Below are 72,089 nucleotides of genomic sequence, written 5' to 3'. Positions count from 1 at the left end.
TTGATTCTTGAAATATATGTATTATTTGGTCAATAATCAATATATTATAAATTATGAACATAGAATTTATATTATTGATTTATTTTTATGTAGTACACAATATTAAAATAGTTATATGATAAGATAACTAATATTTCTTTAATACAGTATAAAATTATTTTCTAATAAGTCAAGTAAGTACTTAACATATGTTTCGTGTCTTAAACTTAAAGTCTGTGAACAAATTATAAATTGTTTAGTTATTAACAACAGTATTATTGTATAATTTTTTCTTTGCAGTCTTTCGTTTTTTTAATCTGTCTCATGTAATTTTAAAGGACTCAAAAATTACAATTTAATAGTTTATAAGACACGTATGAATTTATAAATGAAAGAACTATGAAATGTAAAATTGGTGTAGGTACCTACCGATAATATAAAACGTGAACGTTGAGTAGCGAAAGAATGAATTAATAAATTTGTAGAGCTCTGTTCGTTAAGCTGATTTAAAAATTCACAAGTAAAACTGTGTCAGTGGCACTCGGTGCATGAACACATTATATACAAATGGAATTATGAAAACATGTAATTTCTGAGTACTATGTATGTATACGAGTATATTATAATATACACACACGTTTGGTGATATTAGATTTCAAGCGGAGCTCTGAATGTATTGATTTTACAATGACGTGTGTGTTTGTCGTCACTTTTGGGGGATAAAATGCTTGAATTTTTAAGTTTGGGGTTGGTTATTGGTAAAAAAATTAATCTATTTGATATTTGGGGCCTTGGGAAGGAGAGAGAGGGTCAAAAAATGTATTTTCAGTATTTTTCTTAATAATAATCAACAAAAAAAAAAAAAAAAACACAAAAAAAATAATGATAAGAAAAACTAGAAATTTTTATGTTAAAGTATAATTTTCTACAATATTAATTTCTTTATATTTTTTTTACTTAAATTCAAATACGATTAACCGTAGAAACTGAAAATTTTCATCAAGCATTATTATTTTGTACAGATGGTACAATTTTCAAAATAGTTTGGCTTTTTTGAGCTAATTTATAAGCAAATTATATTTTTTCCTTATATGTCAATAAAAAATTTTAATACAAGATTTCTCATACGTTGTTCTTATATCTATAAAAAATATTAAAAATATATAGGCACAGTTTTTTTTGTATTCATTAGAAGTTAGAATTTTGATGAAACTATGTAGTTAAACGGTAAATAACAATGTTAAATATTTTGTTATAAATCAAAAAAGATTACCTATTCGCACAGGCATTTAAAGATTGTACGTATGTTATGAATTTTACTTAAATGCAGTAAAATTTTTAAAATATATAGATTAATATTTTAAGACACCCATAATGTACAGTAGAGTGGTACCTACCTTTTTTTATTTTAATGGTATTTTATTATTTTTTACTTACAAAGATAAAGGATTATATAATCATTAATTTACATTGGGCGGAAGGAGTGAGGGGTTGAACACTAATCTCAAAATGTGTTAACGTTCTCGAATAAATTAAAAAAAAAAATACATTAAATGTTGGTCTATTGTTCCGATCATAAAAACTTTAAATACTTATAAAAAATTACTAATTAGTTACTTCTTCGAAATTTGATCTTTATTTAAAGAAATTCTTAAAAAAATATTCTAATTTGTAGTATGCAATTTAAATTTTAAAATGTATTTATATTGCAAAACGATGATAATGCCAGAAAAATAAATAACTTTTAAAATCGTTTTTGTATTAAGTATTAAGTAATGAGTGATGACTTAAAATTACTCAAAAAAATATTTTTAAAACCATTAATACTACTTGGGACATTTTTAGTGTACACTGTTAAATGAATCATCCATGCAGTTTATTATATTATTTAAGCCTCAAAGTGCTTATTATATAGTACACTTTATAGTATTTAAAAATAATTGTGTTTGATATATTATTAGGATATCCAAATGTTTTTAAAAATTATTTTGATAAACGCCAATAATATTAATAAAAAAAAAAAGATATTATATAGGTACTTATAAACATAGCAAACAAATTATTTTGTAATACGTTTTGTGAGTTAAATTTGACTATAATTCAACTTATTGCACAATGCATTAATATCTCACCGTTCAATGAAGCTTGGAGATAAATTAAGCTATAATACAAATTTAAACGTGTGTTAAGAGTTAATTTAAATCATCGCATTTAATATTTTTTTCTGAAATTAATGAGAACTCCATGACTAATATTATTATCTGTCTAGTATTAGACAAGTTTAAATGCGTATTAGTCGTATTACCACTGGCGGATCTATTTTTCCTCATAAAATACTTTAATACTCGATAAATTTCTATTTCTGCAATAGGTATCTAATATGTCAATCATTGACATAGCTGTGTGACTTATGCTCTTGCGGGGGTTTTAGTCTCGCGTCATTTTTGTCCTACAATCTCATTAGGAGCTTACTACTCAATCTCGCTACTTATTCGATACCAAAATAAAGATTTCGTTTTTTCTCCAATTAGGACGTAGAGGAAATAATTTATTTTTAGGGAAGCTTAAATATAGAGAGAGAAGTCACACATCCTTTACTCTGCTATTATATTTTTATTTGAACCAATTAATTTGAACTGTATTTATTCAGGGCAAATAAATGATGGGTTGAAATGTTGGTCCAAAAATATATATTTTATAAATGTCTAATAAAAATTAATTATTATCCGTAAAAAATATATAAATATAAAAATGTATAGTACATTATATCTATAGTATTGTAATAATATGTAGATAGATTCTTAGGGATTTAGAAGGAAGAACGAGTGAGTCATTGCCTCTTAACCACTCATGTGAAATTTAGGAAGCATTAAATAATTATGAGTATTATTTTTGTATTTGATATAATATAATATCTAACACTTGAAAACATATTAATATAATTATCTATCCTATAATAATAATAATATAATGGTATTATTCATACATATCTTTAATTTTAAACCACTTAAAATAAAATAGTTTTATGTCGATTTGTATGCAAAAGTTTAAAAGTTATTAAGTATATTTATGATTTTTATTATAAGTGGTTTGAAAGTAAAAGTATGTATCATGCCATCATATTATTATTATCATTAGGATAGATAATTATATTTATGTTTTTAAGTGTTAAAAACTTAAAATATTTTTAAATACTCATAAAAACAATTATGCCAAAGTACCAAAATATGTCCAGAACCAGTTATAAATTTAAATAGAATTGTTGACATAGTATGAATATTATTATTTATTTTTTTTAAATATTATGTATATTATTGTACACAAGGTACAAGTATATTGAATTATTTTGTTTACCGTTAAGCCGTTGACTTATTTTTAAGTAAATAAATATGACTATATGATTCGGAGCTTTTAAAAAAATATATATTTTTTGTGTATAAAACAAATTCATACATTTTTTAAAATTGTCTTCAATGTTTTTTTTGCTATCAGCTGTATAACTTGTACAATTATATGTAACTTGAGTAATAAACTCGTCTGCTCATATTAATATATTTATTACAAAATATTGAACAATTATTATTTATTTTGTATTTCAAAATTTGTTGAGTTATATAAAAGTGCATATTAAAATCATCTATTGTCACCATGATCAGAACGACAATAGACCAATACCCTACATACGGAAAAAATTACCCTTGTCAAACACATAACTGCTAATTCTGAAACTATAGGGACATCAGAGACAATCTTAAAATAAATTTAAGAATATTATCGACAAATGCGGTTATCACTCAATAATCTATATCGACAATTTTGTTATCATATTATTATCCATATCGATAATTATTATTGTCTAGTATACTAGATAATTTACTTATTCCAATTTTTAGAATTGAGTTATTTTTACCTCATAATTGTTTGATTTATAGTTGTGGAGTGGTGATTATCAAATACTCGTATTAATGTATTATGTGTGGAATTTCAGTTATAAAAAAATAGTATGTTAAAATTGGTGTCTGATCGTGAAGAAATGGTAAGATTTTTTTTATAAAAATATTTTAAAAATGTTTATCTTATTTTAAGGGCTGAAACACGATTGAGCATAAAACACCTTTTTTGCGACACGATTGAGCAAAGTTGTCGGCGTATCAAAGGAAATTAAAATACAAAAGAAAACCTACACGATTGAGCATAAAAAACTCTGCAACGTTGCCATTTTAAATTTAAAAAAAATAATAATAATAATAATTTAAAATATAATATGCCAAAAAAATAACATGATTTCATAGTCAATATTTAATATACCTAGTCACATTAAAATATTATTTAGATCTATTTGATAAAAACAAAAATAATAGATTTGGTATAAAAATAATAAAATCAAAATATTTATAATAATAATAATTATAACGTGAAAATAATAAAAATTTAAATATTTATAAGTAAATAATAAGTAGTAGTCACATTATATAATATATAGATTTGTTTGATAATAATAAAATTGTAATACATTAAATGAAATACCTTGGTATCAATTTCCAAGCTGGCTTAAATATATTAATAAATTTTCTGTATTCTTACAATTTTAATATTGGTGGAAAGCTTTCATATTAAATTCTATTTTCTTAATTTTATTAGCGGGATGTAATTTTATGGGTTTATTTTGAATAGATATAATTCTAGTCAACATTTCGGCTTGTGTTTCGATTAATATACCTTAGCGACTGCATGGACATAAGGATGAGGTGAATAAAATTGCAAATTATATGTGCGATGAAAGCTTTCGGCTGCAATGGTCGTTCTAAAAAATTAAATAAAATAGAAATTAGTAAAAGAATTTTTATATTAATTTTTAAAATTTTTTAAAAACTTTGGGTTTGGCGAAGGAATTTCTGCCCAAATATTTAGCGGAATTTGGCAGTGATTTACAATATAGTTATGTAGAACGTAATCAGAAAATATAAAACCGTCATCATTTGGACATATTGATATTAATTCGTGAAATGCATCAACTACTTCTTCTGGGGAAATAAATGCTAAATACATTTTCAACCATTTCCCTAGTTCATTACTTTTGTCCATGTATACTATTCTAAGAAAAGGTTCGCTAAGAATCTACAAACAAATTATTATATTTTATTAAAAAAAGTACTATATTATAATATACAATACAGATAATAATAATAATAATTTATAAATACTATAATAATATAGTAATAATTATTTCTTACTTTTCTTACTTTTATCCACCACGATTGTCCCAAATGAAATCTACATCCAATTATTTTAATATTTCCAAACACGTCTATGATTGCTTGATGAGCTCCAATTTTGAAATTAAAATGAAATATATTGATTTGCAAATTTTTTCTGCATAATAGTAAACATAAATTATTTTAAAATTGCCACATTTTAACATAAGTAGACCTAGTTTTATTTTATAAAAAAAGTAAACAAGTGGTAAGTAGTATCCATTTTTATATCCATGTATTGTATACAATTGAATAAAATATTTTGGAGAATAATTATTAAATTTGCCATTGTTAAAATACTCAGTACAATAATTTGTCATAAATTGTATATTTTGTTCTGTAGTTAAACATATAAAATTATCATCGGTCGGCATGTAAATGAATTTTTGACTCTTAAATTTAAAACAAGCTTCATTTTGTAAGTTTTTTAATTGATAAATAGCTTCATCCGTAGAAGTTTGTAATTTAGGATAGGCCTGCTTCCGTTTATCATACATTGCTTTCCGTAAATTTCTTACATTTTGACTACTTAAATTTGATGTTGAAGACGAATTTAAAAGTTCGGTGCTAATAATTTTAATTGGCCGTGTGGAAATTGATTCTTCAGCTTTTCTTTTGCAATTTTCTCTCAAAATTTGTTGTTCTATTTTTTTAATTGAATTTTGATCGTGATTTTATTGTCCAGAAGTTGCAATTACTTTACATTTATCTAAACCAAAAAAAATGTTGCTGAACATTTATTGTTTGTACACCTCCATCTTAAGAGATTATCTTTTTTTCTTTTTCCATTAATTTATATTTGTATAAATTTACTAGGGTCAATTCTTTGCTTCTTTCTGATAAAATAATAGTTATATTGTTTAGATTCATATTTAAAAAAAATAGAAAACTATAAAATTAAACTAAACGCATTTATATAAAATACACTAAATGTGATACGAATAAAGGTGATCGAACACTGATATTATTTTTATAATAATTTTGGAATCGTATCTTAATTATCTTATATTTCCCCCCAATACTATAAATGTTTAGAACGCCGTAGAAATGTATTGCTACGGAACTAATTTATTAATCGATAACATTGTCGATAAAGTAAAGTTGGACTTGGCTCACGGCTTGCGTCTGATATTATAATAATTGTGTTTAATAATTATACGTCAAAATAATAAATTACAAAATGTTGGCAACATGAATGTGGCAACATCGCATTAAATATTCTATGCTCAATCGTGTTGCCGAAAAGGTTTATGTTCAATCGTTTTATCCTAAATCGTGTTTTACCGGTTTAAGTGTAAAATAAAATATTTCAACCCTGCACCAACCCATTAAAAGAGAGGTGGCATTTCATAAAGGCCCCGAAGTCGAACACTGAAAATATTTATATTTTAGTTATATTTATTGTGATCAGCATAGACGAAAAACTACATTTTTTAGTTATATTTATATAATTTCTGGAGCTATATTATGTTCATACTGTACAATTTAGTTAAAAATATTCTGAACCATCGGCATAAATAATTTATTGACGTTTGTAAGTTCTCAGTAGTAAAAAAATAAAAACGTAAATAATTTAATTTTAATTCAGCTACTGACCAAAATTTTGTATACGTAGAATCGGCAATAAAATAATCAAAAATAGGTATAGCTAACTAGCGACCATATAATGTATATAATATTTGTTCGCGATCATAATTCATAAGATTAAGGGTGTTTACAAAAAACAGTAGTGTGAAAGAAATTAAGAAATTCAACATTATTTTACTTAAACTAATTTTATCAAGAATATAAGAATATAGCATTTAAAACAACTTAAAATACCGTTTAATTGTATTGAAATAAAATGTTAATAATAACATTTTTAAACATTATTTTAATACTAATAACTGTGAAAATGTAAAATTTTGATGAACTACTTAGCTTATTGTAACTTTAAATGTTTTAACTAAACTAAATTTAGCTCTACTAAATAACTTAATTCGTTTAAAATTGAATTGTTGTACTTACATAGATTTTCTTAGAAAAATATTATGATAAGAAATATAAAATTTATTTAAATGTTTGCTTCTATTCAAAAAATAAAAATCTATTTAAAAAAAAAAAAAATAGGAAAGTGGGCACCTCTCTACTATACATTAGGTGTTGAGTGAGTCACTTATTATTAGTGGGCGTATGTCATTTGCGCTAAAAACAACCAAAAAAAAAAAAAAAAATATGTAATTCGCTCCACTTTTTAAGGTTGTAATTTGCGCCACATAAAACTAAATTAAAGAGCATTATGACGTAATTTACGCCACTTTAAAATAACTAAACAATTTTTTTTTTTACAGATAAACATATTATATTTTTTTATCATTAATCAATTAATAGTTTATTTAATTGTTACGTTTCTAGAAAATGACTAGTAATTATTTCAAAGAGTATCCATTAAAAAATAATAATAAAAAAAAAAGATATAAAAATTAGTCATATTATAATTATATAAATAAATGTGTATAATAAAGTTTTCGTACTTTATGTATATTGGCCAATAAATTGTTTTTCATATTATGATATATTTTATGTTTTATATGTCTAAAACAACATACCTTTAATACTTATACAATAGGTACATAGTTTTTTTTAAACTTTTAACTTAAAGATGAAACTAAGTTTTTTCTATCAATTTTATTTTGTCTGTAGTCTTCATACATATATTTTATATTTTATATTTATTCTAGATTAGGCATGTGTCGCCGAGTCAATATTATCATATAGCTGATGCGATATTAGTTAATTTATCAGCTGGTAAATTCCAACAATTGAAGTTTTAAGTATGGCACAGATTACAAATTCAATTTCGTTTTCTGTCGTCGTATAAATTACCAAAATTAATTTTTAGATGTGGTGCAAATTACATACATGCTACATACTAAAATGTACCTATTAATTGGTGGCGCAAATTAAAAATAAAAAAATTGGTGAAAAATACGAATAATATAAGTGTGTAAAATACTAAAATTAGAATTCAATAATAAATCATTGTATACGAAAAACGATTCTGATATGAAACGGTCTTTCAGCCTATGTATCATCAAGAAATATATTTCATGATTTAAGTTTTTGATACATGTAAAATGAATTAAAGTAATTTATTTTATTTTATAAATTATAGCAAGTTGATGACATTTTTTTTTCGAAAATATTGTAGTTATTGTATTATTAGTATTTAATTTTTGTTATAAAATATAGATATTTATATCATACAATATCAATTTATATAACTCAAAATTTGATAACACCTTTCTGTAAATAATGTATATTATATAACAATAAAAATAGGTTTATAGTATAAATAGATAATGTCTTAAAATAAATCACAATTTCGTCACGTAAGTATTGTAAAATTCATAATAATACTAAATACGTAACAATTTTAAGTTCAGGTGAATTGTGTATTTAAATTATAACAAAACATAATAAGTAATTTCATCAACATTTCAAAATAAAATGTTTATAAAAATAATTGTACATATTTTATAGATTATAGTTTCCAGTATGAACTACTAAAGAAAACTGTTGTACTAAATTCTAAAAACATAAATTTACTATGCATTTGCAACTATCAAATAGTTATCAATTTTTTTTTCGATTTTACAAATGTTGTCAAAATTTTAATTTCAAACGTATATTGTATTGTAATTTTAATATTTTTATACAAATATAAGAAAAACTTAATATATTATATTAAATATTTAAATGTTTTTATTCTGCTAATAATGTTCAATCGAAATTTCTAGAAAAAAAAAATCGATAATTTTTCATGCCTATAATAGTTTAAAAATAGTCGAATTGTTTTAAAAATTTTAAAGTAAATAAAAAATGGATAGTATAAACATTTAGTGATAATTTTAAGTTTTTAAGTATCTATAATCATTTGTTTTTCAGTCAAATCAGTCATACCACTCATACCAAAAAACAAAATCAATTTTATTAAAAATTATACTTAAGAATATTCAATTTCTGTGGTTTTTTTTATCCAATACCTATTAAAATTTACTTTTAGAAATTTTTGTGTTTGAACCTTCAGAGTGCTAACTATTTAAAAACAATTATATCATTGTAAAACAACTAAATTCATCGCTTCGCCTGGAATCTAAAATTATAAAAATAATAAAAATAGAAAATGTTTTCAACAATATTGTTATTTCTATCAATTATTTTTAGTTTATACTTGTAAAAACTGCCAAAAGAATCACTCAGTATAATATAAGTATCTTACATTTTATCAGCAATTTGAATACTCTTTGAATCCAATTATGCAAATTATGAGATAAAATTACCAATTTTATTGTATTTTTATTATATAATAGCGTAAATAGAAATAAATAATCTGATTAAACAAGTTGTTTGTGTACCATTTATATTATTTCTGGTAGATAATTATAATAGCTTTAAATGAATTTATAATTACTCACATTATTTTTTTAAATTTTTCTACCAAAAACTTGCATTGCTGTGAACTAGGTTAAAGGTTTGTTGTTTAGCAAGCTGTAGTCTTATGACTATAATATAATATGGGTGAATAAAATCTGAATTAAATGACAATAATAATTATTGTAAAAATAACAGTTCTGCAGAGCGGTTAGATGCTATTTTTAAGGATATTTTATAATGTATAAATGTATTAATAATCATGGTAATTTGAACTAATTTTGATAAATTATATATAAATATAATATATTTTTCAATAATTATCATACAAATATAATATACCTCATCTTATATTATTAATGTCAATATCCAAGTTAATACTGCTTACGGTATGAAGCTCAAAGCTATAATGGTTCATGGTTAACATTTTTATGTATACTTTGGACATTTAATTGTGTGTAGAAAACAATAATATGATAGAAATACTATGGTGAAAGTTTTAAGATAAACTGTGTACAAAATAAATAGTATATTTATACATACTATTTTCTATATTTAAAAAAACACAATGTACACTATAACTTAAGAGTTACCTACCTAGTATTAAATTGTTGAGATTATTGAATAAAAAACAATAATGTTATCAACATAAATCAAAATTTAAATAGTTCCTATAATAATAACAATAAATAATAGTAAAACAAGTTGATTTGAACAAAAACTTGAGTGTTCGTTTTTCCAAAATGTTTTAAAAATTACCCTCTATGAATTCTATTCAATTAATTAGACTTAATGTAATTACAGTAACCACTCTAAAACTTGAAGATTAAAACACTTTTTTTGTTCCAAAACTTAATGAGAAAAAAATACACACATCTTTATTGTAAAATCAATACTTTCATTACTATACCCTCAGAATCTAAAAAAAAAAAAAAATGTGTGAATATAAGAAACGTGCATTGTACTTAAAGGCATTTTATTATTTCATATTATGTACCTAAATTAGTATATATTAATGTTATTTTGTATATTTATCATTATTCATATTGTATTGAAAAATATTTAAAACTAAATGAAAATGGAATAAATTATAATTAAGTACTAATTAAGTAGGTACTAGTAAGTAGAATTATAACTAGAATACAATAAATTATTTATGAAACAATCATTAATGGTATAATTGTAAATTTATAATTTTTTCCGAATCAATATACCTATTTAAAATTGACTATTTCCGTTATTTGTTCTGTAAAATCCTATTTTTTCAGAAACCAATAATCATTATCATTAAAAAAATATTATTACACAGCGTTGTTGATCGAGTATTTAGGTACACCATTATACACTACATCGTTATTTGTTTGTTTTCTGGTATTTTATAATAATGGTTTGTTAAAAAATAAAAAAATATTTAGTACAGAAGGTACACAAAAGTAAGTAAAAGTAAGGTAAAATCAGCAACAACATATACATATTTTTTTAAATTTATTATATTAAAATATAATTATTTGTTATTTACGGTTGTTTTTAAAAAAAAAAAAAAATTCTAAGAGTAATCTACTACCTATAACAAATTAAGAAACACTGTATTTTAACTTTGGTACAAATATATTATATATTATAATTTAAGTATGTGGACATTTATATGAGTAACACAAATGAATTCCACGTAGTAAAGTGACAGTAAATAAAAACATGATGTTATTGATGGGTAAGGCAATTAAAGCCGTTATTTTAATTGCATTGATTTAATTAGAGTACTTAGGTTTAAATATAAATGAAAATTAATGTGTTTTTTGTTCACGAAAATCCGTGAATTTAATTGGTTAATCTGGGACGTTTATACCACGTGTATTTAAAACATAATATTTATTAAACGTATTACGTATTACATTATAGCATAATATTAATAAATCTATATTATATAATATTGATGTTAATAGTTAGCGTTAAAAATTAAAAATATTTGTATCTAATATTCTAAAAATAAACGTTTCATAAAGAATATTATTGTAAAAATATTAAACTGGTGAAGGAAATGCTTCAGGTTCAAAATAAACAACTCAATACCGATTACTAGTATAATGTAATAACTAGAACTTAGAGGTCTTTGTTTCACGTGTAGTTAACACATGAGTGCAAATTTGTTTCACGTGAATTCACATAGTTTTTTTTTTTATTATTAATATTATACTACACTCGTTTATAATTAAATGTAGAATTTTATATTCAATGCGTTAAGTATATTCTAATGGTTTCTAGGTTCTACGCAACGGTGATCTGTAATCAGTTACTTATTTTGAACTCCAAGCATTTATTTCACCTATCTCGTCTTTTTAGTTTAATGCTGCTTATGAAATATTTATTTTTGATGATAGGTACAAATATTTTTAGTTGTTTACCTTTTTAATTTTTAACATACATTTTCTTAAATAATATTATATTATAATTTAATACATGTTTATGTTTTAAGTACAAGCAAAATAAATATCCGTGTTTTTCATATATATATTAATTACATGTGAATTTAATGCACGGTTTTTTAAATTTAAAATTTAATTACACACGGACAAAAAAAAATGTGATCACGTTAATCTTCATTTGTGTTTAAATCTAAGAGCTCTAATAGAAACCATTGGAAAATTTATACTAAATGCATTAAAAATAAAATTCCATGTGTCATTAACTAAATGTGTAAAAAAATGCACGTTAAAAAATTTACAAACTCACCAGAAAGAATCATTTGAGATTATAGAAAATAATGTAAATAATAGCTTGTGTATATTGTGTGTTGAACAACAAAAATCTGTTATTTTCTGTCTTGAGCACAGTCTAAGTGCACTCATAGCAGGTAATTTTATGGACTTTCTGAGTTTTTTAGGTCCTCCCAAAAAAGGTCGATAATAATCAAAAACATATAAATTGTTAATATACATTTCTTTTGTTTCGATTGTTTGAACATGAAGGAGTCATGATCAACTTGTTGGCTATCCTTGACTAGGTTAGGTTAGAATACTCGTAATGTTTTTGTTCTTCATACAAAAATATATTTATATTAATATTTTATATCTATTCGTCTTACTTATTGTCTATCTGAAGTCACTTCAAAACAGTTTTATATATTATTATCAAGTATTTCAATATTGATGAACATTGATCAATAGGTTTTTTGAAATTTTTCATCCACATAGTTTCTTGCATTTCTAATAATAGTTTCGAAAATTTTCATTGATATAATGTTACATACACATATTATACTTGCATAGTAGACATTATATTATTTAAAGAATGACTTGTATCTTTATAGGTAATGAACATGTGTTATATTTGTTTTAGAAGTTTATAAAAAATGCATACAAATACAAAATGTTGATATACGGTATACACGAAATAGTTTCAGTTGTTTGATTAATTAATAAAAATATTAAAGCTCATTATAAAAAATCGTCAAATAATCGACGAAGTCCAAAACTTTGAATACAATATTATGTGAAACATACAAAAAATCTTGTTGAAAGAAATTTATACTTAGATACACATTTTGCTGGGCAAGTACGAAGAATAGTATAATACGAGTATATAATATTATATAATATGATTATACCAAAATAATATACCTCTCTAACATATTTGCAAATATAAAATGAAAGTTGTATCTTTTTATTTATTTATTTTGCATAACATTCTAATGATTTTGTATGCCGTAGGTTGTAAAAAAGAACTCGAGGGCAGCATGCAACTTGCGGACCGCTTGTTTGACATGCCTAATTTAGAACGATAATAAATTATAATATTATATACTTATTTTTTTTTTGTTTTAACTTTTCAAGAAGATTCTACAAATTGCATTTTCAAGGAATTCATAAAAGAGAATCTAAATATTATAAGAACTTGCGATCGTCGGATCGTGTGAAATACATAAAAGATTATTATTAGTGTGAATATATCACCTAATAATATTATAGGTATTTTTTCTTGAAAATTGGAAACAACTTTTTCAAATATTATATTTTACTAGAAACTTAGATATTTTTTCAAAAAATGTTATCGCTTTATTAATGTTTGATTTTAAAATGAGCAAAATATGGTTTTGTCTTGTACAAAATAAATCAAAGGTTTAAACTATAGTTAAAACAATTTTTTTTAAATTTTCGGCATAAATAGTTAATTTTTTAATTTAAATTAATAACTTAATAATTTAAAATATTCATTTTATCAAATCAGTATTTACCAGTTTATACGAAAAACATAATATGCTAAGTAAAAATAATGTTTAAAGAAGTATATACCATACTTTATATATAGGTAACCCCGTTGTAGTTAAAACTAATTAATAAATACAATTAATTAACTTCTTTCAAACTAAGCTAAGTTAATATTTTTTCTTTATTGACTTTAAACTTTAGAGTTGAATAATACTAACTTATAAATATTCACGTTTTTAACGTCGACTTCACTTAACTAACTATAGTTAATTTTTTCATAAACTTGCAAGTATAAGAAAATAATGTTTACCGTTTGCAATACCTTGAGGTCATCTCATCACTATACATGTGATTCCGTTTTTACCTAAAACTACACAAGCAACTAAAATCTCTGCTACGATTACGCTCCTATAGATTTAGATGCACATTCTATGTATATATTCAGTCTGCTGAGCACGTACAATTGCAGCTATTTGTGCCAACGTTTAAAATAAGAAAGTATACCACTGGGAAGGAGCTGTTGTATAGTTGAGATGGGAAAATAGATGCTCTTTATATTTTAATGAAATATACAATTAATATTAAAGCATACGCACACACACACAATGAACGTAGAATCTGCATAACTTATAATATGCTTGACTGTAACATGTGAGATGCTATGCTGTCATATATATATGTAGACCTGACTGTGTGTCAACGTGGGTCCATACCAATGCACAACTAAAAGGCGCTTGCATCAGCAAATTGTGTTACTCCGCACCAATTCTATGGATTATCAGTATCTTATAGTCAAGGAGAGCACAAAATAGGTATGTGATGTACCTACGTGACATAACTCTCAAAAATGTATTCTTCGAATACAGTACAAGACATTCAAAATGATCGTTTTAAAATTAATATGCTTAAACGCTGTTTTAAACTCGTAGAACAAACATGTGAATAAAATAATAATAATATATCTATAAAAATATTTCAATACATTTTAATTGAGGTTTTTCACCACTGTACAGTTTAGAAAATGTAAATTAGAATAGAATGACCATGATAATATTATTATATGAATTTAACTTATAATAGTATACTATCATTATATTAACTCAACAAATACCTAATAAGTAGGGTTGAGAAGTAATTGGAGAAAAATAAAATAAAATTTACATTTATATGTATAATATCTAAGTACGGAAAAAAATATTAAAAACAACCGGAGAATTCGTTTTACTGTATACCTAGTACAGTTAAGTGTATAACGTGATGTCATGTTGTGGACGTGTAAAATTTGAATAAAATTTATATCATTGTACTCAAATAAAAAACAATTTTAAGTAGAAATATTTTATATTTCATATTTTTCTATTGTTAATATAATAAGTTCCATTTGAAAATATATTATCAATAAATATATTTTCATATGTTTTTTTAATAATAATATACAATATGAAGAAAAGTTTCAGGTTCCTGTGATTAATATTTTTTGAATTAAAGCAAACTTACTAAAATTATTATTATTTTTTAAAAACACGATTATTTCAAAATTTGAATTTAAAAATACATCTATAATCTATATACAAATTGTGTTAATGTATTTTTGATATTTTTAAATTGCTACAAGTACAACTTATAAGAAATTCTGTGTTAAATTTTCAAGTTAATTAAATGAACATCCGTTTATACATATTATAGAGTTAACTTTTTCAACTATTAAAATGTATTGAAATGATTTTTCTTCTTAAAAAAAACTGTCTTTACACACATACGCACACATACCCATCATTGTAAAACTTGTATATTCAACAGTTAAATCGGAATCTAAAATATATATTAAAATTAAAAAATTCAATCAAAAAATATTTAAAATTTAATTCTGCAGGTACTAATCAAGAAAAATAATAATTTAATCTTTATAACCACATACATCTACTGTTAATAGGTTTTATATGCTATAATATGTTAATGATTAGTCAATATTAGGTTTCCTGGTTGTGCCTTGATAAATTGTATTTGTTAATTAAGTTAATTGAATACAATGTATTGTTATGAGTTAAATTATTGCTTAATGTGTATCTTCTAATCATATGATATTATCGTATTCTATTGTCAATAATTGACTATTAGATAAATAGAATATCCCCCCCCCCTCCTCAAAAAAAGTTAACTAAAAAATAAAAATTGAAAACCAGTCAGTGACTACTTATTATATTATATTTACCTTGTTTCATAATATAAAATGCATAATTTTATCAAAAAAACATTAATTTGGACTTTTTAAAAAGTCATTAAAATATGCAAAATTATATAAAATTGTATATTATAAACTAATTAACCTAACGTAGAAGAAAGTGAAAAAAAAATACTGGAATTAGATAACTTTTCATTTCCAACAATTAGCTTGATTATAACGTTATAGATTAATTTAAATGATTATAAACTTTGTATGATATTGTTTAAGACATTTTATAGATTTTCGTACCGAAAAGGTATGAACTACGACGGGGGACGTTGTTAAGAAATGTTCCGGAAATAAAAGGAATGCAATATTTTAAATACCTATACATATGCAGGCGGTCCTCAGGAAGTCACGCAGTTCCTTAACCCCATCCGGTAGTAGCATGGCCTTGACAGTGCATTATATTATTATACAATATAATAATATATATGGGCAATAACTACACGCGTGCGTTTCGTACATAGTGCTAACGGTATTTTACACACATGCATATTATACACTACCGGTATACTGTATTAAGGGTGATCCACTAAGAATGCTCACTCCCGATTTTTATTTTTATTTTATGATGCATTTATTCAAATTTTTGATACATTCATTTGAATAGGTTATAGGTCAATAGGTTTGAGTAGGTTTTAAGTTGTAAAAATGGGTTCTCGTTTAAAAAAAGATGCTTTGTATCCCCATATGACACTTCTTAAGTGGTAACAAATTTCTAATCACGGTTTTCGAGTGTAATATTTAAAAAAATGTAAAAAATCAAAGTCCTAATAAATCGATCATTAAATGAAAAGAAAAAAAACAGCGGCGAGCACGGTCATCGTCGATTCGCCCTGCAGTGCACGGGGGACGAACGAACGAAACGTGTAAATAAATAGGGAAAAACGGCATCGGCGGCGTGGCGGTGGCGCGGATCCGGACGGGAACATCATCAACTCGAGTCCGAGGAACGGCAGCGGTCTTCTTGGCGAGCGAACGGTTCGCTAGACGGGCCGCCCGCATTATTATTATTATTATACGTCGGCGGCGGCGGTGGTCTACCGTAATTTGCATACAGGATTATAATAGACCGTATACACACATATACGATATATACGCGCATAATTTATATACGCACACACGCGCGCGCGCGACCTTACGTATGCGAGAAAACCGCTTGTCGCGCCGTATACTTTTATATATATATATATGTACATTTTTTTTTTCGTTCACCCTCGTCCCGCCCTTACATGTAATATGTATATAAAATAATATAATAGCGCCCGCAAACGAAAAACAGACAACGATACACACACACACACATTTATATATATATATAATAACGTCGAACGAGTTATGTGTGAGGTTGCCAAATGTCGCGGACGTGTATATATTATTATTATCGTCGTCGTCGTCGTCGTAGTCGTCGTAGTACACGATCGTCGTCGGTCCAAACTAATGGGTCTACGCCAGATCGTATCGCGGGCGCGGGCGTTTTCTTTTTCCTTACCCCCTCCTGCAACCCCCGTATACCGGTGTACGGGCCAGCCACCGGGCCGGTGATGTTTTACGGCCGGTTCTCGGCTTGTGCACTGTATATACGTACACGATAGTGCGTCTGATAGAAAATAGATATATATATATAAGACTTGTGGTGGGGAGGGCGCAAGCGCGAGGGATGAATATATACGCTTATAGGTATATAGTCGGTGGGCGTGGGGTGGGAACTGTGTACATGTGCGTAAGGGAGTGTACCCCCCCTCGAATGCAATAGTCTCCCCGCACACGCACACATACGTACGTCGTGTGTATGTGGGTGTGCGTATACTCATACCCACACGCTCATGTGGGTGTGGGTGCGCGCGCGCGTGCAGCCGCCCTCGTTTTGTAAATGATTCTAACGGCGGCGGCGGCGATGATATAGGCCGGTGAAAAATCGTCTAGGCTCCGCGTGTCTGCCGTCCTATAACCCTCCGGCCCTCCGGTTTCCGAGTCCGGCACATGCAGACTGCACACGTACAACACGCTCATATATATATATATATATATATAAGGATGTGTGTACACACACACACGGGCGCGTACAGGATATGCACTTGGCCGCGTTTCAAGAAAAACCGAACGGCGGGACGGCGGCCATTATACGCGTATACATATTTATATACGTGCATTATACACGTTGCAAGAGTATAATATCGTATATTATTATTATTATTATTATCCCGAGTGCCCCCCGGATGATAATTTATAATGTTTTACAATAATATGCGATTATATTATTATATTATTGTAAATCGCGCACCATCATCACATCACATATAAGTATATTACGTATATAGCGAATCGTGACTCTATAAACGCGCCTACGCGGAGCGTGCGATGATATATCAATAATATTATGTTATTAATAAAATAAATGTGTAATGCGCGCGGGATCGTGAGTTCCGTGTGATGAGCGTATGATGAAAATATATAGCTTACGAACGCCACTCCGGGGGACCGATTGACGGCGACTTTCGACTACTTCTACGACGATATATTATTTTAATATCAACTTTACATTAGTGTTAATCAATATAATATTAATATGAAAGGCGAGCACCGATTATCAGATATGACAATCATATTTTTTGCGACGATTACGATGTAGGGACCGATTAATAAGCGAATAGGTTCATCGACAGTTACACGGTATAATACGAGTATTAAACACACGAATCCGAAAATTTTGGACCTGTGTATAATGCCATGTCGTTGTATTTTATCAGCGGGTGCAGCGTCCATTCGGTATTGTTCCAGCCAACTCGATCGCTTTAAATTATTATTCAATTTCGATCGCGTTTATACGGTATTATGTACGGTGCGCGGATGTCCAGTGTGACGACCAGGAAACTACACGTTTGAACGATATTTGTAAAAAGAAAAAATATTTCAATTATAACTATTAATTGCCGTTTTAATAATATAACATCGAAAACGCGTAGCATTCCTCTTTAAGTAATTTTCACGTGTATTCAAATAAATTACTTTAATATTTCTGAAAGCCAACATAATATACGACCTTTAAATTGAATAATTTTTTGACTTGCCTTATTTCTTAATTGCTCATATTTTTTTCTTCTTCTAAATAAAATAAAATGACCTTAGTATTATTTGGTAAACATTAAATAACAAACACACTCCATCGAAAAACAATCAGCACCTATAATAATATAAAATGATTCAGTACATAAACATAAACAACATCTGTATAAAAGAAATATATGCCGGGCATACCAGATTGTAGTATTAAAATTTAAAACCTACATTTTATTTTAGTGATATTACCGAATCCAATAATCGGACCCACTCGTTTGTTATATCGAAATGTGCAGCCTATTTTTTTTATTCTGAAGTCACAATACAACAATTTTTCGAATAGTAGACTTGATGGTTGTTGCGGAGGATCCTCAGACTTAATATTAGATTCTGAATGGAGCGTGAAATGTATTAGTTTTAAAATTGTGTGTTATTCGTTAAATTTCGCGAATTTTCCGGTTTTTTAAATTATTTTTTTTATACATTTTTATATGCTTGTAAATCATACTATGTGGTGGATATCGTGTATTTTATAAGACTTGATCGAATTTTATTATGTGTGTACTCTGTATTGGGGAAGATGTCTAGGTACTTATATCGGATCAGGATCCATGGGGTTTATTCCAAAATTATTTTAAGTATTTTACATGACCCATATAATTGTGATGTTTGATAACAATAATAATAATAATAATAATAATAATAATAAAAAGATACTTCGTAATTAAATGTTTAATACGAAATAACAAAAATATTATATTATATTTAGACGGAAAGAATAGATAATTTTGTTAAACTCCACTCCCACTACTACTATAATAAATCCTGGCTTCAAAACCGAAGGTGTTCAGACAAAGAAAGACGAATTTTGTACACCATATTATTATGCTGTTATTTTAAGTTTTAACCTTGTTATAAATATTGTATAACACGGCGTGATGAATAGGCAATTTAGGTACTTAACAGTGTCGAAAATCAATTTAAAGCGAACATTAATTGTTTACAGTTTGTAAGTTATAAGCAGCAAACTCGTGCATTATTATATTTTTGTCTCAACTTTTTCAATTCCGAGGACCGATAGTTCGTGTATTACTAATTTTAAATGACAACAAATTAAGACATGTTAATCTAACAAAATTTGTAACAATATTTAATATTCAATACATATATATATATATAAATATATATTAATTATAACAATCTGACTTTAATATTTAAAATGTAATCTCAATTTAACTTAAATTGTTTTTGAAATCTGTGTACGGTTTATCGGTTAATTAAATCACTTTGTGATTGAAAGTCTTATGTTAATACCATCGATGTGAATTTGATAGTATTTTAATGTGCAATATAATAGAATTGTACATTAATATGTATGTATTGTAACGATATAAGACTATGTGTTAGTTTTTAGTTGTAACATAATAGCTATGTGTTAAGCATTTATTATAAACATTTTGAAAAGGAGCAAACTACACTTATTTTTAAGGTTTAATTTAAGTAAAACAAAGTTCAAAATGATACTTATGTAGACAATTAAAATCTGGTTATACTGTCACTTTTGAATTATGGTTTATCTGTAATGGCTTTCAAATACTGAAAAAAAAAATTAAAAAAAACTTTACTTATGTTTATGAACATATCATTTCAGATCATATACTTATCTAGATTGTGGATAACATATTTTAAATGATAAAAGTCATTATTTCGTTAAATTTTAAAACATTATATTATTCGTACATTAATAAAAAAAAAAAAAATATTTATAATTATTGTGTGAATAATAATAATAAATAAATAAAAAAACATAAAAAAAAATTTAACAATATTTAACTATTGTTTAAATTATACAAGTATATATAGGTATTAGGTACAAAATATTTTTTAGTATTAGAAAGTATGAAGTATGTAAATTATATTTTATAATTATAAATTAAAAATTGTCATTCAACATTATCTATATTAGAGGTTTATCGACAAAAAGTGCTTAAAAATTCGGAATGTATAAAGCAGCAGTATACCGATACGATATCCGAGGTACTTTGAAACATATAAAAAAAAACTAAAGAGTATCTACACTACATGCAGATACATCGGTACATGTATATGTCTTGTTTCTACTGAATATAGTTGACATAAGAATGCCAATGTCAATTTGGTATTAGAATAAAAAATAAAATAAAAATAGTAAAGATAAAAAAAATAAAAAAAAGTTAAAAATAGTTAGATTAAACTAATAATATAATATATTTTTTTTGTTATTATTTTTTTTATACATTTTTACATAGCAACCGGTTGCTATAACAACTATTTGCTATAAACAATCGCCATCTCAAGTGGTAACATTCTAGGTGTCGGACAAATTAACAGAATGACCCCCAGCCATAAGACATATACATGTTAATATTAAAGAAAAGACAAATTTTGCTATTTAACGAACTGTTAAAGAACCTAATACCCACACTACACCTACGCTTAGTCGAAGAAGATTAGTCAAGCATAATATTAGCAACCGGGTCTTAATCATGGGGCGCGAAAGGAATTTTAAATAAACAACTGTAAAAGCACTAAAACTTTCACGAAAACCTTTCAAACTTCCTTGAATTACCAGAAACACGGTCATTGTAGACAATATACAATACTCGAGAACGGGACGAACAAAATAAAAGATTATTTTTTGAATAAGTGATAACGTAGCTCAATTCCATGTAACCTTTGGGTACATTTTAAAATATTTTTTGGCTAATATTAAAAGTAATGAAATGTTGAAAACGGAAAATCGGGTGTTTTACAGTTAATAATATCGTATAAATTTGGAAATTATTCGTGCAAATACATGCTAATGACTGGCTAAATATTGGTTTACGAGTATTTACAAAACGTATAGATCGGGCCGGTAACAAATTGAAAACGGAAATGGGCAGCTGGTGCATTGTGCAATGTACGTACTTTAATAATAGTTTTAATAAGTATATAGATATATTATTTGTGATTCCATTTACTGATGATTTTATAATTTATTTCACCAACAATGAGCTCATTTTGGAGCATTTATGTCGTTTTACAATAATATCGTTCAGCTATGATTTTGAAATATTAGTGAATTCTCTACTTATCTTTGATTAGTCACATCATTTGTAGAAAAATTAAACATAATAATATAATACAAACGGTTAGCGTTAAAACGTCTATACTGTAGGTAGTTAAAATGATTTAAAATTATTAAATAGGTACAATGTGTTTTAATTTTTAGATTCTGAACAGATTGATGAATGTATTGGTTTTCAATGAGGTGTGTGAATATATATACAAACACACATTGTTGTATCGTTGTAATACCAATACGTTCATCAGAATCCAATATGTGTATAATGAAAAAAAAATATTTAGTAATATAGATTGATAAACCATTTTCACATGTATACAATGATATATCATTGAATTCAAATTTAATACACACATTACAGTGACTCACTCAACACTTACTATACAACAAAGCTTTACCAACTTGCTCACTTTTCTTTGACACTATTGCATAAGAAAATTTAATATTTTTCTTGTTTTTGATAATTTACAGATTGAAGATACTTCTATCGCCGTATATTCTGTGGTATAATGTCTGGGAACGATCGTAGTAAATTTCATGCGGGACGAAGGCTTAAACGGTGACAAGTACTTAGTGCAACATAAGGCTGATGCTCGGTAAGCTCATCTCCGGTCGAACAAGTTTCCGATTGAAAACTTAAATAATTGTAATTATTTTTACCAAGAAAACCATGTTCGATAGATTATTATAAATTAATTAAGTTATAATTGGAAAAATTGAAAAAAGCGATAAATTTTGTTTATTAAAAATAATATTTCTATAATTTTAATTCATACTGAGTAAGAAGTACTTCATAGCAAGTAAGAAAAAGTGAAAAAATAATTGATGTACGAGAGTAAAAACAATCATAAATATAGTTAGATGTTATTATAAAAAATATAGTTTATGATTAAAACATTAATCGCGTTAGGTGGATGAAAACCGACGACGGCGAAACGAGTTAATGTCAACGAGTCGCCGTCGTCGTCGTCATCGTTGACTACTGACAACTTAATGGGTCGAGGCGTTATCACAGGTATTCAACCTTGAATACCCGCCGTCGTCTGTCGGTCACTGCACAAATGTGAATGCAATAAACGTTCAAAAATAACTATTATTGACCTAAATATTATTATTATTGTTATTTTATTTGAAACCGCTACGTACGTGTCGTATTGTATTATTATCGATGCAAAGGCGGAAGCCGCTTATTGTAATCGCCAACTATACAATCAGTATATCCATTATTATCGTCACGGTAATATTATACCTGATATGTGGTATAATAATTCGTCTACTGTATTATGTGCTCGGTGGTTATTGTTATTGGTTTTTGCTACTTAGATAATCAAAATTTAATGTTTGTTACGTTTATCGCTGACTGCAATTTCGTATTACATTTTTTTTCTGCAGATTTTTCAGCTACAATAACAGTAGGTATAGTCTACATGCCTGTTTTCTTTTTCTATATTCCTAATTATAATATAATATATTACTATAATTTAACGTAGGCGTGTCGTAGAATGAAAATAGATATTACGCACGTCTCTCGAATTGAACTGCCTTCCATACTTAAACTTTGTCATAATATTTTGTTTAGCTTTTAATTGTAGTACATCAGTGGCTTTTTCTTTTTCATCAGACATTTTTTTATTAGTAGGGTAAATAATTTTTTATTTTTTGTGAGAAATTTATGTTTGGCTACTTGCTTCCCTATTGATTTTTTCATAAGATATTTCCAGTAAAGTATTGGCAAATATTTTTGGGGTCGGTAATTTGCTATTTTTCCAAATAAATAATCAAAATAGATTTTATATGTTTTATTTTAAGAGGGGCTTTATTAAACTCAATATCATCTAAGTATTTCATTATTGATACTATTTGAGTAATAAAAATAATTATGATAGTTATATTATTCTTTATAAATTGAATTGATCTACCTTAAATTATATCTAAAAATTTATTTTTATAAGATTTTTTTTCAATACCTAGCTAATACTACAATATACGAGAAGTTCTTCGTTCGACATAATATGGTCTCTTAAAATGTTTTTATTTGACTTGAAAAAGTATGTTCTGCTCTTGCACTTAAAGGTGATATTATTATTGAAAGCATATATAAAATATATGTTTCCGAGAATGCTATTTGATAGTTTTCAAATAAGTGTACACGATACAGTTACATAATCAATGATTGTTGTTACTTCACAATCATTTGTTTTTTATGTATTTTTATTAATTTCGGTAATAGTTTTAATTCTGTCATCAATCTGTCTGAATTGACATCATAATAAAATGAAAGTGGTCGTATATTTTCCATATCCAAAAATATTGAAATTATAAGATTTAAAAACCTATTCCTTTTAAAATTGGATTGTTGTTATTATGATTAAAATCGTTTGTTAAATTTACTAATCATTTTATCTATTACAAGTTAAATACCTATCATGATATTTAAATCGTTAGTATTTTATATGATTCTGTAAAAAATGTAGTGAACATTGAAGATAGTTTCACTATTCTTTACTGTTTTTAGGCTGTTAATGTTATTATTTTTAGCAGCGAAAGGCTTAACTTCATTCATCAGCTCATACAATTTACGACTGTATTTCTATATTTATTTTCTAAATTAGTGCATTAATTAGATCACAAATATAGAGTTCAAGTCTGAATCAGATTTTGCAGGTAATTTGATACAATTTTCAACTAATTTTACTATATTTATAAATTAAATATTATTTATTCAACTGTTTTGAAATAGAAATATTAATATTCAACTAAAATATTAATAATATATTTTGTAATAATGGAATTTTTTTTCAATTACGAAACTTTTTTAGTTTTTATTTAATTATGTTGTTCATATTTTTAATTATAAATAAATAATGCATTAAAAATCTTTTACTCATATTTTGCATTGTTTTTTTTTTTTTAATATTTAGTACTTTCAAATTTCATCCGTGGATGATAAATTAAGCCATATGTGCTTATTTATTATATTCATAAATTGTTTGAATTATAATTTGAAAAAATAAAGAAAAAAAGAGGAAGGAGCGAGAGAGAGAGCATTTTAAATTTGAACATTTTCTCCAAGTTTTATCAAAATCTCTACAATATTTTATTGTGTGGTTTATTTAGCATATTTTATTGTTAAGTGTTATAATCACCATACACTGTAAATGTGCAAATGCGGGCATAGTATCAAAACACAAAATGAATTATATTGTAAATTTGTAACATACGTCTGAACTTTTAATTACATTTTTTAAATTGCAAGACAAAGTTTGTTCCTTTAATGTATAATAAAATTAAATAACTATCATAATTCATAAGTATGAAAATTAATTATTATTATACCAACTTAAACTTCTAAAAATATTTTATAAAATCAGTATTTATAAATCACATTACTAAATACTAAGTCTAGAATTAATAAAATTATGAGTATTGCACCTAAAATACATTATATTTTATTTTAGATATGATGTACCTAATTATATTTAAGTATTTGAAATTTCATTTAAAAATTCAATATTATTGTGTTTGTCCAATGTAAATAAATGAATCAAAATCTATTGCTTGTATCAATCCAACTACAACACAACTTAAAGAAAAACTACAGTTATTTGTATCTATTTTCAGTAGATTCAAGAAAATTGATTCATGTTTAAATTAATTAAAGCATTGTGAAAATTAAAATTTTTCAAATTTACGTATAAAACAGTATTATTTAAATAAAAAAAAATAAAAATGAAAATAATATAAGCTGATTATAAATAGATTTTTCAGCAGGAACCTGTAGTTTAAGTTAAACATTTTTCCTGACAGTTTTCGACTTAGACAAATTAGATAGCAGTGATAACCGTATTAGGAGGTATGTGTTTTCTCTGTTTTATAAGCTCGGAAAATTTGTAATTTGCAGAATCTATGTTTTCGTATTGTTAGTTTTGATATAACAATAAATAATTAACTAATTAACCTATTATACATTTATATGTAAGTATATTATCTGTATTTTCTTGTCGTTTTTCGGTATATTAATTTTAAAAGTGAGTCATAGGTATATAAAATATTATAAGATTTAAAAACCCTTATAAATATTTTTAAAATTAAAATACAAAAAAAACCGACACGAGAACACAGGTAATATTCTTAACTTTAATTTGAAAATAATGTAATTTACTGGTGCTTAAAAAATTTATAACGAACAACATGAAATGGATTTGGTAGAACACAATTGTTTATACATTACACATTTGTAAGATGAAAATAACAGCTGTGAACATCATGTCTACTTATTTTTATGAGAGTTACTGAGTGTAACATAATGCAAATGTACGGGTATACGGGTAAAGGGAATAAGTTTAATTAAGTATTTTTTCGGAAAATTAATAATATGTTTGATTTCTGTACTCAATTTGTATTAATTTTTCACAGAAGATTCTAGATGAGGAAAAATGTAATCAATTATTTTGATAATCATAATTACATAAAACAATATTTGTTCAGTATAGCGTATAATAATCTAAGAATGGACTCATTTACTTTTCTAATTTATCTACGCACCGTTCTATTAAAATATAGACACTCATATTTGATAATAAATTATAGCATTGTAAGTAGATAATTATTCTACAATACAGTTGGACTGAGTACGATAATTGGCTGTTATTATGCTTAAAGTCACATATTATAATCATTTTGTATGAGTTAAATTAAAATAGGTACTACTTGAATTATTTTCTTTTTATAACACCACATATAGGTATTAGGGTTTGAAATCACTACTGTGGATGTAATGCGTTTCAGCTATCGCTAGCCAATTAAAAAAGGAAAAAAGGGCACTTCAAATATTGTAACTTGGATGCAAATATAGAGCATTTTAGAAAAATAATATCTATTTATATGTCTTTGGATAGAATGTAATATCATCTTAAGTAAAATTGTTAAACAGCTTGTAATGTTCGGTACGTTAATAAAACGTAATAAATTTTTTTGGGAAAAACGAGCCATATAGATATTATTGGTAATAATAAGATAATCAACACTTTGTTAGAATGTATAAGCATATTGAAAATTTTTTATTTCAAACATGTCTTAGTTATTTATTTATAGAATGATATCTTATAATAGGTATCTTATAAATAATATAATTTAAAAAATTGGAAAATAATTTTAAATATTTGTTAAGGTATTTAAATTTATGTTAGCAAGCTTTTATTGTGGCTCTTGTTAAAAATTTTACTACCAAAAAATCAGTTTGACCATGCAAATTCCATCCATTAAAAAAAAAAAAAAAATAAGATATAAATAAAAAAAGTAATAAATATATAAATTACTATTTTAAAACTCAAATTAAATTATGATGTTTAAAATATTAATTTATATGCTGTAATATCCCCCTCTTCACCGATCATCGCTTCTATTCGACTTGTTCCCTAAGGCAAAGTTATGTTTATATTAATGAGGTCTTGGGGACTCGACCTCTGTGTATATTATTAACGCTAGAGATTAGTGTTACCTAATTTAAGTAAAGTAGGTACTCACTCGAATCTTGATACTCATAATTTAATGGAAATACTGTATATTGATAAAATATAAGACAGATAACTTAAAATAATTTATAAAGAATATTATGAGAGTTTTAATTTGATTATGGTGTACCGGCGTGCCGTGAGTGTGGGTGTTCGCTGATGGCCGCGATGATCGTCACGGAGTCTTCTTCGCAGCAGTCGTACTTCTATTCGTGTTTTTCCTGAACTGCTTAAGCCTTGGAAATTTTAGTTAGTTATCAACGATAAGTTTTAATATTTTATAGTTCGGTAGTCAATAATAATATTATTGTTACTTCGGTGTTGATTTCGAAACAGAATCTTAAAATAATTTATTAGTTTTGTCTTAATTTAATTTACTTGTCATACATTACTATAAATAAAATAAAAATAAATGAATATTGTATTATAAAAAACAAAGTCACTAAAGTGAAAATAAACTTTCGGTTATTCCCATCTTTTTCGTCGACTGTCACGCGCAAACTTGTAGGCATTAAACCACTAAATTATTTTATTTTCTGGGAATATTATCTTGCTTGGTAGCGACAAGTGTTAAAAGCAAACGCATATACGTATGAAAATACATTTTGTTCCCGTTGGCTATACTTTGATATAGCTCGTATCGTTGTATAATATTAATAATATTAAAATTTTACTAAACATATGATTATGGCATACTAAAAATATTAATACTGACTAATATTAAAACTGTTCATAAAGGTTTCAAAAACAGGATAGACTGAGCTTACCAGACCTGATCATTCTACTGCAATGGTGCAACAAGTATACTCAACCAGGCCATGGATTTAGATCTACAGTTTATTGTTGTTCATAGGTACGTTAATGCCTGCCTAATGTAATCGATTATATTATAGACCAGGTGATATACCAGGTCTTAAATTATATGGTGTTATGTACGTCACAATACATTAATACATTAAACAATATATTTATATATTTACAATATATATTTGTGTATGTAATCATGATACGAGACTTGACAAAAATTGTTTTTGAAGAGAAAAAATAAGTTTTTCTTTTACATATAAAAATAAATAAATAACCAGAATGGATTTTGATTTTAAAGTCAGTTTGTTAATTCATAATGTTATCATAGTTATTAGCTACGAGTATTTAGGTATAATACTCGTGTCTCGTTTATAGGTCGACTGGCTATTACGTTAGATGGATTATTTTATTTTATTGGTCGAATATTCTGTTTATCAGGTTTTGTTATCGTAACCAGCTTTGGATGGACGTGTGGTATTGTTTAAAATACTCGGTAAATGAGATTATTAATAACAACTTTTGAATATTTTTAATAAATTTTCATAAAAATATCGGGTATTATATAAAATTATAAACTTGATTTAATTTTATAGTATACATTGCATAATTATTACGCGATTTAAAATATTAAATCAGATTAATAAAATTTCCTTTAAAATATACGAACAAGTATTTCAAATATTTCGATTTCATCAATGGAAATCATTTCTTGTTTTATTTTTGCTTAAACGTCATGGATGCTAAATTATTTTAAAAGTTAAGTTGTTCACTACGAAAGTTTATTGTTTTAATTTATTGATAATAATAATAAGTAAATAAGCAGCAAAACGCCATAATACCAATATTAACAAATATCATTCTAGTAAAACGAAGGTAGCACAATGCACACTAGTTATAAAGGTTGATTAAATTGTTTTAAAATTTATATTTTTATTTTATAATTATATTATTATATTATACTGATAGTTATGCGTGTACCAAGCAAAATATTTTTCCTCGAAATATTAATCAAAACTTCCTATATTGACTTTATAAAATTTATTATGCGAGGTCATCATCGTTTCATAAAAATACTTGTTTGATAAAAATTTAATAAACAGTTATAAAAAAACAAACATTAATTATTGTAAAATCGGCGAAAAAAATGTATAGGCAACATAACTTCTAAGTAATCATTTATTATTTAGTTAATCTGAAAACTTTTGAACAGTCATTTTTATGTTTTTTTAGATTCTGAGAAAATTAATATAAATTTATTGGTTTAACATTGATTTAAGGGTTTTTTCACTATCTAGTATTGTTTCTGTCATTATTTTTTAAAGAAAAAATATGTATGATACAATTGTATTATTGTCTGTAAGTCAAAAAGGTTGAAAATTTAATTCAACGTAACTCATAAGTTGTTTTTACAGTAAAATTTGACGAAATTTGTCAAAATCATACACCTTTTTTTGTTTTTGAAAAAAAAAATAGTTTTAATACTTCGTTTTAATTTTGTTTTACTACTATTAAAATACACTTTTCAGCATAAATTATGTACAATAATAATTTAAAAACAGACGTTTTTGATATCTTTAAATTTACTAGGTACATTAATTTCACACAACTCATAGGCATGACGTATTTATTACTCACACAATATTTTACACTCAATTTAATATGTGATAATATGATCAATAATTGCCTACAGTTAATTTATTTTCGTAAGTAATAGATGTTACAAAAACAGTGAACAATGTGTTTTAAAATTTAAAATGAAAATTACATAAAAATAACAGTGGTACTGTCAGAAATACTATACCCTTGCGGATAGGTACAATACACAGACATAACCAAATGAAAATCATTCAAAACTCTAGCCTTATTGATAGTAATATCCATGCAAATCGCATTCTCAAAGTTTTTTGTACACATGAAAACTAAATATGCATATATAAGGGTCTATTCAAACATTGTTGGCACGTTGGATACTAGGCTATATACGGTTTTGGACTTACATCTATGTGGTTAGGGAATGTGTGAGTCACAGCTGAGAGGTACGACTTATTATATATGAACAGGATACAGATAATGTTGAAAAATGTTTATCACGTCGTGTTTTAAACCGACAGTGGTGGGTTGCTGTGCCAGCAGTAACAAAGAAATAGTAAAAAAAAAAAAAAAGAGAGATGGTCGAGTACAAGTGACGGTACGCTTTGTAGGTACTCGACACAAAAATGTATTTATTATCCCTATTATTATTATTATTATTATTATTATTATTACTATTATTATCATATATGTACCTACCGTATCTTTGAAGATAGCTACTGTGGCGAGTCGGCGGAAAAATCACTTATTCCACCCGCTCGACCACGACCGATAGGTCCCGAGTCGACCGATCGAGGTAATACAAAGACAACCCTTCTACTCTCTGTCTCACACACACACACACACACACACACACTCATTCAAATATATTATACAACAATAAAATATATATAAATCGTCTCGTATATTATTATTATTATTATACGTCTCACGATCGTAATTCGCTCGTCAGCCGGTACCACTCGGGGGAGTGCTCTTTACACGGGCCCGCACATATACACCGTATTATTATATATTATTATGCCATGTTCGGACCCGACAGCGGCGATAAGGACGATGACGACGAGGAGCACAGGACGAGCTGCAAGGAAGACGTGGCGGCCGCCGCCACTTGAGTTCGCTCTCTCTTTCTCTCACTCTGTCTCTCTGTCTCTGTCTCTCTCCCTATCTATCTATCTAAAACCGGCGACAGTGGCGGACGGTCGTGAGACCCGTCGAGAACGATGATTAAGGGACAATAGATAAAGAGGTCGAGCAGAGCGTAAGTATGGCACCGACGACTACGATGTCGTCGTCCGGCTCGACGTATGTGTGTGCGTGTGCCTACGTCGGCGAATTACATACGCCTTCTCACGTATTTACACTCGTTGCCGGTGCCACCGTAGTCATCCCCGCGAGCATTCCCTAGTCACACACATAATATATATATATATAATGTGTACGCGTCGCGACATAAAAACTGTCAATTTGGTCCAATTTGGCCGACCCTGCGCCGACCCGTCGCCCGAACACCCTTGTCCGGCAATCCTCTTCGCCCCCACCACAAGTCGCCGACGACACCGTCGCATATACTCACGTGCGTGTGTGCGTGTCACTCGCGTGTGAGGTCAAAAGAATAATGTGCGTCCGTCTCGTCGTCACTTCCGCGTAGTATATTATATAAACGGGCGCGGACCGCCGCCGCTGTTCCTCCGGGACGCTCGACCGACCCCTGTCTGCCGGTCCGATTCCTGTACATAATAATATATACGTTTGGTGGCGGGCGCGCAAACCGAATAGATAAATACCCGACGGCCCCGCGACGTTTATGTCGTGCACAATACGACGTAATAATATATCGTCGTGCACGTTGACGACATCAATTCCCACTGTCGGTATTATAATATATACGTATACACAGGTATCTACGCGAGTGCCCGATACGATATAATATACGACTCCTCTGCGCTGTAGCCCGTAGGTATATTGTGTACAACGATACAAACATAACGTATAATACCTATATACCTATATTATACAATAATATGTTATATCGTATATACTGGGCGACGTAAACCGACTGGGTGGCTATATACAGTGTTCCAGCAGCGGGGCGAGATGGGGGTGGAGTAGTGGATTTACGTGGGTCATTGCACCGGCGACACAATATTGTATTATTATTGTGTGCATGTGCAACTGCACGCCGCCGTCGATATTATTACGTCGACGATTCGCATCGATTATTATTATAATAATATATATATATATAGAAATTCGAATGTTTTTCCAATAAGCTGACTCCCGCCGAAACGTACTGACCGACGTTACTTAGATACGGATAGCACCGGTAAATTTTTCAAAGTCTATAAGTTTGGAAACGATGTTTTAATTCGTTTACGCGCGGTGAATAATGGTTTCAAATAATTAAACTGACAATTTATTTTTCTATTTTTTAAGCGAATAAACACACTGTCGTACATTATTGTTTCCGTCGATGATTAGATTAAAGTTTGACTCATCATAAAGTTAGATTTATATCGATATAGTCTATGGCGCATTTAAGAGAAAATCAAATTCAATCCCATAAGAAAGCTCCACTAAGAAACCAGGAAGTTACCTGTCATAGTGAAACTCAATAAATCATCCGTCTGGAATACTTTAACTCGGATGCCGTTCTGAAATTTAAGTTTGCGGTCACGTCAAACAATGTAGGAGACACAGCTATTAGGGAAAATTTAAATTTATAACCCATAATATAACTTATGAATTCTAGAGCATAAGCCTACTCTGGGAATATGGAACACAATGTAGGCAACTAAACATCACAACATTGCACGAATAAAATGAATAATATTATTATTGACTAAACATTAACTAGGCGGTGATATGAAATGTGTCAATAAAACGTTGCAATTTAAAATTTTGACTTGTATTTATTATAGACACACCAGTACACCAGACCACTATATTTGGGCGCTATCTCTATTAAATTATATAATATTTTGTCTCGCGTGCATTGCAAACTTAAGTTACACAACATGTATCATCGGGTATTATAGTTGTTATAGATAATAAAGTTTTGCTTCATTGGGAACTGATAAAGATAATTAATATGAACAAACCACAATAATATTAGTCACAAACTGTTTGATCATGTTTTGTTAATCTTAAATAATAACAATAGTAATGTAATACCAGTACGAGATATTATGTTTGAATAGGATAAAATTATACTTTATGTACGAACGTTCCTTATATATGATATATACATTAAATTTTACCTTTTATTTATTCACTTGATTAGATATACGGATTTAGTTTTAATAATCATAAGTATAAAATATGTGATCAACACACGGCTTCAATAATGTATGACTGAAACTGTGCTCGGGCTACTGGTATTGATTTTCCGATTGATTATCGGTTGACAGTTAATCATTATCACTTTCCTTAAGAGCAAATTATGTATTTGTACTTATAGATAGATAAACGGTACTTAATTTTAAATGTTTACATATTTTGTAACATATGTCTCCCTACTAGTCTACCTACTCTACATTCATAAATAAAACACTTTTGATAATCGACTTATTATGTACGCTATAAATCATGATAAATTCCACTCATCCAGGATTTAATTTTATCGTAAAATATTTCTGATTTTTTGGACTCTATGCTTTAGGAATAACATTAACGTATAACTTGAAAAAGTATAAACTTTCATACTATAAATCGAACCCTTGTCTTAAAATGTCGCAAGACGGTTTAATTGTTATTACATCTACCACTTAACTACTGGATGAATAATTCGTCAACTATTATCTAGTAATTTGTATGCATTTAAGTCATTTGTACATATATTTAAAAATAATATTTTATTATAATAATATAGTAATTCATAACTAAGCAACTATAAATGTTAATATTATAGTGTTAGTCAACTTACTGGGAGCGTATATTTATGTTAGTAATAAACTGCGTAAGGTGACGATCGCTAGGTGTGAATTTGTTCAAGTACCACTAAACATTACTACCTATTTGCATAGTAAAATGCCACACATTAAATTTCAAAACAAATATTGAAATGAAACAATTTAATATTCATTGTTATACTCATTAAAAATTCCTGTGAACGCAATTATAAAGTGAACTGTAGTAAATCTTTCGTAGACGCCATTTAAAAATTATAAATTATTTATAGTATTATAATAGTGCACTCTAAAGATAGAGCATTGAATTTAAGAAATATATTTTTAACTTTTCCCAATGGTCATTGAAAAGTTCTAGAAATGTAACTTATTTCTAAATTTACATTTAATGTATAAAGTATCTTATTCAAGATTATATTATAAATATTATGTAGAATTTTATAAAATATATATTGCTTTAGACTTTAGAGTTTATAATCAGAATGTTGATTACTTAGAAAAACGCATACTGCTTTAAGGAAATTGCAATAAGATTCATTCTTCTTAAAATCCGTAAATTTATTTAGGTATACATTAAATTACAGTTAATAAACTGCAGTTATATACAATCACACAACTGTAAAGTAAACAATATTTGGAAATTATTATAAAAATAATAGATTTACAATTAAATATATTATTATTAATTTCTTATCTTTATACCTCACCTTCAAAGTTTTTACAAGAATATAACAGAAAACGGTGTAATGTATTATAATGCCCAATAAAATGATACATTAATTTAAATAACAATATACTCAAGAAACATTTGTTACTTCTCTGCCCACAAAAGTAACGACACTTAAGTAAAAGTAAATAAAGCCAGCGTTAAATTATATCCGTGAGAATTCGTGAATAATGAAATTGGCGAATTAAACTTATTAAATGCTAACTTCGAAAAAAAAATGTGTTTTGTTAAGGTCTAAATGTATAATATTTCTTTTTATTATAACTTAACAATGAATTTATTTGTAAACATGGCTATAGTTAGATAAAACAAAAATGCATTAAATATTAATTAATTACCATGTTTCATTTGGTTTTAACAAATCTAACCTTGACTTTATTATTGTATTAATTTGTTTTGTTCGTAATGAAATAGTTACAATAAAATAAATTTAAAATAACAATATATTAATTGGATATTAGCAGACAGCAGTAGGTACTGATTATCAATGAAACTGTTTTAAATTCCAATATGTCAATACAATATATTTAAGTAGGTATACAATTATTTAGGATTTATTTTAAATTTGATAATCGTAGGGTTCGAAGAATAATTGTTGTTTTGCGGTAAATACTAAACAGGTGTTTGAAAGATTTTGCTTGGGTTAATACTGTTTTAGTTATTTAGTTTAGGAGGGATATCATTGGATTTTAGGTTTGTCTAAATTCAGCAGTCTGGTGTAAATTGATAGTTAACTTTATTTATTCAATGATTCCGATCATTTAGAGACGAGTAATATTGAACGGTTTAAAAACTAGTCGTGGGTTAGATGCACTAAGAGTGTTTTCTATTATGCATTTGAGCTGGTCATAATTGATTTTCTTGTTTGGTATTATTTTGGAAAATCTTCGAGTGTTATATCAAGCTTGATAATTATTAGTTTAGAAGAACAGAAATAGTTGGTTTTATTTTTATTTTTTGTCAATTGATTTCGTGTCTTATTAGATTTTAGGTTAAGTGGAATAGTTACTTTTGAATTTTATTTCGAAAGGGACATGGGGTGACAAACCAGTTTTTAAACTCGTCGGTGTTTAGGAAAGTGCTGGCATTTTTTAATTTTAATTGTTTTAAATAACGACTCGTTATCTTTTTTTTAAAAATTTCATTATTATATCAGTGAATTAAAGAAACACGATTGATTTGTGGTATGTATGATTCTTAAATTTGTATCGTTCTTTGTATTTTCTAAAAGAATATCAATGGGGACCTCATTATATGTTAATTTATCTTCTCAAATTTTTCTGTAATTTAGAATTTAGATTACTAATATTTACAGTACATTATAAGAATTTGTAAGCATTGGGTTTTCTGGAAAATATGGTTTTTACACTATTTTGAGATGTGTTTAGTGAGTTTGAATTTATAGTAGGAGATTGTCAGTATCGTTGGTAAAACAATTCTTTGTGGACGTGACGTGCTGTGTGTTTTTATGATTAATAGAAAAGCTCAGAAGTTTGCGGGAATCATCGGGATTTATGTAGACTTGATGTCTGAAACTAAGAATGAGTGCTAATTCTCTGACTTACAATCATGTTGATGTATGTTATTGGCAATTTATATTAGTTAAATTTTGTGCTCTAAAAGGAATACTTTGTTGTTTTTTTTTTTTTGTATAGCGACCAATAAATTTGTAATTATCATTCTTTTTGACGGGTTTGTTTTAAAATTATATTATTTTAATTGATGTGTTGGTATTTTAGTTTAATGTTTGAGTACCTAATAATCGATTAAGAACGAAAATATTTTTGTCGATCAGAAATAAACAGAATCGATTGTTGGATAATATACGAAAACCGTATTTGATTTTTTTTATATTATAGATTTGCTGATAGTTATAATATAATCAATTTGTGGTATGCTACCAATTGAGTCGTAGATGTTTGTTTGATATTTTTTTGGTGGTGTCTTGAATTATTTGAGATTTAAATACAAATAAATATAATTTTAATCCTACATATAAATTGTTCTTTTAAATTTGTCTAAAAATCTTAAAAATATATAAAATTTATTTTATTTTATTGACTTTTGAAGTTTAAATTTTGACGAAAGGCAATATTTAAATGAATAACAATTTAAAGTTTTAGTTGTTTTATGTAAAATATCAAAAATATTTATCGTCTATTTGTGAGTTCCTACAAGACATTTTTACATAATTTAATTTTACTAGAAATTTTAGAAGTACTAGGTTTAGATAGTAAAATAAATTACTATATAATAGCAGTATAATCAATTTTTAATGAAATAATATACTTAGTAATAAGGTTGACGGACCATCTCCGCTTAAAATCGTTTTTCGTATTAAATAATTTATTAATGAATTCAAATTTAACACATCCATTACAGTGACTTACTCAATGACGAGGTACATTCCACACCTAATGTACGTCAGAACGGTTAAATGTTGGTCTACTAAAAAAAAAATGTGTATTAGGTAAGTATTTTAAAATGGTAATGATGTTGAAGTAAACATTATCATTCATTTGAAAATATAAAAAATTCGTTTTTAAATAAACATCATTATTAATTTTAATTACTATGTTTTTAGAAGTTTTATCCAATAAATAGGTTTGTTAAATACAATTGGTAAAATATATTGATACTTAAATACACATAAAATAAAATAACTAATATTTGTGTTGCGCGTCATTGAAATGTTCTGGCATGCACGGGAGCGATTCGGTATTTTTTTTACAAGATATAGTTGCTAAGTTGCTTACAGCATTAATAATGATCATAATATGAATAGGTAATATTCAAGTGATACTAAACACACATTAACACAATATGTACGTAAACATTTAGAAAGTTGTCTCTGTTGAATTTTTATTATTAACAGTTAAAATCAAATTTTATTAGACATACAATTTTAATGAAATTTGAACTTAAAATGTCTTAAAAAGTTTAAAATGAAAATTAAACCTATACCTATATCATTAATATTTATAATATACATAAACGAGGTACTTTGTATTTAATTTTTAAGTTATACTGTAATACTCATACATATAAAAATTGAAAATGTTACACATTTTTAACTGTAAAATATTTCAAAATTTACATAATCTGATGATCATTAACATTTAAAATTTTTTTTTTTTTGTTTTTCAATGAGTAAGATTAATTTGTTTTGGAGTACATTATAATATAATGATATTATATGATATTATCATGTTTCTAAGCTTTTTGACAAAAAAGTTTTCATCAAAATTTATTAAAAAGAACTAAACAAAATAAAACATTTCTAGTTTAAATAGTTCTAAAAGTGCCAATTTTTAAAATTTTGCTGTGTCTAAAAATACATATACCTACCTATAAATATTTGATAAGAGATTAAAGTTTTTTGTGGTCACGGTTGTTAAATTCTGAAAATTAAAAAAAACAACAAACAAAAACTCTATTTTGTCAATAATTAGTGCAAAAATTCTCATTAAATTTTCAAAAGCTTTTCGAAATTTTTTACTTTTAACTCCCTAAATTAGATTAAGTTTACTACCAAAATCCACTTTCAAAGTTTGAGACTAAATCATTTTTTTATTTTTCAAATATGGCAATAAACGCAAAATAAATGGGAAATACACATCATTACAATATCATTATATTAGAGTTATCACTCAGTTTAGAATCTAAAATAGCCAAATTGACAAAAAACTTTTACTTTACTAGTTTACAAACTAAAAATGATTGCCTTGCTTGTTTTTAGCTTATTTTATACTGACGATAAAAGAAATTTGGTCACCTTACTAATTGATGTATTTTTTAACATATTTCATTTTAAACTGCTTATTATTATTGTGTACGAATTCATTCTATTTTATTAACTCGTTATTTTTCTTTTATAAACTTTTACTATGATTGGACTCACTAGAATTTATCACCTTAATTTGATGTTTGTTAAACCCATAACTTTTACTTCACAATGTTATTGTTTCTCAGTAAATTTTATCAAATAACTGTAAATTACTTTTTAAGTTTAACACTATTATAGGTAATAAAAACCATAAGTTTTTATTGTAGAATTATTATTTATTACTGCTATCATTAGTAGTTTAGAAAAGTAAATGATTCTTTTAACAGTTAGGTACTCATCATTTCGAAAATTATTAAAAATATTTATGGTTTTAATTATATTATTATTTTTTACCATTTAAAATTATTTCAATTGGACATTTTTTTTTTGATTGAAATTTTATTGTTTTTATCATTATAATTTTCAAGTATTTACTTCTTCGAATGATTGTATGAAGTTTTAATTTCATATTTCAAAGCAAAATATTTAGCTGTGAATTTGAAAAGATCAAAAATTGTGACGGTTAGATAATTATTTATAAAGATTTGAATCTTAGATATCACGACTAACATCTTGCGGAGTTACCATATAGTCACTCTACTCTTTACATTTAAATTTTTATCTAATTAATTATTTTTTACTTAATTTATTCTTCTCATCTAAGAAGTTTGTAAAATACTACATAAAGCCATATAAAAATTTAATCAAACATTTTATATAATGTCAAGTTTCACCTGCAATAAATTTTCAAAATTCATTGATCGTTTTTGAAATTTCAAAAAGTACATTAGTCTATCACATTGGTACAATATGATGTTCACATGGGTATAATATTATGTTATTATCTCACTTATTTTTTAATATACATACACTTTTGAAGTGAACATTTTTTAGTTTAATATAGAATATATGTCAAGAAAAAACGAAATATCATAAAATATTAAAATAAGTTTTTTAATTGCAGTAGTTCGCGTGATAAACTTAACGTGTTTTTTTTCCCCGTTAGCCGAAGCATCGTGATTTATATTGTTCACAGGGGAAAACCGTCTATCTTTTTTCTTTTTCTTTCCTTTTTTAACATACATTTTTATATTTCGTATAAAAAAATGTTTGTGTTTGAAAAACTCGTTAACTCTATGGCAATTTACTTTTTCTAGCAACAAGGCCCTCAAAAGGTCAAAAAAACAATTTTTTTCAACTAGGTTTTTATTACTGTATTTAAACCATTAGATATTCATATAAGATATCTTCATGTTATTTAATATCAGCCACATATGATTTAAAATATTGTTTACAATATAATAATATTGTATTCTTCGAATTTAAATTGTGTACACTATTTATTTATCCCAAAACCATTTTAATACGTCAAATGAAAATTACATTTAAACCGACAAAAAGTGTATCGTCATCTTTTGTATCTTTTAATTTATCTAACAATACTAACGGAATTACATTAGTTTTTTATGTACATGAATGTACATTGCACGTCGTATTATTTAGTGTGATAATAGTGTCATGCTTTTATTTATAAAATATTTATATTTTGTTCAAAGATATTAAACTTTATACTTTTTCATACTACCTACTATTAATTGAAACAATATTCTAAGAACTGATGATTATAATATGTAAATTTTAATATTTTTCTCGGTTACTCAAAACAATTATCAAAAAATGCACTAAAATATGTTGCTAAAATCATAGAAATCATAACGGTAAAAACTGCAATATGTATATTAAAATATGCGCTCATACGATAAGTAAATAATTATTGTTCAAAATACTCAAATTTGTAGAGCAACCGTTGTTTACTAACCTCTGCCCTTTAGTACATTTCCAACAATTCTCTACACAATGAACTCAACATTAAAACCATTAACACAGTTGCACTTATCCACTACAAAAAATTCCACATCAAATAAGCCACTCATCCTAACTATCACTTAGAAACATTCAAGGAAGAGCAAATAATCCAGGAAATCCTTCTTCTGTCTTTAAAAAAATTGTTTGTGCAGGGAATTATTAGAATTATTTACATCCCTTACTACTAACTCGTTTTTTGAGGGTTCTGTCACTTGATCCTCTTAATAAACGTCATCATGTTAACTATTTTTCATTATATTGTACTTGCTTATTATGCATAATAATATTATGATAAAGGTTATATTTTAGGTTTTTATTTTTTTTTTAAATATAACATAATAATATGTAAATTGTGTGAAATCAATCTTTGTATTTGATTACACAATACCGCAAAATAAATTTATAACTTACCTTGAATATTTCATCACAAAAAAGTGTATGCAAATGCAAGTAATTTTGACCCTAACTTATAAGTGATTAACGCATATATTATACTGTGAGCTATCTAATCAAGCTCAGTAGCAAAGTAGAATATAATTACGATTCGATGAAGAAAATGCTACGCTATAGTGAGTGAAGTAGAACGAAAAAATTATTTTTTTTTACTTCAACTTTCTACTCTTTTTACAAACCTATTGTTCTATTTTATTCAAAAAATAATAATGTATTTAAATTTTAACTACAAATTTTAATTGTGTTTAATATTTAACTTTTAATTACATTTTATTACTAATTTTAATACCAAAAAAAATTATTAATTAGTTTAATAATGAGAAAGACCTATCTCAAATTTTTGATTAATATTGTACAATTTGAATTTTTTCTTCGTAAATAATTTTTAATGTAGTAACTTATAATATAATTTGTATTGTATATGCATAATATTATTAATATAATACACTATAATATACTACTACAGAAATAATACACCAGTACACTAATCATAGCACTAAATTTATTTCAAACAAAAAGGATTAGTTTGTTTATAAATAATATTATTTTATTCTAATTAAAAGTTGTTATTTTAATTTTTAATAGTACGTAACACTATAACATTGTATAATATATAATATTTAGTTATTGTTACAGAAAATAAATAATCAAATAATTATTTAAATTAAAATATTATTTGTATTTATACAGGTATATGGGTATAATGGATACTCTAATGAGTTAAAATCATAAAAGATTATCTAAGTAAATTAAACAGTTGTTTTATATATTTCCATTAACTATTTTTTTATTTTTTATTATTTTAAATTACATTATCTCGAATTTATTTAAATAAGCTTTTTTTTAATTGCTATACTTTAATTTTCCATTAATTTTTATAACTTACATAAATAAATTCTATAAGTCACAGTTAGTAACTTTGGATGAATAAATAATCAAAACTTATACGTTTTACTTTTTGAAAATTGCACTCTTATATTGATGCTAATATATTATAATTTATATAAACTACCATATTATATATACTTACAATCTCCAAAAGTTTTTATATTTCCTAGTTTTGTTGCATGCTATAAATTTACACACAGACTATCGATTATGCTTAAACATGAAAATAAAATGTACTACTTTACTGTTTTTTATTTCGATGAAAACATAAATGAAAATGATTATAATTCTTAAAGTTTTTAAGTTTATATAATAATCAATTTTGATTAATATTAATCTAGTTAAGACACATGCAAGTCAATTTTATCTTATAATTTAATAATAAAACCTTCTAAATTCATCAAAAATCTTGAATTTGATGAAAATCAAACTCCCCAAAGAATATGCGGATTTTAACTTAATACAATAAACAAAATTAGAGCATGAAAATAACACTGTTAAAAAATATTTTCACTCATTTTTCTATATTATAAACATGGCCAACTAGTCAAAAGAACAGAAAATAATATTTCATTTGTATCATAAACTGACCGGTGAGTGATTTTCAGATAGAACGATAACACTTGTAAGATGAGAAATTAAAATTTGGTTATTAAGTATTAGAAAACTAATAATGACTTAGTCAAAATTTCGTACAATTTTTCTTTAATAAAATATCGTCTTAGTTAATCTGCTTATTGTTTTTGAATAATCCTATATCATTATACTTATTTTTTTGTAGGTGTAAATAATTTAAAATCTTACGTTGATTTAATTTCTTATTTAATTGTTATATTTGACGTATATTATGCATTTTTTTCAAACACTTTTTGTTTATTCTAAATAACAGATAAACCCCTTATTAATCTTATGAAAAAAATTGTTGGTCGGGGTGGTAAGGTACTCGTTAATAATGAAAATCGATTACCGGTCGATAAGGGATTCTAGACTAAACTTACCGTAACCCATTTATAACAAGGCGTAGGTGTGTTTATATGTACGATATATCGTGCGTGTGCAGTGTGTGAGTTAAGCGTAAATAGTATATATAAACGAACGAAACATAATCCTTTCACTAATCTTATAATTGATCTATTTATAAAATGTTATAGCTTTTGCAGCGCGACATTGTGGAATAGAATAGCTTTTTGAATGTAACTGATAAAATCAGTCGAAGATAATTTTACAAATATACTTGTCCCCGATCGAAGTGATAGTTCATAATAAACAACTAATTTATCATGATAATATTGATACGATTGTATACATACGATTTCAACTTTCATCACAAGATAGTGTGTACATTTTATTGGACATCACGATTCGCATTTATTTGATTTTTTTTTTACTATTCGTGTAACTAATAATTATACTTGATAAAAATGTCATCAATTATAGTGAATTTCAGTACTAAAAAACATGCGATTTGAATTGAAAAAGAAAGCAACAAATCAGTTATTGAGTATGCTATTTAGGTGTATAAGATAGACACCGAAGCTATTGAGTGTAAAGTGGTGGCGACGAGTCGAGGAAACTATAACCAATTTATTATGTATTGTTTGACTTGACCTTTTGAAAAATGTTGGGGACATATAAACCAAACAAAATATTTTGATAATGTCAAGACATAATAAATCAACACGCTGTTATCTCAATGTGAACAGGTGGAAAAATTTCGACTATCAGGGAGTAAATATTAACACAGAAAATAACACACACGGTAAAATCAAGCTTAGAATGAAGGCGGTCGACCAAAAGTTATTACGCAATAGAAATAATCATTTAAACTACTGTCAAAACGAACAAAAGAGAGGTTAAACAGTAAATATACTTGTACTTGTGTCCCACATTAACATAATATCGTGCATATTATGAAATATAAGTTAGTACAAAAAACGGCAATGAAGAAAAGCTTTTGAGATTCGAAAGGAAACTATTAAGAAAAATATATGGACTCGCTGGTGCACAATGTGGACTCGAGAAGATTGAAAGAAGAAAAAACGATGATGTGGAAATCTTTACAATAAACCGAACATATGTAATTTTCTAAACAGTCAGAATGACATGGACAGGAAAAGAGGGTGGTGAGTGGAGAAAAGCCTTATAATGAAATTCATGATGGAAAAACCTAGCGGCCGAGCGGAAAGATACCATTAAGGGAGAGACCGTGCCAGAGATGGTTTGACGCGGTGAAAAGACTCTCCACCGAAGACAGATCTGATAAGACTTAATTCTGCGCTGAACATCATCGATGTTCAGCATTAAACAAGGAATAATGAAGAGGTAATTACGTAATTAATTTATCATTTTTTTATTTAGTATAATTTTAATTTATAAAATATTTTAATTTAGATGATTCATGTCTTACCATTTGTTACGTCTTAACAATATATTTTTTATTATAACTAGTAACTAAAAACAAGCCATGTTAAATACTTTCAATCTATATTTTATTAAATAAGTACAAAATAAAATTAAAATGTTGTATTCAAAAATTATTCAAACAATCAAAACACTTTAGAAATATTATATAATAATACTTAATATGAGTATGTGTTTTGTCATAAAATACCAAATTTGGATTGTTATTTGTTGTAATTTAATTAATTGTTCAATCCTAAAAAAAATTATTTTACTTGGTTAGCAAGAGAAGTCATTATATCTTAAATATATTATAAAAATACATGTGCACATATTATTCATAATTTTATTATAGTTAAGTTCATAATATGGTATTTATTTTATTAAATAAAATGAAACAATTTAATTATTTACGAGTAAACTATAATTTACAAAAATGTATAATTTTTTTTTTTTTTTATAATTATTTTTACAAAACACGATATAACTAAATATACTTATAACTAAATTATGAAAAAGTTTTAGTACCACTAAAATTTGTAAACTACCAGTATTAAGTCAATTAAGGGTGTTTGACAAAATATGTGCGTGATGTCATAATTTCACCGCCACCTTTGACCACTCTATAGGTACAAGCTTTTATGTGAATATTATGATTATCACTGTTTAAACACTTATATAACTCGATTAATACTAAATTTATTAATATAAACCTTTGTTGTAATTTAAAGCTTTATAGTTAGTTTTTAATTTAATATTATTTTACAAAAGAATTATTATACGGTTTGTTTATAATAATATTATAAATTTAATTAATTTTTTTTTAATTTATTGAACTTGTAAAAGGACGATCAAAACTATCATCTACAGATTTACATTTTGAAATGTATATTTCAATCTTACTGCATAAATTGTTATTTTTTTCAGTGTACTTGTTTTGACGTAAACTGAATTTTCATTTTTAATATGTTCTAGACGTGAGTTGATTAGAACCAGTGGAACCATATTGTTAAAAATAGTAGGGAGAACACCAGTATTTAAATGAACTAGTACCTTAGAATTTGCCATATATTTATGACAAAGTAAATTAGATTGAATGAAATCATTTTTCGTAAAATGTTTTTAACAGTTGATTTTCTAGGAACAAATATTTTTATTTTTCAAAAAACACTCATTAACATTTATTAAATCGTTTAGAAGATTTTTTCTATTTTAGGAAATTTCAAAAAAAAAAATATTTTTTCTGAATATATTTTATTACCTTATCCACCATTATTAGAGTACACATAAACGGAACAAAACATTTGAATGGATACAATATTAATTATATTACCAAAAACCAACCTAACGAGAAGTACGGACTCGTGGTACTCTGCGGCCTGGATGGATGGACAGTATATCAGGATTTAAATTAATTATTACAATTTTTTATTGTGATTCACTCACTGGACAATTATTGTTGTTTATATTATGATAAAGACAACATTATACTAAGCTAAACCGCATAAACACAACTGTAAATATTATACACAAACGTTTATAAATATAGCTACACGATAATAATATGGTGGACTACGTGTCTTTTAAAATAGTCCACATCGTACCAATAAAATATTTACACTTTTTATTTTTAATTCAATCATTTAATTAATATATTATTATGATTTATGAAATACATGCAATGAATAATACAGCTGTGATATAAAGATCTATATCAATAAATTGAGTATTGACCGAGTTATAAGCGTTTATAAACATACTAAACAGCGAGATAATCGTAATATTTATGTAAAAACGTGTTACAGAGTAATCGGTGGTGGCAAAATTATGACGTCACATGTATTTTTCAAATGACTATCCTAGACTAAATAAGTTATAAATATTTTTTAACGATATCTCTATTTTTATTTCACTTTTTACTACATTTTATGATGGTCTTAATTTTTTTTAGTGTTATGGTCCTTAAAATAGCGTGAAAAGTATGATTAAGATCGACAGTAATATTTAGACATTTAGTGTCACATATATAAATACCGCATTACGGTCCAGATACTTGTGCAATTATTTTAAGTTACATATAGGTAGGTGTAGGATATAAGTCTAAGGTCTAGAATTATATGCAATTTCGTATTTTTTGAAAGTACACCATCGTTTTATGAGGTGGAAGGTAAAAAATGTCAAGTATTTGTTTAGCACAGAATGCCTTTAACAGAGTTCATAGCACATACATAATAATATGTATACGTATTTTAGGTACTGTTTTAAGGATAACGCACATTTGAAGAATTTTGATTGTGTATCCTTATTAGAAAAGTAATTTTTCGTTTTATGCTTAAGTTTTTTATGCATGTAAAAAAAAACTCTTAAAACAAATGATAAACATTGTTAATTTACAAATACATAATTAGTAAATATATATTTAAAAAAAAAACAATTTACATTAATATATAGGTAAATGGGTTTTTTTTTTAAATTTTACTTTTATTGTTATTCGACGTCAATGCTAATAATATATAATTTATTTCTTTATATTTTAACCAAAACTCAATGTTTATTTATCAAGAAAAAAAAAAGACACACTATTGTATTTACTACAGTATTTTGAGTTTGAGCAAATTGTTGCATATTTTTTAGCATTTGTTTTTTTTATTTTAAGATTTTTGCATGCATACAACTGCTCTTCAGTTTTAAATTATCTTTAATATACCGTCTAATAGTTTTACAGTACTTATATTAAATAAATATTGTACTTATCAATACAATCATAAGTTATTGATTATTATTAACTAAACGTTTAATTTTATAGTACCAGAAAAAAAGTATCCTAGTTCAAGTAATTTTTTGATTTTTAATTTTGTTATTTTTGTATGTGAATATTTTTTAGTGAACAAAATATTGTTGAAAACATAGCGACTTGAATAATAGGTTTTTGAGCATTAATTATTATTGGATTTATTATTGTGTACAAATTCAATATCGCAACATTATCTTACCCTGATATTATGTTTAAAAAAAACTAGTTTCTAATACACACTATCTTTATAGGTAGGTAGTTAAAACCTGACTAAATCAGCTCCATTGCAATCAGCTGGAAAAAAATATTTTTGAAAAACAAAAGATAAACAATAAAACTCTATTGGAAATAGTAATATACATTTAGTGAATCCATAATAGAAACTTCATACAATTTAATATGTAGGTAATTTTAATAAAAGTCAGGATAAATAATAGGTACTAAAATTATATCGAATAAACATAATACCTGGAAATAAAACTATATGATGCACATTTTATAGTAGAATCAAAACTTTTACGATAACGAAAAAAAAATTGATATTCCGTTTTCTGTATAATTAAACTTTTTTAATTTAAATAGACATTGGACACAATTAAGCCATTATAATTATTTTATAAGCAGAATATATCTTTAATGTTTCGGATTGCACATAAAGTGCATTATCGATATTAAATTAGACTAACAAAATATATATATATATTTTTTAAGTTTTAAATATGTATGATGAGCACTTCCTCATAGAATTTGATAATGTATAAATTAACATTTAATACACATATTAAAGTATAGTACGTCTAAAATGTATTATACAGTTTTATTGGATTATGTAGACAATATATATTTTGGAATAGTGTTTTGATAGATAAAATTATATACAATTCAAATATTTATTACAAAATAAAATTATTAGGGAATATTATATAATATATTATAGGGAAGTATAAAATCAGTACAAATGTCTTTGTGAAATAAAATTTGAGATTTTTTTTATTATTATTGAGCGTTTTATAATATCAATATGTATTTTTGTCTTATACTCTTATGTATACGTATTTTTTTTTAAAGTTAAATATTATAGATATTCATAATTACCTAAATAATAAAATAATAAATTTATTTATTCATTTTAGTGTTATTCTATTTTACTCAATCCAGTTTATAGGATAGACATTTATTAAAAAAATAAGGCGAAAAAAAGGGGAAAAATGCTTTAAATGACTGATATTAATATGATTTTGCTAAATTATAGGTACTTTAATTTTAATAACATTTTTATAATGAAAATGTGTATTTGCAAGCTATCTAGTTTTAAAATAAATATTTATTATAACACTATCAATCAATTGACACAATAACTTAAAGTATTACCTGAGCTTAAAGAAGCACACAAAGATACTAAATGTAAATGTTATTTGTTTATAATATGCGTCACTATAAATCGTATACTTTATTAAAACGCATAAGAAGCAAACAATATTGTTCTTACACACTTTATTTTCTTTGTGAAAATTTATTGTTGTATTGTCAATATCTTATTGTAAATTTTATTTATCATAACAATTATTATTTGTATTAATTATGAATTAAGTAACGATTTTTAATTTCATTTTAACTTGAAGCTACATTTAATAATTTTGATTTTAAATTATCCATAGAAATATATTTGTTATTTTTTCAAAGTTAAAAATAATTAATTGTACTTATAATTTAACGTCTTTAGTAAAGTTGGTTGATTTTAAAATTGATTCTTACATAATACAGTAGTTGAGTTAAAAAAATTATACGAAAATTGTCTTATTAAGAAAGTTTTCGTCAAGCCACCAATCCATCAATCTACTAATTATTCACCTATTAACTAATTGCCGCACAAACAAGTGAACAAAAATTAATCTATTATATAAAATAGAAATGTAGTGTTTTAGAATGAATTAAATATATTTAAATATTATGTATACAAATAATTATTTCAATTTAAATGTAGCATTCATTGTTCAATGTATGCATGAAAAATTTTATTTATGGCTGAAAATAAATAACTACATTTATAAACTAAAATCTATAAAGTTAAAATGATAAAATAAGTCATACTGTTAAGACGACATATGTTTTAAACTATTTTTTCATTATGACATCCAAGCATTTTTCCAATGGACATTTCTAAATTAAAATCGATTTATCACAAAAAATGGACCCGGTTACTATAACAAAAATATGTTACGAAATGGAATATTTTTATTTGAAAAGTTTTGAATGATTATGATTTATTGATTGACTACATTATTTTAATAATTTAGAGATTTTTTTATAAGTGTATACCTATTATATTTTTTAATAATTTTATGTTCAATTTAAAACGAAAAATTATTCTTATTCTTATATAACACATTAGGTTGATGTATGAATGTTTTAATTTAGTTACTCAATATTTTTGTGGTATGATGTGTTATGTACTTATACTATAAAATATACAACGTGTAAGTATATTATATAGAGTTGATTCGAAGTATATTATGTAATAAATTTTCACAGAATTACGAAGATTAAATATTAACTTATATTTTTGGTAAGGAAATGCAAAAGTACGATTGAATCTTATTTCGTATCACATTATTTCAATAAATTGTATTAAACAAAAAGTATACTACTTTTCATACATTTTCATACTTTTCAATTGATAATAAGAAATAAATGATCGTAAATATGTATGTTACTTTTAAGTCTGTCTTCGATATAAATTTATATAGACCATTTGAGAAATTTCTTCCAATTCATTGTGTCAATAAGCTGTTTAATAGAAAATGTTTTCTTTGATGTTGTTCACTTAAAACATATTTGTATTATTAATCTATTTTGCCCTTGGAAACTTTTTTCCTTGGTATTCAGAAACATTGTGTTCAATAAAGGTTAAATATGGACTTTATATAAATTGTGAAGTGAAATGATTCAAATTTACCTACTTAATAGGTACTTGGATATTGAAATTAACACTGTGCTATATACACCAGGGCATAACAAAACAAAATTATCTAAACAAATTGAGAGCATACAATTTTTTTCTTTTACTTGGTCCATGTCATTGAAAAATGTAGAAGCTATAATATGAATGCGAATTTAAAAAAAAAACCGATTACATATTAATTACTACATCAAAATTAAAATGCAAAATACGAACAGCAGAATATTTATCTAATAAACAAAGAAAACGGCAATTACACAGTTTTAGTCTACAATAAGTATAGATGCATACAATGCACAGATTAACAGACTAAATTTCATCTCATATGAAAATAAACAATACCACCTAGGATTATTGTTTGATGTATCTTAAGCTTTTGACTGGTTTCAAATAGCATTGTCTTAAATCAGTATTCTTTTTAGTTTTTTCATACACAATATTATTTGATAATTTGGTCATACTTAGAAAATTTTACTTACAAAGTTCGATATGTTAAATAGGTACTAATTTCATATCATCATATATTACCAAATTAAAGCAGTATTTATATTTACCACAAGATAGCAACCTTTTTTCTAATATATCTATTTATTAACTTATTCGGCTAGCATTCCAAAAACCTTAAAAATAGTTGTGGCCACTTATATATATATGGTAACACACAATACTTTTACCTGATAACGAGTATTGACCCTCTAGAAACTTAAAATACTCTCCAAACACAGTGGGGTTTGTTGATGAATGACCATTAAAATTAAAAATTATTAATAATTAAATTATTATCCTGACAAATTAATATGATAATATGTTCTATTCACACTAAAAATTAGTTACTCTCTCTTCAATTCTAAGGAATACCGATTCTGATATCTTTGATAATTAAATACTCTGATGTCCTATTTAATACACGATTAACAATTGGGGTTCACCGTATCAAATATAAAACTAAAATATTCTCAATAGTAGAATACCTCCATTTACTTCACTCAATACTTAAATCAAAATTAACTTTCTACACCTACACTTAACCTACTCTAAGATCACGATTTATTTACAAATTTCTAACACTTATACAAATAACTAAATATAAATAGTTTAAAACTTATGTAGCATTTTGAAAGTTATATTACAATATAGATGATGCTAAACTAAAAATTTGATGTAATTTTAAAATATCTTAAGTCTTAGATTTCTTAGTTACAAAAAAATTAAAATTAAAATTAGTAATTACACATCATCTTTGGATGATTTAGTGGAAGAAATAATACATTTTATTTTCGACCATGATGATCAAAATAGTCAAACGTAATCTGACTATAATGATAAATCACATTGCCGGTTTTATTATTGTTAAAGACTGCCATGTCCAATCAAGACAGATATAGTCTGACCGTATTCCTAGAACCTTAGACCTGGGATATAGTCTAATAATAAGATTTATTTGACCCTATGCAATTCAAATTTGGGGACGTGTTAAGCCATCATATATTCGTACATTTTTACCCTAATACAAACATTCCAATCCATCACTGTCCGTATTATATTTTCTACTACATAGTGTGATAATCTAAAATAATTCACATTTCAAAATTATTTCGAAATAGAATCAGTAAATCGATTAACTGCAAAACATTATAAGAATATAATTTCTAACTTATAACTATTATAGACTCATTTAATACCCTTTAAGCTTTAATCACTAAACTTGCATCCTCGCGTCCTCTCCAAAGGAAATTATGTTGGGATCTGTTGGATGGTTAAATCAGTAGATTTACTAATTATAAAAAATAGAAGAAAAAATTAATAACCCTGAGCTTTACCACTGGACGACCTCTCTCCTAACATGTGTCATATTGTTGTGTTTTATAATATGTCGTCTAATTTTATATTATATGCTTCGAAGTATAAATTGTAAATATAGTTTTATAATATTAAAAAAAACATGAATCAAATTTACCATTATATTATATATTTACTTTGCGAAAAAAAAAAAAAAAGTAATAACGAAACAAAACTTTGTCATATCGAAGTTGTAACTGACTTTTTGCTAACGATTCAAAACGTTAGATATTAACGTATCGGCTATCTTCGTACTAAGAGGATTTTTTTATGATTAAGATCTAAGTTGTTTTCCAGAAACTCTGTATAGCTGTATCAGATAGTTAATGTCTCAAACATCTGTTCGTTCAATAAAATGCATAGGTTTTCAAGCCGTACGACCGGGTAAATCGACGGTAGCGTAGCGGTAATTGACTATAATTGACCGGTGGGACCCAAAACTTTGTGGGCTCCGAGAAAACTTGACCGCCGCCACTCACCCGTAGACCGATTAGACTGTCGATGTCGACGGCAATGGTTAAAACCTTTATTAAGCTAACTTGGATGAACGCGTGCGCTCGCGCACAGCATAAACGCACATATAGTGCAACTTACGTAGTCCCTATTTTAAGTCGGAGTAGAGCTTAAGATTTAACATAAACTCAAACAAATCAAATCTCCTCCGAAAATATATCTTTTAATTACCTAATTTTCCTTTGAATAGTTTTGCACATGTGACACGTTCATATTCCAGTTGACTATAAATGCAAAAAAAAAATGTATTATTATTAAATGTGCAATGGAGACAAATGAAGAAAACATCTTTGGATCGTCAGCATGATTACGCACCTCATTTCCGTACTATAAATTTAAAAGTGTACCTATAGGTATATTCTACTGATGAGGTTTGAAGATTTCTACAGTCTCACAAGTTTTTGTTTGATGACCAACTTTATTATTAATATAGGTATAATAAATACGTAAATGTATGCAACAAAACTATAGGAAAATATTGATTTTGTAATTTCACGAAAAAGACTACAATATTTTTCTCCCGACTTCGCATAGGCTGCAACTGGTAGTAAACTCATTTGATACGATTTTTAGAAAAACAGACGTTTTACATTTACATATGTATACATTAAAATCCCTACCAAAAGCCAACAAAAAAAAGTGTGTATTTCGCATATATCTTCACACACACACATCCACATACTCAAATACACACAAGACACCTTTTGCGGTGTGTCTGTTATAAAAAATGATATACACCAAAGAGATTCTTTACTGCACCGCCGGGTGTGCTTAAGAGTTGCGCGGGCGACCGTGTCAGGGGCGTGGGGGCGCGACCGCCACCACCGCCATAGCGCCGCCGCCGTCGCCGCCGCCAAATCTACCGTCGCCGACAGAGACCGACCGAGAACCGTTTTGTGCCAAAGGCTACGCCGTGTGTCGACCGCACGCCAGTCGGTCACGCTGCGCCGTCCGACAAACGCGTGTTTCGCAATGCCTTTCCGCCGTTATCGTCCGATTGGCCGTCCCGTCGCGTACAACGTTGTCGTAAAGTAAAATCATTGTAATATCGTCCGTCGCCGCAATACTTACCACTGCTGGCAGATCACATCGCAAAAGTGACGGACATTTTTTTTTTCAATCAGATATCTATAGTCCATAGATACCCGGCGAGCGGTAGTGATTTTTGAGCTTGATTTTTTTACTCCGATTTTGCGATGTCTTTCTGATCGACGGGACACAGCTACATAATATAATACGGCGGCGAGCTCACATGAAATAATTTAGACGACTGTCATTTTTACTGACGGTACGTATACAGTTAAGTATATTGTATTTATTGGTATAATAATATGACCATGATACTATTTTATTTTAAACATATTGAAATAAATATGTTATGACAAAAATAGATAAAAAATTCTAATGCCTATCAGAAACTTGTTTCCTTCAATGTAATATATTATATTTATAATAATTGGTAACACCTTAACTTAATCCTTTGAGAATTGTCTACAATTTTGTAACAAGAATTGATACGGTAGGTATTATAAATATTTGTAGGAAATATTATCGTAAGACAGGTTTTATTAGACTATGAATTGTACTTGAAAACACAATAGCTGTTATTATTTACTTTTTGTAAATCATAGAGCAAACGACGTGTGGTAGTAATGAACATATAATAATTATTGAGAGTTAGAATAACGGCCATAATAATAATCATTAAGTCGTTGGTATTTCTTATGTCGAGCATTGTAAATGTTATCAAACTAAATATACAATAATAATACAATAGTAAACTTTTAACTTTTATGTTTTATATAATGTATGCTTATAGTGTTTATGAAGTTGCTATTTAAATATTATGAAAATAATGTAGTCATTTTTTTTAATGTACTTACCTACCTAAATGAACAAACGATAAACGACGGTTTTAAAGTATTTTTATTATTGTTCATTTAATCTATGAACGTTTTCGTCATTCTTTTATTTTAAATTAGACTTTTAAATTAGGTACCTACATGAAACAACTTTTAAACAAACATATAAGTAGGTACCTACGTATAAAGTTTATACCCCCGGGAGTTATGATCAAAATAACGTTTTATAATATAATTATATAAGATTAATGATGATACACATAATATAATTGATTGAAAAGTTCCATTCTATATAGAAATCAGGTTTGATATTGATACTTCTAAGATTAAGTTAGATACGCAGTTATAAGTATTTAGCGATACACTAATACATAAAATAAAAGTACTAAAGTATCTACTATTATATTAGAAATAATGTATGATGTAAAAAACAGTTTCTTACATAATTTTTGGTAATAATAGTATGATTGTAAAGAAATTGAAATAATAATTTATAAATAATAAATGATTATGTTGATTTGTTGAAGTAAATAGTACATCATGGTAAATATTATTATTTTACTAATTTGGATTACCTCAAGTAATATAACCTATGTTCCATTACTTATATTTCTTTTTGTGATTTCAAATTAAATAAAAACTATAATGATAATTGAATTATAAACCCACTAACAGTGAGTATCCATATAAATATGGACTATATATACAATTATTTATTATATTCTATAATTTTTTTATTTGTTTTTTAAACCAAAATTATTATTATAAAATTAATTGAAATACTATTTAATTGTGTGTTTGTATATTTGATTCAAAAATCAATCAATCAAATAAAAAAGGTAGATATTGGTACTGATTAAATAAAAATTTGATGTTGTCAGATATATATAGGTTTTAAATAAAGCTCCTAAGGTTTTTAGATGTTAAGACACTTATACATCTTTTGTGTGTTTTCATATTTTAAAAAAGAATCATTACATATATATATTATATATACATTAATCATCTAATGTATAATACCTTAGCAAATGTTTTCTTTTTAAAAACTGTATAAACAATTTACATTTATTATATTTTTTTAAAGAATAGCAGTATAAATATTATTTTAATGTTGATACAAAATAAGATTTTATGATAAGTTTTTTTTTATAGAAATGCTGATTCATGTCTTTAAATGTTATCTATTGTACTAGAAATCGATTCAAAATAAAAATTCAAGTTATTTTATTAAAGAATATAGATATTTAATAATCCACTTATTTAAATTTGAAATTCAAGAAATATTTTTAACCTAAATATCAAATATATCACAAAATATAACTTAATAATAAATATAAAACAAAATAAAATATATTTGTAATTATCTTATTGTTGAAAAAAAAAAATTAAAAATATATTTTTAATTTCACAGACAAATGTTCCAATTTATTCATACTAAAAAGTAAACATATAAATATTTTATTTCAGAATATTATACTATTGATTATTATCTAAAACCATTTTGAATTTAAGTAGCAGAATAGCTTAAAAATTATATTTAACATACGTTTGTACTGTATAGTATTATTTTTAAATAAATTGTGTTTTATTTTAGATAATGTTAACTATACGAGTATGCGAAGATGACTAAAAAAAAAAAAACACATTTACTCTGTACTTCGTAATTTATATAAAAAAATTAGAAGAAGAATTATATTTTTTTTATATATTTATAGAGAATGGTTTACCAAGCATGCTCTCTCGCAATTTTTTTATAATACATTTATTAATATCATGAGTTTTTTAGTATACTTATAAATAATATTTTTGATAATTTAGATTTAAATTGAAATGTATTCTATTATCATATGTACAAGGTTTTATTGGAACTGACTTTTTTTTTTGTTAAAATTGTTAACCAGATAATTTTTCGACTGTATCTAAATCAAAAATAGAATAGATAGTTCTTAAGTTATTAAAATAAATAAACATACTGAGGATTAGTCCTAAAAATTGTTCGAAAAAATATATAAAACTCAATATGTTATATTGGATCTAGAATTTATTATACTATGAAATTTTGTAAATTTTGTCAAAAATTATAAAATGTTGATGGATTAATGTTAACATCAAGATTTTTAAATCATTATAGTTCCCATAAATTTCAAATATATTTTATTATAATACATTTAGAATTTCTAAACATATATTCTAGTATCATGGACATAGTTGGGAAAGTACACAAAGTTAAATAACTCAAAAACCACTTGTTTGAATTTCGAATTAGATACATTAACATATAAAAATAATCATCTGAAATATCTATTTAGAAAAATAAAGTGATAATTTTCATTAAAAAAAAAAAAAAATTAAAATCATTAAAAGCAAACCTTTAACCGATACAAAGCATTTAATCAGTAGAATGTATTGTCTTAAAGTAAACTTAAAATTCTTAAATTCAAAATCTCAATAAATTCATTACACAAGAAAAAATGGGTATGAACATACGTAATAAATCACTGTAGATATACCAATTTACCTTAATGTATAAAATGATAGAAGTTATTCTATTAATTTTGGTCATTCATTTTGAAGTATAAGTCATAGAATATATGTGATTTTAAATTCCTAGATATTTCAACGTATTTTGTGATGGACCTTATATTGAATGATCGTATTATTCAAGTTAAAAAGAATTCTTTTTAAATTAAAAAAGACGAGGGTAAACATGCTTGGTAAATCACCTTGTATTCTTGTATAAATAGTGGATTAAATTTTCTCTTTTTAAACCGAATTATCTATTTTATGTTATTACTAATCAATAAACTATTGTCAATTATCAACTTTACGACGTTTCTCTTGGCAACGATGAAGCGTTTTTTTTTGTATTGAAGTTTGAATATATTTTATTGTCTTTAGACATTTTATTTTTGACAAAATAACCTGAAACCATAAATTAACTTTATTAAGTATTATAAAAGTTATATGGTGTATAAAATGTTTATCACTGGAATAATACTCTGTAATAATATAATTTATTAACAAATGATTTATATGCATTTATTAATTAAATAAAAAATAATAATCATAGTTTGCTTACAGATAACAAAAAATCGTACTATATAAGCTTTAAAATTGTAGTTTCTTGATCATATATTAGGTACTTGTATACTAAAGCATAATATTGTGTATGCGTGTAAGACTAAAAAATAATAATATAGTCATAGAAATTCGGATTAGTTTATTATTTATTAATAATTTTCTCTATCGTCAATGAAAATTTAATATTATAATAATCCACAATTTTAATAGTTATAGCACTGATGGGAAAATCCAATTAAAGTTTTCTATAATTTTTCTTTTTTATAATATTTTTGGAAAATAGTAAATGACTTGCTAAACCAATTAAGATTTCTAGCCGTGCCAATTCTTCTAAAACTTTTTGTGTACATAAAACAAAATATTGGAAAACCAATAGATTTTATCGAGTGTAGAACCTAAAATCATATTCTTATTAGTTTTATTAAAACTGTAAAACTAAAATATTTATAATAAATCTAATAAGTTTCCATTGTAAAAATACATATTCAATGTTAAATATTTAAAAAATCGACAAATAATCGTTGAAAGTGATTGTAATTTGTAGGTATCAACTACAATTTACAATAATTCAATAATACTGTAAAGTAAAAACTATATTTATTTGTCGGGAAACAAATTTTCATCTGCCTTAATTTTTGATAGTTGAGACATCTTATATATACTGTTATTATATTTAGAGATTGAAAATAGTAGTATAATATTTATGTGTTATCACTTATCAACATTTGAATACTAATGTTGATTTAAAAGGTGCTTAAATTAAATGCTTTAGGTACAATTTTTCATAAATAACGTAAAATAAATCTGTGAATAATATAGCCATATAAATATATAATATATATTACTACTTGTTAACTTTATAACTATCAACGTAAAATGTATGCATTTAAGTATATATTTCAGTGAAAAAAATTTTACCATTTGTATTAATTAATATTTTAATCTAATAACCAAGGCATTGAAATTATAAATTTCTGAGGAAATATAATAAAAGAATTTTAAATTATTAGTAAAATTAAAATATTTTCATAAAAACATATACTTATAAACGAATACTTTGATGAAGATAAATTATCATAACTTTTAAAATAAGTAAGTGGAACATACATTTGAATCACAACAAAATAAATTATTAATTTCTTTAATCATTTATAAGTTATTTATAGGGTAATAAGAAGTTAAATTAAAATAATTTTTGATAGATTTATATTTAAAAGTTATGTTAATATTTATGATAAGAACAATTAAAAATTAACAATAAAAATATCTGTTTTAACCCAGATAAATAAAGTTGGCGCGGAAGACCTTACAGGCTTTAATGTTACAAAACTGTACAATCGATTTTATAAGAAAAAAAAGAACAAAGCGTTGATAATTGCATTTCAATATACAAAACCTATGTTGACAGTTCTTTTAGTAATAGGTGCATTTCATAAATCTAGACTTTGGAGAGTTTTTGAATCTCAGTAAATCTAATTTTCAAATAAGAAATGTACACTCCAAGGACACAATATTAGTTAAAATTATTTTAACAATGTATTTAGAGAATTTTATAAATATTTGAGAAACGAACATATCATACAGTTATACCTGTTATACAAATATAACATAGGACACGTATTATATTATGATTTTAATTATTAACATGATTTGGAGACAGAAACATAACACATGATTGTTAGACAAAAATGTATGAATTTAATTTTCAGTGACGTAATTTTCTGTTGAAAATATAAATCATATTACATAAGTTTCAAAATTTAGAGCAACTTTAATCATTGGATTCAAATCAAACTCTGAAGCTAGAAAAATAAACATGTAAATTATAACCGTATAAGTGTATAGAGTTACACTTCAAACTTTACTTTTCAATTTGAGCAGGACTTTAATATTTTTATTTTAAATCGTGAATTAGTAATCTTACCTATTTTAATACACTAACAAAGGTTCCATTTGTGGTATCGCAAGGTATAAATAAAGAAGTGGTCCTATTTTATCCATATAAAAATATTTTAAGTCCAATAATATTATGTCAATTTTAAAATGATATGATTCTTTGTGAGCATTGGAAACGAAATACAAATAAGTTAGCTTCTCAATAATAGTTTGACATATAATTGACACAGAAACGAGGACAAAGTTCATGCCTAAAGTTAAAGATTTAATTATTATGTTATTATTTTTTACATACTTATTTTACATTATATGTATAAAATCTAGAATGACAACCTTACTTTACCTTCTGTGATAATCCTGTGGCAGTGTAAAAGTTTGACCCACCTAAATATTTGGAAGCACTATTTTAAACAATCAAAATGGCACCACTACGACTATAGTTCTTAAAAATAAATAAATACTAATATAAAAGTAATAGGTACGATACTTGCAAAATCAATTTAAAACGTTGAAAACTAAGAAGCTTTACTTAAATGTAGTGTGGGAGACCTATCATATAAGTTCCAGTCTGTTGCAGACGCTACGTAATAATTCGATTACGATTTACGATAATTATTATCATACCAATTTCACCTAAAATACGTATTTATTGAGTTTTGTGTATTTTGAGATATGCTTTCGTTTACCACTACTTCTTTGAAATGTACCAACGTATTAATATTCCGGTCTTAATAATAATGTTGATTTTGAACAGTAAATAACATGTCTTAAGTCGTTACTTAAATAGCTTTTCAATTATGTTTAACGATATAGTGGAATATGATGTGCGGTACCTATACAAACGAAAACACCATCATCGTTTATTTGCTTTGATTGTTGGTAGTTACTAGTTATAGAAACAACACATTTAATAAGTCTGTGTAAACTGTGAATATCGTGCGATTGGTTCAAATGGAATAGTATAATAATGTGGGTATGTTATGTATTAAAATAATATGATTTAATGTTTAACTAGTTACCTATAATATTGCTAAATATAATATTGCACCGTGTAATTATATGGCACCTACGCATATATGTTGTATACACATGAGACGTTTATGTGTATATTATTTCTTGCATTTATATGTGGGCTTTTAAATATTGATTTGTTACTAAAAACACACAGTTACTGTATATCCACCTTCATACTATACACCATCAATATAATATTATAAATGTATGAGGAGTATTCACAAAAGAATGTTCGTGTAAACCGCGGAGACACAATGTCGACCACAAAAACATTTTGGCGAAGACAAAGACGAGACGTGCCAAGTAAATTCAATGTTTACGGCAAACTATCTGTATGAAAAAAATACATTTGCACTTTATGTTTGATATACAATGTACAATGTACATATTATATTATTGTGTGTATAGGTATGCAAATAATATATAATATATCATAGCGTTATTTTACATATGCAGTCGAGGTTGTACTGTTGCTAGTACGGTATTGTCAATTTGTTTAAAATATATTTATATCTAAATTATTCCACACAGAAATTTATCGTTTAACCAACGGCTCGATAGATAACATATCAAATAAAAATTATAAAAAAATACGTACTGAAAGCATATACTCATAAACGTAATGACATACTGTAGTGGGTGCATATGGTTATTAAGGCGTAGATATTAATAAAATTAAATAATGGTAATTTTATCGATAAACTGTAACAATAATTTTAAACACAGTCTTATAGATGTTTAGCTGATATTTTGATATTATATTAACGATATGCCAATCGAAATAAAATCCTATCTCATAATTAGAGTTGATCGTAGGTAAATCAAATAACTATATGATTATTCAAATGCATAATACCGCAAAAGACTCAAATTTGCATAGTATCAACAATTCTACACACAGTGCATGGAATATTCATTATTTTAAATGGTGATCAATTATTATGATAAACATACATAAAGTATTTATTTATGGAATAAAACTAAAAATATTCCGTTTATATAATAAAGTAAAATATATTATAAATGTAGTTTTTTAGCTTATTATGTTTACATCTTATTGAAGATTGTAATTTAATAATTAATAGTTTTACAATATATATATATATTTCAGCCGGTAACTACTAACAAGTATATTCAATCGAATGTTGTTATTCAATTTAAAGTGAGGTTCAAAACTACAAAATAGTTGAATGTTTTGATTCAATCAACCAAGTCCTAAGTTCCTAAACTAAATCCCATGCCAAAATAAGAAAAAAACTTATAGAGAGGCGATTATAGTTATTGGCCGAGACGATATAAGCTCAGAATTAAATTTTAGATATCCTATGAAGAATATCCTAACATTATTAAATAAGTGATAAATCGAAGCGTTATTCTTTTATTTTATATTTAAGTAAACTATATATAACTACATCATTAGTTTTGATAGTTACAGTTTTAAATATAAAATAATTAATTCATAATATTATACTATTAAAATAGGAAATTTTATAAATTATAATATAATAATATGTACCTTTTTAATGTTGAATTTATGAATCCAGATGAATTGTTAAATACCAGTAATATGTACCTATTTAATATTAATATGACATTTTTGTCTTACTTTATTTTAAAATATCATCTACCTAAAGTATAGAATAAATTATTCATTAGCACTTAATAATATATTATGTTATTTTTTTTTTGTTTTCAGGTAAAAAAAAAAATGTCTGGCCGTCATGAGTCGTTCACTGCAGAGTATTGTACGGGTGAAACAGTCACACTGTACAGTCAACAACACCACACGAGAATACATCTACAAACTCACACCCACGCAAATAATCACATTCCATTAAATCAAAGTAATATATTTTTTATTTTTATTTCTATTTTTCAATACAACAAAAGTTCTAATAACTTATCATAAAAGTATTAAAAATTAAGCAATACAGTGGGCAGTCTTAGTTTATAATTTGTTCATCATGGTATAAAATAGAATCATCATTCAAACAAGAATTAACATTGAATGGAAACATATTCTGATATTCATATTGTGTTAGTACAAGTTTTAGTCATTTTTATAGACATATTTGGATTATAAATAACTTTAAATTTATTTAAATGTTCATTTAATTCTTTAAACTATTATAATTCTGAGAACACTAAACATATATTTTCACTAGATATGCCCTTTAATTGAAATTAATTGTATATAAAAAGATAAATTGTAGTTCGTTGAACTGTTGAAGATCGAAATATATATGAGTAATGTTCTTTTTATTTAATGAAATCGTAATTAAAATCTACATTCCTTTGGAGGTAGGTAGGTAGTAGGTACGTCGTTTTTAGATTCGTTTAGAGATCAAAATTTAAAAATAAAAATGTGAACAGTAAAATATATTAAACCCCTTCGGGGTAAACAGTAAAAATATAATCAACCATGATGTTATTTACAAATGCAATTCGTAAACTGTCAAATACACAGCCCATGATTTAGATATCTGGCTTATTTTTCACACTGCGATTTATTAACCAACATTGCAATTTAGATAAACATCGGGTGTACATTGCTAACACACTTATAGACACTGTCATGGCAATTGCATACACTTTTAATGAAAAATGGGTATTCGAAATTGCAACGAATATTATTATGACAAACATTAGATGCACCTAGAATAAAACCAATGTGAATAGCTGTGTATCTACAGATTTTTATATTATACATGTATTCTGCATTGATAAAATAGAGTGACAAATGATTCACTACATTACACATTATACATTATCAGTACATCATTTTTATAATGATTATTAGTCATCGATTAAACTAACTACAGAACTTTATGACTTAACGTAACTATTTAAATATGTAGGTTGCTATACATTAAACTGAACTAATCATACTATACAAAACCTTATTATTTTAAAGTGTACATATAAGAAGTTTCTATATCGTTAGTATTTTTACTAACACAATTAATTTTCATACTATATTATATTTACTAAATATTATTAATTTTATTATTTATGGGCTAAAAAATACGTAAGTACATACAAATGACAAACCTTTTTGTATAACATATCGTTTAAATTAAATATGATTTAAACTATTTTGTTTTATATTCGTACATTTACAATGTTCATATTTTTATTATATATTTTATTTACTATCTGAATATAATAATAATAATACTTAATAGTAATACATTAGTTAATATATTTGCATACTGTATACAACCTTATTTAAGTCTCCAATATCGAATTTCATTATAATATAATGAAATTATACTTTTGTTATTTTATAAAAACTAAAACTTATTTGTCAAACTTTTTTTATTTTAAAAACTGTATTATTTATTATAGATTTTTTGAAATTAAATAGAATAGTGAAATGCAAAAAGACACTTTTTAATGGAAAATTCGTCAAAAAACTTTTCCTTAAATTCCAACTGTGAGTATTAAAATATTGTTCGAGATTGTAATTTCTTATATTAGAAATTATAATAAAAATAACACATATTTAGTATTTCTTTTAATGTTATGAAATTTAACACTAAATAGATGTATTTATAACATCAAGATTAATATTATTTTGTATCCTATAATATAATTTCTTTGCTAAATCACATTATATAATATGAACTTATAACACTGAAGTTACGATTTGAGTCTTAAAGCAATTATTATTAATCGCTAATTAATTTAATTATAGCAGTTATTATAGGTAGTTAAAATATATTATACGAATAAGAGTTTTTTGAATATTTTAGGTACCTACTTATAGTTATCTAACAAAATAAAAATAAATTTGTCCATTACAATTTTTCAAAGTTTCCTCGTATTTTAGAGTTTAGATAAGTATGAAAAAGTAATTTTTTATAAGTACTTACTCATCTACTTGAACAATATGATTTATTTTTGTTTTGTAAAAACTACTTTTTTAGATTTATTAAGAGGATATTATACTCCCATGTGTTTTATACGTCTTAATAACACAAAACATAAAAAATTTAATGTCCAGAGTCATCTGTTTTACTACTATGTTGTTTTTAATATTGAAATAAATTGACCTATTATTAAATTTTAAATAAATTATTCAGGGCTCTTTGTAAGAGTAATTTCGTGTTTTTAATATTATTTTAATTTTAAACTGTGAGCATTTTATAATTTTAAATTATCTTGATTTATATCCAAAATGTGTTAGAGTTAAAATTTAAAATATTAGTCATTTTAGTATAGATATATATTGGTTCTCCTTAAATGACTGATCGCATATATTTTATATACTTAATATTAATAAAATATTTTTTTATTTTGTTCGTTAAACATTTAATTAATGTTATAATATTATACCAGTATTAATACTAAAAACTGGTCAAAGGTTTTGACATAAGTCAGTAATTATTATTGTTACAACTCAAACTGTGAGTTTGTTGATAAGTTTACTGTGACTATTCCTAATGAAGCAGTGTATTTCCAAAGTCTAACTCATTAAGACAACATAACTAAAGTTACTATAGTTATAATTACCAGTTTAATATAATAATAATGTGATCAATAACAATTTAAATAAATGTCATTAAAATATAAAATGTATGCTTGGGATTCATTAGTGATGACTGATGAACTACAAATAAATGAGGGATTTGGCATGACAAGCACATTTTTGGTTTATTTAAAAATAACAGATATTATCACACAATTTTCATTTGATTAAACATTGACAGTCTATATTTATAATATGTATACATTTTATAATAATTAATAAGTAAAATTATGCTCGTTATACGGTTATCGACTTGTCGTCTCATCGTTTTTGATAAATTATCTACTAAAAACTAAAACAATGGTATAGAAGAAAATATTATATACTTCTATACTAAATTTAAATAATCAACATTTTTTTTTTATATATGATGTCATAGTAGTATAGTACGAATAATGAAAATCGAACTTAGAAAACTTGAATTTATAACGTCTATAATTATTATAGTGATGTTGAAACACGGTATTTTATTTTATTTTAGTGTAATACCATTTTACACCTTTTATGTTCTATTACACAGTCATAACTTTTATACTTTGTTAAGAAAAGGACGTGTCTTAATGCATTTACTTTAAAAATATAAGTGTTTCATATTTTATTTTACACATGAGCAGACTTTTTGTATTTATTGACAAAGGCATAATCCAAATAAAACACAAGAAAAAAAGGATAAAATAAATTTAAACATATATATTATAAAGCTTGATAATATTACTTATTATTAAGCTAGCTTAGAAATCACTTAATTGCTAACGAACAATCTCTAAAATATTTAATCCAATAATTCATAGACGTAGTTTTAGTTTGTATTACATTTTTTTAAACTAAATGTTTAATAACTAAAAAAAAAAAAAAAAAAATTAAATTTATATGCATTAAAGTATAACTGAAATATTTTCTTTATAAGAAAGTTAAATAAATATTAATAATATAATTTTTAATATTACAACTAATTATTGTTTTCTTTTTGAATGAAATGAGTTAATCAAAAATTATGTTTCGTGTTATGGAATACTGATATATTTTGAGTAAATAACATAAAGTCGGATAAAATTGTTTACTCATTCTTAGAAAATTAATTGTATATCAAATTATATTCTAATATATTTAAAAGCTTAAAGTTTTGAACTTATATCCCAATTTAAAAAATGTATGAAGTCGGATAGATATTTATAAGTGTTTTTTTTTTTATTATTATTTGCATAAGTAATTTGTTTTTATATAATAAAATAATAAGGGCATACAATGAAATATTATTATACAATCATTGTAAATATTTCTTTGTTTATAACTATTAACTAGGTACTTATTTTGTTAGTTTTCTATATGCTTAACTTGTTCTTAACCAACATTATATTCATTCAATTTTTTCAAATGAATTTCATCTATAATTTGTTTTTAAACATAAAATATTAATTTCATTTAGATATTTTTGAAATTTCATTAAATTGTTAATAGTACCCAAGTATGCTATATAAATGCAATATAATTAATGTGTTTTATATCCATTAAACGATTATAAACATAAAATATTTATCATACCATGAACGTTTAATTACATTTTCAGAAGGGGAACCAATTAAATTGCCAGATAACTTGGAGAGTTTGCCACGTGCTGAGCATTTTCCTGTTCAAAGACATCGCTGGAACACTAACGAGGTAAGCTACAATGAAGTTATTAATAAAACTATACTATTGAGATATTCAGATTAGACTTTATAGTGCTTAGTACGTTAAAAAGTTCACAGACTAAGTTTTTTTTTTATGATAACTGTCTAAGCAACATTTTTCTATAGATATTCTATGTATAACGTTATCTTTAAATAACAAACAAATAAATATTATAAAGCTCTTAAAATAACAATCATATCAATTACCTACATCAGTTTTCATATTATGTTTACAGATATTTAATAACTTAAATGAACAATAAAGTGGTTGTTGACTGTTTCAGTTTATAAATCGGTAAATTATATCAGATTAATCCTCCTCCCCTCCACACATACACACAAACTATAGTTTATTTCATTTGAATTTCTGATTTTTTTTTTTCAAAAAATAAAAAAGAGTTTCTTATTTTTGGAGAAAATCAGATAAATGTTTTCACAAAAGCCCCATATTGGATATTATTATGTAGTATATTAAAATAAATTTTAGAATTTAAGTTGCCATAAAAAAATTAAGTATTAAATGTATCAAGTATAGTGTAATTTCTCATGAGACATATAGCTGCAGCTAGTTATTGAATTTTATTGTTTTACACGCAGACAGTTTTCCGATAATTTGACTCAGTAATCAGCCACTTATTTGATGGATTTAATATTATAGATTCTTTTCTCTGTCAACAAATGTAATTAAAGTTTAGCTAAAGAAACTTCTTATCAACAAAAAAAAATATGTGTGTATAAAATTGGTTATAATGAAAGGCGTAACATAAATCATTAAATAGTTGTAGAACATTCAATCTAAACCATGAATATAATATGTAGTATACATAACATACCTTACGTATTTAGTATCTATATTAATATATTATAGTAAAAAAAAAAATCACATTGATAAAAATTAATTATTGAATTTATTTGGTTTTTTAATTACAATATTGATCTCGGAAATATTCGAATATGGAAGGTGAAACAGATGTTTAAAAAAAAATATAATTAAATTTCAATTTATAATTATTTATTGCGAATATATCAGTTCAAAGGTTTAACAGCGAGTAGATTATTAAATTATAATACATATATATATTTTGTACACATATTTATGTTGAAGCCTCATAAAAATGTGTGACGTTGTGGAAAGTGCTTTGTGGAGGCTTCACACTTTTAAGTTATTATGATAAATAACGAGTAGATGACATATCTTTATCATGGGAAAATAAACTTTAAAATATCAAGTTTTAACGGTTGAAAAATCGTTGTGTATTTCAACAGGCGACGTACAAAATAATATATAAAAAATTAAAACTTTAGATACATTTTTTTTTATTATTTATCATTTATATAGGTAAGTGTTTTTTTTTACTAGATATTTAACTACTGGTTTATTTATTTACGTTTTAATTTGTCAATACTTATTTAATTATTCTGTATACAATTCCGTTCGTTTTAATTTTATGTTAAAGGATTTCGTATAGTTGGTCGGGTAGGTTGTTTTATTGCTCTTTTTGTAAATTTATAGAAAACAATAAAGATCAATTCTTAATTCAGTATAATATATATATATATATATATATATATATATTATATACATAAATGTATACAAATATTTTCTTGTTTTCTTCTAGGAGGTACATCGTAGATTTATATTTTTAAAGCTGTTTAAAATTTAACGTTACGCGTCTGCCATTTAATTTATTTACTAAAATTTAAATAAGTTGTTTTAAAGAATAAACATTAATTGTCTCCTAATTAGACCATAGGAGTTATTGGTTTTGTAATGTTGTTGCTGTTTTTTCTTTATGCTGTGTGTACTAAAATATTTTAAATTTAATACTTTATGTTTTAATTTAAAACACAACAGATCTATAGAAAATTTTAATTGATTATTATTTATTTGCATAGATTTAAATAATAGCGAATTAGTGAATATACGATTCGATTAATTTCGATTTCAAATTATTTTATATGTATTCAATACAGATTATTTTAAAACATTTGATAAAAATCTATTCTATTGTTGAAGTTTTTGGTTTGAAATTTGCAATTTAAGTTTGAGACTTTTTAATAAAAAGTAAATGATAGTATGTTAATCCAATATAGCAAAATAAACCTTTTTGGTAAACTTCACCGAAGAACGTTGGATATCATCGTATTCAAATAAAAAATAAAAATAAATAAAACCATTTTTCTTACGTTAATGTAAAAGAAGTGAGCAAGTGTTAAGAACCCAGTTAAAAATAATTTTAATTGATTCGCTATTTGTTCATAAATTCATAATAATTGTGTCAATAACTTAATAATATTTTTCATAATTATTTAAAAAAAAATGTATAATTCATACAGATTATTATCGATATATATTTATACTTTAATATGTATTATTATTATATATATCTACTTACTTACCTCATTTCGTGTTATCGTGTACTAATTTCATGAATCAATTATATTCAAATTTTCAATAAATATTCTTTAACTTAAATAAATATTTTAAATTGTAGTTTTTTTGAAAAAAATACATGTGATTTAAAAGTCCAGTGATTTTTACGTCAGCAGTTTATGAAAATTAAATATTAATCTTATTTTAAATGTTTGTGTTGTATAATATGTATTAATTGTAATATAAGTAGAAAGTTTCACTGTTCATTTATTTCAAATTCATAATGTCAATGAATTCAGCTAGCTTTATTATTTTATGGTAATAATATTTAATTATTCATATTTCAATATTTAATTAGTCTGACATTTCAATGATAATAATTTATTTATATCACTGAATGCTATTGATTGTAATTTAATGCAATATTCAACTTTCCCAGTATTGGTAACTTTTTGGACAGCAGACTTCTTCTTTACTTACTGATGATTGGCTTATTAAAAACTAAAATGATACCAATTCAAGTACTTATTTTATTTATAAATCAATTGAGGCGCTACTTATTAAAATTAATTTCGAAACTATTGTAGGTACCTATCAACTATCATAGGAATAGAAATCGATCCGATTTCTAGTAATTACCAGAGATCTTTGATTATCGAATTTTAGCGTGCTTTAATATATTTTCATTTCAAACTAGCAAAGACCAGTTTGTTACGTATGTGAAATGTCAATTTAGACGTCATTGGGTACTGGCTGTCCGATAGGATTTCACGAGGAGGGCGGCTTTTTCTCCCCACTCCACCCTACGCCGTTTCGTCGGTTGAATATAAAACGGCGAATTTATCGGATTTCATACTCTATTAGACTTCTACCTTCCCGTCTCTATAAAATCACCCGTGACTCGGCTGACGTGCGTTCATATAATTCAATTCCATCGCTCAGTTGGGGATCTTCTATTTCTTTCTCTAATGATTCCTTGTTCGCATATCGAGTAATATATGTATGTATGTATGTAAGTATATATATGTATGTATGTATGTATTATGTATGTATGTATGTATGTATGTATGTATGTATGTATGTATGTATGTATGTATATATGTATGTATTTATGTATTTATGTACGTCTGTGTGTGTATGTTGACATTAAAGGAACTGTCCGTATAGTATTTTAGTATACGCGCGTGTGCATTGTATTGAATTGACACTATTTTTCGTATTCGTAATTGAACTTCAATGTCAATCCAATGACGCAAGGACTTTATATAAAAACGGTTTATAATTATTAATTACCAAATTGATGAGATCATTTTGTTATTTGAAAACATTGGTTTGATTTTACAATGCATTTTTACAATGTTTTATATTATTATTATATTAAAATGCTCTAAATGTATTATGACGTAGTTATACAAAGTTCATATTGTTATATAGTTAAACTTAGTACCATACAGCTTCCCGCTGTAGAGATTTTTTTATGGATAGATTTTATACTTATGTGAAATATTTAAATATACGTCACAAGTTTCTTTTAAATTTATGTAATTTATTCTTATCAATCTAATTAGTTTTACATAATGCGTGTTATTAAAACACTATACTATTATTATGTAGTTAAATATTTTATTTTGAACGCCCATTATTTATTTTATACTTTAAAAGCGACATTTTACCAAGGATAACAAGAACCATTGTCATAACCATTATATATTTTCATCAATAATAATATGGCCAACAGCGAGTATAATATACTCAGTTTTTCATGATTAATCTAGAAAATATACTAAATATTATTCCAACATACATTTTTGTAATTTTATAGTTTTTGTTTTTGTCTATAAAAAGAATTGTAAGAATACTCACGACTTGAGTGAAAGGACAGTGTTGTTAATTAAAGTTTAAAACAACCGGGAATATATATGACGAGTTGTATACATAAACATTACTCTTGTGAAACTATACGTATGCCACACATTGTCATTATGAACAATCTTTATCATCAAATAATCAATTTCCTATTCCTATCTTTATTTTATTCGTTTCAACTTTTATAAATATTATGTAGCTATACAAGTCTTTTCAATACACATTATATGTTATTATTGGAAATGAAATAGGAATTCAAAGATAAGTACTCGATATTTTATACCATTTTATTATTATTATTATTATTATTAGGCATAATTAATAAATCATTGTAAAAAATTGAAAAATATATCGTCTTAGTATTAAAGTATTAAACTGTGATTTTATTCTTAACACTAAACGCAAGAATTCTATTGATTGATAAAATTGATAATAAACCAATGTACGCATTGTTTGGACGAATTCCCATCGTTGCAAATGCCAACAGCACTTTATGGCCAACTCTAAATCGATATTATAAAAACTTAATATTTAAAATGAAATCAAAATCGCTAGAGGGATTGAAAGCCATGATGTAGCACCTATATGAAGAAATAAATTGTTTTTTTCCCCAGCTGGAACCAGCCCGGAAACAACATCCCTCAAAAACAATTGTAATAAAATAGTTTTATTTGCATTCCTCTCTTTTATCGTTACTCCTACCTCAATGTGTATACATTTGTTTTGTACATGAATACATATATACATGTATATATTATATACATATACATACATACACACATATATAATCAATTTTTTCTTGTTTCAATGAATAATGCTTTACACAATGTCATCAGTTATTTTTTCACGGTTGAATTCATACCGAGCCTATTTGCTCTCTCGGCAATTGATATTGAAATCAATCATGTTATCACAAAAACATGCCATTATAATAGTATAATTATGTTCTGTTATATTTTTTTCAGTTTTGACAATACTTTACTCTTAACAGCGTTTTGTTTTATTCATTTATTTTTGTCCAATACTTACTCCTATATAATATATTTATAAGTTATCCATAGTTTAGTTTTGAATTTCCCACAGTTTTCCTCGAAGTATAGTTTAAATATTAAAGTTCCATTACCTTAATTCATGTATATTTACCTAATATTTAGATATTAAGGTTAATTTTGTGTATTCTGTAGAAATCATTATGAAGCACTCATAATGGCTACCTACTGACCTACCAAGGGAAGGTAACATGAAAAAAATGTATATATATATACACAAAATAAAATATAAAATAATATATACATATTATAGTTGACTATTAATTAACTAAACATAATACATTATTATTTTATATTTGTAGTGATATAACTATAAAATCGTTCGTATGATTATGCAGCATTCAAATTCATTATTATTGCGCCTTATTCGAAAAAATCTACTAAATCTACTAATAAATGTAGTATTGTATACAAATAT

General features: G+C 25.6%; 1 protein-coding gene and 1 long non-coding RNA gene across 8 annotated transcripts in view; both read left to right on the top strand.

Annotated features, from left to right (window-relative positions):
- Positions 1-21,498: 21,498 nt before the first annotated feature.
- LOC126552710 (uncharacterized) lies at positions 21,499-28,742 on the top strand. The gene is made up of 3 exons (XR_007606123.1): positions 21,499-22,080; positions 22,717-22,841; positions 28,497-28,742. It is a non-coding gene; the product is annotated as an uncharacterized LOC126552710 (long non-coding RNA).
- A 24,508-nt stretch (positions 28,743-53,250) lies between these two features.
- The window catches only part of LOC114128469 (calmodulin-binding transcription activator 1), a 117,506-nt gene continuing 98,667 nt past the window's right edge, over positions 53,251-72,089 (top strand). For 6 of the 7 annotated variants that reach the window (XM_027993000.2, XM_050205926.1, XM_027992993.2 and 3 more), the window contains exons 1-3: positions 53,251-53,616; positions 61,878-62,025; positions 66,280-66,371. In XM_027993000.2, the coding sequence (XP_027848801.2) occupies positions 61,890-62,025; positions 66,280-66,371 (228 nt within the window). In that variant the 5' untranslated portion in view covers positions 53,251-53,616; positions 61,878-61,889. Of the gene's footprint in view, positions 53,628-61,877; positions 62,026-66,279; positions 66,372-72,089 lie in introns of all 7 variants that reach the window. The other variant, XM_050205925.1, reaches the window with a different exon arrangement.

This window comes from Aphis gossypii, chromosome X (assembly GCF_020184175.1).
Source record: "Aphis gossypii isolate Hap1 chromosome X, ASM2018417v2, whole genome shotgun sequence".
In the NCBI taxonomy this organism is placed as follows: domain Eukaryota; kingdom Metazoa; phylum Arthropoda; class Insecta; order Hemiptera; family Aphididae; genus Aphis; species Aphis gossypii.
The sequence above is the reverse complement of the archived record's forward strand: the minus strand, read 5'-3'. Positions and strand labels throughout refer to the sequence as shown.